Source organism: Ovis aries, chromosome 3 (assembly GCF_016772045.2).
Source record: "Ovis aries strain OAR_USU_Benz2616 breed Rambouillet chromosome 3, ARS-UI_Ramb_v3.0, whole genome shotgun sequence".
Lineage (NCBI taxonomy): Eukaryota > Metazoa > Chordata > Mammalia > Artiodactyla > Bovidae > Ovis > Ovis aries.
Window position 1 is genome coordinate 206,069,629 of NC_056056.1, and position 72,089 is coordinate 206,141,717.

Genomic DNA, 72,089 nt, shown 5'->3' on the forward strand with positions numbered 1-72,089 from the left:
AATTAACATCAACAAAACACCAAAACAAAACACCCCTTGAGAAACAAAATGAACGAAAATCTATTTGCCTCTTTCATTGCCCCTATAATACTAGGCCTCCCCCTTGTTACCCTCATTGTTTTATTTCCTAGCTTATTATTTCCAACATCAAATCGACTAGTTAATAACCGCCTCATCTCCCTCCAACAATGAATGCTTCAACTTGTGTCAAAACAAATGATAAGTATTCACAATGCCAAAGGACAAACATGGGCATTAATGTTAATATCCTTAATTCTATTTATTGGGTCAACAAACCTATTAGGCCTATTACCCCGCTCATTAACACCAACCACACAACTATCAATAAACTTAGGCATGGCTATCCCTCTATGAGCAGGGGCTGTGATTACAGGCTTTTGCAACAAAACTAAAGCATCACTTACCTAACAGGATAGCCCCCTGTTAACGTCAGGAGAGTTGGTGAAAGGCACAAAATAGTAAGACAGACAGATTATGGTTTGGGGGTAGATGCTCGAGCTGGTCTAGGGAGCCCCTTGAGTCCTTCAGTTCAGTCCTTCACTCCTCGGTCTCCCGAGGGAGTGAAGATGCAGAATGCCTTCCCGTACAGGTCTTAGAAACCCAGGTAGATAAGTGAACTCAGAGAGCCTCTATGCTCCAAGGGATCAGCCTGAAAAAGAGAGTAAGAGAGAGAAAGAAAAAAAAAAAAAAGACACAGGGTGACCAAGCTTCAGTGAGTGAGGCCTGTAACTTTATTTTCAAAAGGGACTTTTATACCTTGACTTGTACATAGAGGGAAATGAAAGATACAAGGTCATGCAGAATCAGCCCAAACACTCCAGCAGTTTTGCCCTTATTGAAGCCAGGATTTTTTCTGCATACCTTTCCCACAAATGATGTTGTGCACATTACCTTCTGGCCTTGGAGGCCTGTGGACATTTTATGACCCTCTTTTGATAAAGGCTGCTCAACCAGAAAACTTACTTTCCCTCAAAGTGTTTTTTCTTTATAGTTCTAATCTATGTCAGCCTCAGAAAATGCTAAACAGAGTTATATTTCTCACGGAGCAAAGGTACAGTGAGTTACAAGAAAGAACCAATTAGGTCATAGGTCTGATGTGGTTAATTTCAAGGCTACACTTGTTTTTCTTATATTCCATTTCTTACTTACATTCTGAGTTCACTCAGACTCACATCCATCAAGTCAGTGATGCCATCCAGCCATCTCATCTTTTGTTGTCCCCTTCTCCTCCTGCCCCCAATGCTTCCCAGCATCAAAGTCTTTCCCAGTGAGTCAACTCTTCACATGAGGTGGCCAAAGTACTGGAGTTTCAGCTTTAGTATCATTCCTTCCAAAGGAACCCCAGGGCTGATCTCCTTCAGAATGGACTGGTTGGACCTCCTTGCAGTCCAAGGGACTCTCAAGAGTCTTCTCCAACACCACAGTTCAAAAGCATCAATTCTTCAGCACTCAGCCTTCTTCACAGTCCAACTCTCACATCCATACATGACCACTGGAAAACCATAGCCTTGACTAGACGGAGTCTGCTTTTGAATATGCTATCTAGGTTGGTCATAACTTTTTCTTCCAAGGAGTAAGCATCTTTTAATTTCATGGCTTCAGTCACCATCTGCAGTGATTTTGGAGCCCCCAAAAATAAAGTCTGACACTGCTTCCACTGTTTCCCCATCTATTTCCCATAAAGTGATGGGACCGGATGCCATGATCTTTGTTTTCTGAATATTGAGCTTTAAGCCTCGCTTATCAGGTCTCTTCTGCATGACCTTGTCATGGGTGGGATGGCCCATGCTGGATCCTGGCATGAAACTAAGATCCTGGCAACTGATCTCATTACTTCATGGCAAATAGATGGGGAGAAGATGGAAACAGTGGCAAATTTTATTTCTTGGGCTCCAAAATCACTGCAGACAGTGACTGCAGCCATGAAATCAAAAGACATTTGTTCCTTGGAAGAAAAGCTGAGAAAGCTAGACAGCATATTAAAAAGCAGAGACATCACTTTGCCGACAAAGGTCTATATAGTGAAAGTTATGTTTTTTCCAGTAGTCATGTATAAATTATGTGAGTTGGATCATAATGAAGGGTGAACACCAAAGAATTGACGCTTTTGAATTGTGGTGCTGAAGAAGACTCTTGAGAGTCCCTTGGACAATGAAGAAATCAAACTAGTCAATCCTAAAGGAGATCAACCCTGAGTATTCATTGGAAAAACTGACGCTGAAGCTGATGCCCCAAACTTTGGCCACCTGAGGCAATGAAAAAGACTCTGATACTCTGAAAGATTGAGGGCAGCAGGAGAAGGGGGTGACTGAGGATGAGATGGCTGGATGGCATCACCAACTCAGTGGACATGAGTTTGAGCAAACTCAGAGAGACCGTGAAGAACAGGCAAGCCTGGCATGCTGCAGCCCATGGGATCACAAAGAGTTGGACACAACTTAGTGACTGAACAGCAACAACAAAGCCTTCAAATCCACAAATACAGTCTTCAGCTCCATTTATCTAGTTTTGTTTCATTTTTTCATTGGCAATTTAAAATTTTGGCATTCATATCCTGAAAATGTTTAAATTTTGTACACAAGTATTTCATTTCTTAGGAATGATTATAGATACTATTGTGTTTTTCACTTGTTTCCATGTTAACTATTAGTATATAAATTAATTTTTTGTGTCTTGGACTTGCATTCTGTAATCTTGCTGGGCTCACTCATTAATTCTAGGAGGCTTTTCTTTTTTATATTTGGGGGAGGCAGTGACATAATTATATTATATGACCGTGATTACTATTAGGAGTTTGCATAGTATAGTGAGAGTAAAGGAGAAGTCATTAAAATATTTTATTCAAAGGAGTGACCAGATCATACTTTGGATTGGAATAATCCCTCTGGTTATAAGATAAAGAATGAATCAAAATAAACTTAAAGAGGAAGAATGGGTAAGTCTCAAATGATATAGATGTGTTTCTGTGTAATTTTACAAGCTTGTTCCTACATGACATTTGAATGATTAATTCAATCAGCAGTGATTTCCACTGATGTGTTAGAAACTGATTCATTCTCTTCCTTGACTTTCTGCTAGTGCCAATAGGAAAGTGACAGTGGACTTGTCATCTCTTAGATGTTCCAGAATAATTGCTGTTCTTTTCAATTTTATTTCCATAGAGCAGTGATAGGAGAAAACTATTTATTGGTCTTCCCTCGTGGACCAGTGGTTAAGAATCTGCCTGCCAAGACAGGGGACACAGGTCTGATCCCTGGTCTGAGAGGATTCCATGCGCCTTGGGGAAACAAAGACTGTGTACCAAAATTATTGAGCCCTGGTGCCCTAGAGCCCACTTTCTGCAACAAGAGAAGCCACTGCAATGAGAAGCCCACACACCACAACTAGAGAGTAGCCCCCATACTGCAACTAGAGGGGAGCCTATCCTGTGAAACTAGTAATTGTATTTATTTTTCATGTGAAGAAACTCTGCTTTGAGTGGCTATATAATTTTAAAGTTCATAGCTAAAAAATGGAATGCATGCTTTAGACACATGGTTTGAAAACTAGTTTGTAAAAGAATACTAAGTCATTTAGGGTCACAATTTGACTGAAATATCTTTTGTAAGCTAATCACATCAAGTTTATCAATACAAAATCTATTCATTAATTTATTTTATCTTCCAGATTTCTGTGGAAATTTAGCTTTCTTTATAAAAAAAAAAAGTAGCAGAAACCAAGAAAATAGAATATAGAACTGAGCTAGATATAGTCTAGGCATCTAAGAAAACCTAAGGCAAAATGATTATAAGACAAGAAAAAAATAAAACAAAGACATAATCTCAAGTATGTATAAAAATATTGGTATACAATATATAAAAATAGATACAAAACTAAATATTGTCAAAAACTGCATAGAATTACAAAGCCTCGTGTTCTGCAGTCCCTGCCACACCAAACCAAGTCATTACAGTTGTGCCTGACTCTTTGCGACCCCATCAGGCTCCTCTGTCCATGGGATTCTCCAGGCGAGAATAATGGAGTGCGTTACCATTTTCTTCTCCAGTTCTGCAGTCCATGGGGTCACAAAAAGTCGGACATCACTGGGTGACTGCACAACAAGAAGAAACTGATAAGAAAAACATCATATGATATTGCCTATATATGGTATCTAAAGAACGGTACAAATGAACTGATCTACAAAATAGAAATAGAGTCACAGGTGTAGAAATCAAACTTATGGTTACCTGGTGGTAAAGGAGTGGAAAGGGATAAATTGGGAGATTGAGACTGACGTATACACACAACTCTCTACAAAAGAGATAATTGGTAAGGATGTACTATATTGCACAGGGAACATTACCCTATACTGTGTGAATTTCTATAGGGGAAATAGTCTATAAAAGAGTGCACACGTATACGTGCATAGCTAATTCACTCTGCTGTATACCTGAAATTAACAATTTTTATTAGAGTATAGTTGTAAATCAAAGATTTTACAAAAGAAGAAACCGAGAAATATACAAGTGAGATGGGAGAAATGGAAGTATTGGATTGACCAAAAAGTTCATTCTGGTTTTTCCATTCCATAAAATCTTATGGAAAAACTGGAACAAACTTTTTGGCCAACCCAATAACACAGAAAGAGAGAATGCATTATAAACTGCTATTTTGTCCTTTTTGGGACTCATCAGTACAGTGTACCTAATGCTGTAAAATTTAAAACATTTTGTTTCTTAAAACTCAATAATATGTAACAGTTCTGAGATTTGGGTATCACAGCCTTCATTAGTAGAAGTATTTAACTATTCGTGATTTAAGTGGGATAAAAGCAGGATGTTTTAAATCTAGTAAAAAATAAAAAAATTGATATTTATATACATTTATTTAGCACACTGTAAAACATGTAAAAACATGAACACTGAGAATAAGTGTAACAAGCTTTTTTTTTCAGTGTTTCTAATACTACTGTTTTAAAATACAAAATATAAAAGAAATGTTAGTCTTGGCAATTTTTTAATATAAATTTATTTATTTTAATTGGAGGTTACTTACTTTACAATATTGTATTGGTTTTACCATACATCAACATGAATCTGCCACAGGTATACATGGGTTCCAGTCTTGGTAATTTTTAAAAAATTTATTTGGCTGCATCACATGTTAGTCATGGCATGTGGGATCTCCAATTTTCCTTGCAACATGTGGAATCTTTTTTTTTTTTTTTTGCCAATTTCTGTGATTTTTTTTATTTTTATTTTTTGCTTTTTGTGGTAAAGTTCCCCCCCTCCCCCCACCGCCATTGGAGTATAATCCCACATGCCGCAACTAAAGATTCCATTTGCTGTACAGCTAATTCACTTTGTTGTACAGTATGTGGGAATCTTTAGTTGCAGCACATGGGATCTTCTAGTTGTGGCATGTGGAGCTAGTTCCCTGGCCAGGGGTCAAACCCAGACCCCTTGAATTGGGAACATGGAGTCTTAGCCACTGGACCACCAGGGAGTCCTTAGTCTCAGTGCTCTTGAAAATTTCCCTATATATTTGTAAATGATAGTAAGAGAATTTTGAATGAAATGGCAACCCACTCCAGTATTCTTGCCTGGAGAATCCAAGGGACAGAGGAGCCTAGTGGGCTGCTGTCTATGGGGTCACACAGAGTCGGACACGACTGAAGTGACTTAGCAGCAGAAGCAACTCATTTCAGTCGCTCAGTCGTGTCCGACTCTTTGAGACACCATGAATCGCAGTACGCCAGGCCTCCTTGTCCATCACCAACTTCCGGAGTTCACTCAGACTCACGTCCATCAAGTCAGTGATGCCACCCAGCCATCTCATCCTGTCGTCCCCTTCTCCTCCTGCCCCCAATCCCTCCCAGCATCAGAGCCATTTCCAATGAGTCAACCCTTCACATGAGGTGGCCAAAGTACTGGAGTTTCAGCTTTAGCATCATTCCTTCCAAAGAAATCCCAGGGCTGATCTCCTTCAGAATGGACTGGTTGGATCTCCTTGCAGTCCAAGGGACTCCCAAGAGTCTTCTCCAACCCCACAGTTCAAAAATATCAATTCTTCGGTGCTCAGCCTTCTTCACAGTCCAACTCTCACATCCATACATGACCACAAGAAAAACCATAGCCTTGACTAGACGGACCTTAGTTGGCAAAGTAATGTCTCTGCTTTTCAACATGCTATCTACGTTGGTCAGTTATAAATTTCTCATTATCATTTTGCATGGCTTCAGCTATCATAGTCATTTTTATAGTCCCATTTGTGCAAAGAAAAGTGCTGTCTGTCTAACAAAAGAGGAATTCATTCATATTTTGTTGTTCAGTCACTAAGTCATGTCCAAATTTTTGTGACCCCATGGACAGCAGCATGTCAGGCTTCTCTATCCATTCACAGTTATGAGGTTCAAATATTAGTATCAACTCATATTATTCAACCCCTGGAGGAGGACATGGAACCTACTCTAGAGTTCTTGCCTGGAGAATCCCATGGACAGAAGAGCCTGATGGGCTACTGCCCATAGGGTCACAAAGAGTCAGACACAACTGAAGTAACTTAGCATATACAATATTTAACACTTAGAATTCAGTTCAGTTCAGTTCACTTCAGTTGCTCTGTTGTGCCCAATTCTTTGCGACCCCATGAATCACAGTATGCTAGATCTCGCTGTCCATCACCAACTCCCAGAGTTCACTCAGACTCATGTCCATAGAGTCGGTGATGCCATCCAGCCATCTCATCCTCTGTCGTCCCCTTCTCTTCCTGTCCCCAGTTCCTCACAGCACCAGAGGCTTTTCCAATGAGTCAACTCTTCGCATGAGGTGGCCAAAGTATTGGAGTTTCAGCTTTAGCATCAGTCCTTCCAATAAACACCAGGGCTGATCTCCTTTAGAATGGATTGGTTGGATCTCCTTGCAGTCCAAGTGACTCTCAGGAGTCTTCTCCAACACCACAGTTCAAAAGCATCAATTCTTTGGCGTTCAGCTTTCTTCACAGTCCAACTCTCACATCCATACATGACCGCTGGAAAAACCATAGCCTTAACTAGATGGACCTTTGTTGGCAAACTCTGCTTTTTAACATGCTATCTAGGTTGATCATAACTTTCTTTCCAAGGAGTAAGCGTCTTTTAATTTCATGGCTGCAATCACCATCTGCAGTGATTTTGGAGCCCCCCAAAATAAAGTCTGACACTTAGAATTTTGCTCTTCCAAATCCCTATATCATTCAAGAATAGCTTACTTCTTTTTCTTTTTCTTTTTTTTTTTTAGAATAGCTTACTTCTTAACTGTTAGCAAATATTATAAATGAATTTTGATGATAAATTTTTGGCAGATGAGGCAATACAGTGGCAACTGTATATAGCAATCTATAATGCATCTCTTGGAAATGGTGTGTGAAATTCCCTAAAAAGGCCTTGAAGTATGTAAGGGTATGGAGACATTACTGTTTGTCTTGCTGCAAATCCATCTTCTCTGTATAGCTCTGTTGATACTAGCAGTAATTCCAAAGTTATTCAGGAAGGCATATTCCCCATTTCCTCTGACGACAAACCTAAAACCAAACACAAAAATATTAAAAAGCATAGGTTGGACATCTGCATTCTTTCTTCCTCATATTCTTCCACACCCCCACTCCAGGTATTTTTAATGTGAACCAGAGAAATGTGAAAATCTGTCTTCATATGGCTTCTTAGTACATATACACCATTTCTATACTTAATTCCCCTTATATTCTCAAACTCCCTACTTGAATATCAGAAGAAATTAAAGGATGCTTACTCCTTAGAAGAAAAGTTATGACCAACCTAGGCAGTATATTCAAGAGCAGAGACATTACTTTGCCAACTAAGGTCCGTCTAGTCAAGGCTATGGTTTTTCCTGTGGTCATGTATGAATGTGAGAGTTGGACTGTGAAGAAGGCTGAGCACCGAAGAATTGATGCTTTTGAACTGTGGTATTGGAGAGGACTCTTGAGAGTCCCTCGGACTGCAGGGAGATCCAACCAGTCCATTCTGAAGGATATCAACCCTGGGATTTCTTTGGAAGGAATGATGCTAAACCTGAAGCTCCAGTACTTTGGCCAACTCACACGAAGAGTTGACTCATTGGAAAAAACTCTGGTGCTGGGAGGGATTGGGGCCAGGAGGAGAAGTGGACGACCCAGGATGAGATGGCTGGATGACATCACAGACTCGATGGACGTGAGTCTGAGTGAACTCCAGGAGTTGGTGATGGACAGGGAGGCCTGACGTGCTGCAATTCATGGGGTCACAAAGAGTCAGACACGACTGAGCGACTGAACTGAACTGATCATCGCCCATCCCAAATCCAGTTATGCTATTGACTAGTAATTTAGTGCTCGCTGTTGTGGCCAAGTGAACTGCTGCCATGGTGGAGATTTAAAAAAAATTTCATATGTTGAAATATAGGGAAGTCATTCTGGCTTATACATGAGTTAACTTGAATTTTAGGCCATCTATAATACCCTGTTTGTGGCCTATCAAACATATATTGTAGTTTTGCTTTAATGACTAAAGAAAAGTGCACATTGACCAGAAGTAAAAAAGTGTCCATGTTAAAAATAAAGATTAAATGTCTCTCTTCTGGGGACACTAGTGCTGGTCCTCCTTCAGTGATAAGACTCCCTTCCCAGGTGCCAAGGCCATACTGACCCGCTTGTATATGCTGGTCAATTTTTTTCATTTGAAATCTTGAAGGAATGTGATCCTGACTTGTTTAATGTTCTCTCTTCTGACAAAATATAAAACTGGGCTAGAAACCCTGTTTCTCTGAAGCAGTTTCTCAGAGTGATCTGGGAGGTGGCCTTCCAGCCTAGTCCTCAGCTTGGCTCATATAAAACTCTTCCCTATTATTTTATTTTTGATCATTATTGATTATTTTCATTGGCCTTCAATGAAGATGACTTTCATTGTTCTTCTGACCTGTTCTATACCTGTGTGAAAATAAAATTATGTACTTACTAGTAAATTCTTACACAGGCTTTGCTTTGATTGAGGGAAGCAATTGCCCTTTTTCATTCTGTCTGTTCCAGTGTAATGGTTACAGTGAAGATCTCTTCACTGAAGTGTTCAGAACCAAAGGTGTGTTACTAAGTTTCTTCCAGGGATAAATTATCACAGGAGGGATTCCCTCTGGGTCCCTGACAACCTTCCTTTTAGTAATAAACATAGCAGCTGGCAGAGTGGACTGAGGGTCTGCAGATACCAATTCTTCCCTGGCTTTCCAAGACTGTAGGACCCTGGAGTGCCTCAGCTGTTCTCTCTACATTCTAAATATGGATTTCAGCACAGCTTAAGTCAGTGAGTGAATGCAGAACTATGTCTAATGTCATCCTCATGCTAAAGATTTCAATTGAAAACATGATATGCAAACTTTTCCCAAAGGCACTGCTAATAAACAGAAGAGCATACAAAGGATTTCTATTTCTTACACCTGAAACCTTCCATGATATTAAATTTACATTCCCATAAGTACAACTCACACCCATAACTACATATTCCTACAATAGAAGGCAGCCTAAAAACTTACGAGGCATCAAGTTTAGAGTTGTCTGTCCACTTCCAAGCATGATGTGATGGTTCTCCGATAAGGCCAATCCAATGGTCAAAAGGGCCTTTGTATCTTTGCAGGAAGTTCTATTATAAAACACAGAAAGCAAAAACACATGTCTCCTTCATTTTACCCTTGAGTCCTCTTCCCCCCAGCCTTCTCTCTTTGGATGACAGCCTGGTAAGGTTGAGAAGCTTAGACATTGAAGGGAGAAGACTAGTCCCCAGTTCTCAGCTTAAATCACTCAAATGTCTCTGACCCTAAATTACATTAAAGTGATCACACATCTCAATTTGACTGGTAAAGTCCCAGGTTATGCCTGTGGTTCCAACATAATATTGTCACTTTCACTCCCCAAAATGTCCCAACTTGGATGATAAATTACATGATCACCATACTTCTTTTTTACAATGGTAAGAATATATCTAATTTGAAGGTTAACTATGAGGATTACATGAGAGAGTGTGTCCAAATTGACTCACAGAGTTCCAGGCAGAGAACATACCCAAGAAATATCAGGCACTAATATGCACTCCAAGCCCGTAAGTCTGCCTGGAATGGGAGCCTTCCTCTTCTTTCAGCTGTCACCCTGTGCAGCCTATATCCTTCTCAGGGGCTAAGAATTTAACAAAGAACATGATCCAAAAATATTCCTTACCAACTCCTCCTCCGTTTCAAACTGAGCAAGAACAGCTCCCACTGAAGTACAGGATGTCTGACTGAATGTCCAATTTTCTGAGTCTTCAGAAAAATAAAAACACTTACTCCCAAATCCAATCCACCCTTCTGGGCAGGCGGCAAGCAGAACTTGTAAGTCTGTTGCTCTGCTTCTCACTAAAAGTTGGACAGACACAGTGAAGCATAACAAATAAATTTTCCCTTCCATTTTATCTATTTTTCCACTTACCATCCTGAGGTCAGTCTTTTTTTACATATGTATGTATTAATATATGCAAATATACATGTGTGTACATGTATATGTAGGTACAGTATAACTGAATTCCAAAATGAGGGGTTTGAAGAAGAGCATGCTAAAGAACAACTAGACTCTTGTACTTTCATGGCCTTGGCTAATAATCTTTTGCTCTTCTCAAAATCTGAACAGGGCCTATTTTCTATAGGTAGACAGACTCTTAGAAATGTTTTCCAAGCCCAAATTTGTCTGTTTTTTCCAAATGAACGGTTTTCCTTTTTATGTATTTTGGCACCATCAATTACATAATTTTCTCTCATTTTACTTCCAGGAACATATTCTCAAGTGCATTTCTAATGCCTCTTAGAATGTTATCAGCCTTAGTCATTTATAAAACACCAACTGTTAAACTCAATACTTGGAAATGTGTTTGCACTTCACTTCACTGCTTGCCAAAACAACAACTCTTTTCGGTTTCTGGGGAAATGGAATATTGAGATCTGTGATCACTTGCTGAGTACAAACTAGCGGCAGTTGCTTTTCCCAAGTGATTTTATTATATTGAGGATTTGCCTTAGAATAGAATGTTCCATGAAAACTATTATGTTAATAAATATACACAGTACATGATTCTCAATGTAGCAGTCAAAATATTATTCTACAATGGAATTCAGATCATGGCATTTCTCTCCTATAATTTCCCTCTTCCTGATACCCCCTACTGCACTCAGATTAAAAGCCACAGTTTTTACCTGACTCATTAGGCTGTGAGCTCCCTGACCCTCAGCCCATTACTCTTCCTCATTCTCACCTTGCTTCAGCTGTAGAAGCCTCCATGCTGTTCCTCAAACCTACCAGGAGATTCCTCCTTTCATTCTACTGCCATCTGGAATGCTTTCCCCACAAACCCAATGGCTTCTTCATCTCCTTCAAGTTTGCTGAAAAGTCGTTTTCTCAAGGAGGCTTGCCCTGGACACTTACATTCAACTCAATATGTTACCCTATATTATAACATCTGCATCTTCCTACTATTAATAGAATAGGAGTGTTTTGTTCACTGATACACCTCAAGCATTTCACACACCCTGGCACATAGTGGAGCTCAATAAATATTTATTGACAATGTGAATGTGCAAAGAACATGGTACGGTTTGGAGAACAGGTAACTCACCTGCCACAAGAGTGGAAAGTGTCACCACATTTAGAGCCACAAGGATAAAGATAATCAGGATGCAGCAGCAAAGCTTGGCAGGTGTAACAGGAGAGCCAATTGCTGGGCATTTCTTTCGGAGATCTTTACCTGTAAATACAAATGTCATAATCTCAATCTCACAGAGGTATTAGAAAGAAAAACTTAAATTTATCACAGAATCAACATGCAAAGTCCACTGTACCTCACCTCCCCTATTGCCAAACTCTCTCACGAAAGGTCCATGTCCAGGAGAGATGAGCACAGCCCAAAAGCGACTAGAGAGAAGAGAAACTGAAGCTTTTTCCCCTGGAGAGCTAATAAGAGAGTAAGAAATGAAAAGAGCAGAAATCAGAATGAAAATGAAACATATAAACAATCCAGATTTACCTCCTTAAAGAACAAATAGAAGTTCTGAGAAGAGCATTAGAAAATTAATCCCTATAATTCATCATATTAACAGAATAAGAGACGAGAAATGGATATGACCATGTCGGTAAGTATGACATAAAATATGGAAAAATGTAACAGTCATACAAAATAACAAAGCCCAACAAATTATGAACTGAACTTTCTCTTTCATAGAAATAGTGCAGCTAACATGATACTTCATGGTGAAAAAGTGAAGGCCTTCCTCCAAAGGTCAGGAACAAGGCAAGGATGCCTGTTCTCACCAATCCAATTTAACATTTTACTAGGGTTTCTATGAGTGCCAATAAGGCAAGAAAAGTAAATAAGGCAAAAGTTAAAAAGGCAAAGAGATTAGAAAGAAGTGAAAATGTTTCAAGAAGTCACATCCACTCTCCTCCCAGTAGAAATATTAATTTGAAAATTATCTGCACATTAAAATACCTTCCCCAGAGCCAGGTACACCCACCCCCTGCCTCATCCCAGCTCCTGTGTACTCTAGCAATTCCAGGCAGATAATGCAGCCTTCGACAGCTTCCACCCAGGGCTTCCTGTGGGCTCCTAGGAGCCCAGGCTCCTGTCTTCCCCCTGCACCTGCCAACTCCAGCAGCTCCAGGTGGGGCTCCTGTGACACTTGGCTCCTAGTGAACTCCTGGGGACCAAGCCCCCGAAACTCTTCCCTCAGGACTGGGCAGTCCAGCACAGAGAGAGACCCATTCCCCGTGGGAAAAGGGGAGGAAGACAGCACCTGCCTTCACTACACATCCCAGATCTGCCTTTCCCAGCCGTCTGACTCCTGCAGCCCTGTGTGACTCCCTGCAGACTCACCAACCAAGGCCCCCCTCTCCCAGGTGCCTACCAGCTCCAGTGACCCAAGTGAGTCCTGTGACACCAGGTTCCCAGCAGGCTTCTGGGAACTAGGCCTCCTTTCACCCCAGTGACTGCTGACTCTAGCAGCCCTAGGCAGCTCCTGTGACTTCCCTGCTGGCTGCCACCAATCAAGAAACCAATATAACTAGTCATTAGGGAAACAGAAAATACAGTGAGCTGCCGCAATATGTGCATCAGAGTGACAAGTTAAAATAACAAAACTAAGTGACAGGGAAGAAAAGATACAAATGGAATTCTCATGAACTGTTGGAAATATAACTATATAGCCACTTTGGAAAACAGCTTGGCAGTTAGGTGTGGTGAACATATCCTTACCATATGCCCTAGCAATGTAAGAATCCCTTGGTATCTATGCAAGAGGAATGAAAATTTCCATTTACACAAAAACCTAGACTTGAATATTTATATTAACTTTATTCATTATCAGGCTTCCCTCGTGGTTCAGCTGGTAAAGAATCCACCTGTAAATGTGGGAGACCTGAATTCAATCCCTGGCTTGGAAAGATCCCTTGGAGAAGGGAAAGGCTACCCACTCCAGTATTCTGGCCTGCAGAATTCAATGGACTGTGTAGCCCATGGGGTCACAAAGAGTCAGACACAACTGAGTGGCTATCGCTTTACCTTTTTATTCATCATCACCAAAACTGGCAACAATTCAAATATCCTTCAGCTGATAGAAAGACAAATAAATACCATTTGATACTAGGAGAAAAGAAAAACTTGACTTTATATTCACAGTTGCTCATTTCTTGTTTTTTTTTGGCTTGCTAAATTTTAGTGTGGCTCAGTCTCCCCTCAAAATTCCCAAACTCTGGCTTGCCTGAAAATGTAAACCAGCTCTAAAAAGAGAAGTGAGATGCATCATAGCTCATGTGTGACCATGAGTTCGTGTCCCCGGCACAAAGTGGGAAGTGCCAACTTCAGGATATCATCTACTCTTTACACTTCATGCTCTCTTCCCCCACAAGTGTCCAACCCACTTCTTGACCTATTTATAAAATGAGAACCTTTTTTAGAGCATTCTTCCTATTGCAGGAGTCCTTGTAAATAATCTCTCTCTTTCTTAACACTACGCTATTGATAACACAGTACAATATGGATGAATTTCAAATGCACGATGCTTAGTGAAAAAAGTCAGACCCCCTCGACATTCTTCTAAAGCAAGAGTATAAGAAAAGATAACAGATCAGTTTTTATTAAAAGGTGGACAGAGAGGAAAGCAATGTTTACAAAGGTGTGGGTGCGGGTGGAACTGTTCTTTATAATGATTGTGATGTGGCTACACAACTATATGTATTTGTCAAAACTAGAAGTGTATACCAAAAGAATGACTTTTTTAAAAAATTTATTTCTAATTGAAGGATAGTTGTTTTACAATGTTGTGCTGGTTTCTGCTATACAACAGCATGAATCAGCTATAATATACATATATCCCCTCCCTCTTGAGCCTCCTCCCACCCTCCCATCCCACCCCTCTAGATCATCACAGAGCCCTGACCAAAGTAAGACCCTGATGCTGGGAAAGATTGAAGGCAGAAGGAGAAGGGGATGACAGAGGTTGAGATGGTTGGATGGCATCACCGACTTGATGGACATGAGTTTGAGCTAGTTCTGGGAGTTGATGATGGACAAGGAACCCCCATGCTTCAATCCATGGGTTCACAGAGTCAGACAAGACTGAGTAACTGAGTTGAACTGGATATTCAAATATATAATTTAGTATCAGAAATTTTTTATAATTTTTCTCCATGGTATTTGCCATAAACTTATGAATTATTATTTGCTTTCAAGTTATATTGTTTCAAGTGTATTTTTTAGATGATTTTGATATTGTTGTCCATGGAGTAGAAAGAGCACAGGTGAGAAATTTAAGGAATCCTAGAAAGAGTTTTGTCTCTATCACCAACTGCTTGTGTGGACTTGAACACTTGAACAAGTTATTCAGTCTGTTAGTGTTTTCACTGGTCACTATTTTTCAAACCTTAGTAGCAGAATGAACAATGGTCTCAAAAGCTTCACAGTTATATTAAATTCTAAATACATAATTGTCCTCACAGCGATGAGCAAAGTCTTTCCTGAATTTATGATGACTAGTGCATGCGTTAGTGTTAGTAGGGTGGGGACAGGTTAGAAACATTACATTTATTTTTTCTTCCTCTTTCTTACTTTATTATCCCCCTTCTTTCTTACTTTAGAGAGATCAGTTCCGTTAATGTGCTCAATGCCTTGGCAACAAATCCGAGATAAATGCTTGTATTTCCATGAAACTTCCAAACCTTGGAATGACAGTCTAGCTGACTGTTCCACAAGAGAATCCAGTCTGCTGCTTATTCAAGATAAGGAAGAACTGGTAAATAATTAACTAAAATACCTTAATACAACTTAGCACTGACTTCTAGCCACATCAAGATCTTTGTGCTTTAGCCTTAAGGGTTCTATGCAGATGAAAATATCAACTTTGACTTCAAGAAGTTCACAATCTGAGAGACTAAATAGACATGAAAACAAAATAAATATAATGTAATGAATACAACAATATAAACATAAACATTTGTATATATTAATATATAAATGAACAAATAGAAATATCACAAATAAGGATTAATTAACTCCAACAGGGAGTCAGGAAAGGCCTCATAGAAGAGGTGATAGTTCAGAGGATGAGCATAAGAATGCAAACCAGCAACAGATAAACAGATTCAGTATTCAGTCATTTCTTCTGTTTCATTTACAGAGACTCATACAAAATCTGATAAACAAAGAAGAAATTCTGTTTTGGATTGGATTAAATTTTACATTATCAGAGAAGAACTGGAAGTGGATAAATGGATCCTTTTTAAACTCTAATATGTGAGTATTAGATAAGCTAATTTGAATATTCAATTTGCTTCCCACTAGCTATCCATTTTGCAGATGGTAGTGTATATATCTCCATGCTACTCTCTCAGTTTGTCCTACTCGCCTTCCCCTGGGTCTCCATTCCTGCCCTGTAAATGCATTCATCAGTACCATTTTTCTAGATTCCATACATATGCAATAATATATGAGATCCAACGAGTCCATCCTAAAGGAGACCACTCCTGGGTGTTCACTGGAAGGACTGATGCTGAGGCTGAAACTCCAATACATTGGCCACCTCATACAAAGAGTTGACTCATTGGAAAAAACCCTGATGCTGGGAGGGATTGGGGGCAGGAGGAGAAGGGGACGACAGATGATGAGATGGCTGGATGCCATCACTGACTCGATACACATGAGTTTGGGTCAACTCCAGGAGTTGGTGATGCACAAGGAGGCCTGACGTGCTGCAAGGAGGCCTGACGTGCTGCGATTCATGGGGTCACAAAGAAGTCGGACACGACTGAGTGACTGAACTGAACCGAATGATGCTTGCTTTTTAAATTTATTTATTTATATTAATTGGAGCATAATTACTGATCTACTGGTTTTAATTTTTAGTTTCATGTCCTAGAAAACTTATTTAACTTACAGGGACAGTTTAAATTTAAAAGAAAATAGATTTCACCTTCGCACTGCTCAAGTAGTTTCACCTACATGGCTTAGCTAGTAAAACATCAACATTTGGCAAGAACTTTTGCTTTCACTAAGCATTAAGCATGAGCCCTGTGTTTCAGGAACTACAATATCCTATTGTCCCAGATAAAAAGTTAAGCTCAGAGAGAGGGGAGAATGGAAGAAGAAAGAAGGAAATGCAAATTTTGAGCAGAAAATAGAAGTTCAGTAAAAGCTATAAAAAGTATCCTTTCTACTGGACTGAAGAGCAAACATGCATAAGCTATATTCTTTCTCTTCATCATCAAATTTAATATAAACTAAAAATGCTAAAGAATTTGCTGGTGGATAGATTTAGGTCCAATTCCTAGTTTCAAACTCTACATCTGCTTTTAAATTATCAAAGATTAAAATTTAAAAAAACAGAAATTAAATTACAGAGGATCTATACACCAATAGTCTCAGTTTTTGCAGGTAACTTTTTAAAAGTCAATAATTATTCATGATTTTATCAAACAAAGTCTCTTTAGAGAACAATAAGAAATTAATTCTCAGCTCCCAAGTTGCACTAGTAGTAAAGAACCCACCTGCCAATGCAGGAGACATTAGAGACCCGGGTTTGATTGCTGGGTCCAGAAGATCCCCTGGAGGAGGACATGGCAACCCACTCCAGGATTCTTGCCTTTAGATTCTCATAAACAGAAGAGACTGGTGTCCTCTTCTAGGGGATTTTCCAGACAAGAATACTGGAGTGGGTTGCCATTTCCTTCTCCATGGAATCTTCCTGACCCAGGGATCAAACTTAGGTTTCCCATATGCAGGCAGACTCTATACTATCTGAGCCACCAGGAAATCTCTTAATTTAACTAAAATGGTTATGTTTAAAAGATGCTCATTTCATTTTTATGATCACTTCTGAAAATTTCTGGTAAGACACATTATATAAACTACTTTGGTAATGTATTCTAAATAGGATGATATAAAGCTTAGCTGAAGATGTGCTATAATCAAAAGTCCAGAGAATGAAAAACAAGAGAGAGAACACAGAAGTACATCAGAGCCCATGAGACAGAGAGAGACATAAAGCAAGAGAGAGACACTGCATGCATGCTCAGTCACTTCAGTCATGTCTGACTCTTTGTGACCGCATGGTCTATAGACCGCCAGGCTCCACTGTCCATGAGATTCTCCAGGCAAGAATACTGGGGTGGGTTGCCATGCCCTACTCCAGAGGATCTTCCCCAACCAGTGATCAAACCTGCATCTCCTCAATTGTAGGAAGATTCTTTACCTACTGAACCACTTGGGAAAGCTGGAGAAAGCCAGAGGGAGAGACAAAGGGAAAGTCATTTGAACACATAAATGAGCCTCAATAGATTTCATCTGGAACACTTAATGATATCACTGAAAATCACATTTACCCTTAATTCCAAAAGGAAATTTTTCAGGACAGTTTTGTGCCCAAGGGTAAGAAAATATATATTTGTTTAGTTTTTTTTTTTTTAACAAAAAATTGTGACTTTTACTCATATTTCTTCCAGAAAATGTGACGACTCATTCAAAGCCCAGATCAAAAGTCACTTCACAAGTAAAGCCATCACCAATTCCCTAGGTTTTATTAAATATCTTGTAGTACAAATCACATCAAATTGTAGTAACTCATTTGTCTGTCCCTGAGGTAATGAAGCCCTGCAGGCAGAGTCTAAATACAATTTGTCTTTGCAGCTCTGTGTCTAACAAATAACAGATTCCAAATATATTATTACTAGTTTCAAACAGACTACAGCATAAGTGTCATGGTTAATTTTTTTTTAACATATACATGTGTTTATTCTTTTTCAAATTCTTTTCTCACTTAGGTTGTCACATAATATTGAGCAGAGTTCCCTGTGCTATATAGGAGGTATGGGTAACTTTTATTAGTTTATGCATTACAAAATTGTTGGTGTCTGTTTGCCATCACTCTGGGATATAATCATCTGTTATTTAACATCATAATGTGAGTTGCCAGAATGCAAGTAGCCAGCAACCTGGAGAAAATACGAAGACTAATTGAAAACAAAAGCCACAGACCATTTTTCTCTTAACCTCCTATAACATAATTCACTGTGCAGTAATATTTAAGTAACATATCCAGTACCAGAATAACTAACGTAACAATTACACACCTGCCCTCTCACCCACCTCTAGTCCCTCAAAACATCTCTTCTTCTATGGAGGTTAACTGTGAAGTACTGATACCTCTGAAGCACAATTGCTACTATGCTGTCAGTGATCAGTAGTATAAGAACTCCCCTCCCCAACTCCTGTTTTGTTTTGTCAAAGTTTATCAATTTTACCTTACCAGATCTCCTCTCCTCCATGTTCGCTCTATAGGTAGGGTCTGTCTCTAAGATTTTTAAAGACACCTCTGTCGTTGTCATGTTTCTGTTTGAAAAAAGGGATTTGGTGGTATCTTTCCTCAGCAGTTGCAAAGCAGGAAATGTGAATTGAAAGGAACTTCTGTTAACATTTGGCTGAAAAGGAAACTAGTAACCTCTCAGTTTAGACTCCACCTCTCATTGCAAAAGAGCCTCTTGATGAAAGTGAGTGAAAAAGCTGGCTTAAAATTCAACACTCAAAAATCTAAGATTATGGCATCCAGTCCCATTATTTCATGGCAAATAGATGGGGAAACAATGGAATCAGTGACAGTCTTTATTTTCTTGGCCTCCAAAATCATTGCAGATGGTGACTGCAGCCATGAAATTCAAAGATGCTTCCTCCTTGGAAGAAAAGCTATGACCAACCTAGACAGCATATTAAAACGCAGAGACATTACTTTGCCAACAAAGGTCCATCTAGTCAAAGCTATGTTTCTTCCAGTAGTCATGTATGGATGTGAGAGTTGGACTATAAAGAAAGCTGAGCACCAAAGAACTGATGCATTTGAACTGTGGTGTTGGATAAGACTCTTGAGAGTCCCTTGGATGGCAAGAAGATGATCACACCAGTCAATTCTAAAGCAAATCAGTCCTGAACATTCGTTGGAAGGACTGTTGCTGAAGCTACAATACTGTGGCCACCTGATGTGAAGAACTTACTCATTGGAAAAGACCCCAATGATGGGTCTTTTCAGAAAGCAAAAGGGGAAAGGGGTGCCAGAGGATCAGATGGTCAGATAGTATCACTGAGTCAATGAACATGAATCTGAGCAAACTCTGGAGGAAACTGGAGGACCGAGGAGCCTGGTGTGCTACAGTCCTCGAGGTTACAAAGAGTTGGACGTGACTTAGCAACTAGTCACTATGTCACTGGGTGTAGACCTTCCAAAAATGTACATGTTTTTGTTGTCCAGTCACTCAGTCATGTCCAACTCTTTGTGACCCCGTGGACTGCAACACACCAGGTTTCCCTGTCCTTCACCATCTCCTGGAGCTTGCTCAAACTCATGTCTGTTGAATCAGTGATGTCATCCAACCATCTCATCCTCTGTCATCCCCTTCTCCTCCTGCCTTCAATCTTTCCCAGAATCAGGGTCTTTTCCAATGACTGGACTCTTCACATCAGGTGGCCATATGTAGAGTCATCTCTTGTGCTTTCGGAAATGTACATGAGGCAGGAGCTAAATGGACCTGGGGCTGTACAGCTGGACTTTGTCCCCTGTGGATAGATACCCCAAGATAAAGAGGAGGAGGAGCTGAGCCCTGCCCAGATATGAGATAGTACTTTTCTCATTCTCAAGGTTCAGAGGACCTTTCCAAGAATACACCTGCAGCAAGGCTCTTTGTAGATCAAAAAGGGAGTAATGTCAACCTGTCCACAGGCCTCTTCACTAGAATCCATCTTGGCTAAGAAATGTGGGTACACACATGGAAGGACACTGATATATACCAAATATGGACTCAGAATCAGCCAAAGCAGGATGTTAGGCCACAGGAAACCCAGAAGAAAATTGCATAAAAGTGATTCAAACTACAAGGACCCGATGCTCTGGACTTGCCAGTGTGTGCCTATGCACGTGTACCCTTTTCCCTCCTAATAAATCTTTCACTTGTTTCACTAGTTTTTGTTTCTCTGTGGAAATTCATTTTCTGGAAACGAATCCTAATGGCCAGGATTCAACACTTGGCCAGACTCCAATCTCTGGCCAGAAACCAAAGTCCTATTTCAAGTCCCTGCAGGTTGAGGTCACCTAAGCTCAGATATGTCTTCACAAAAACCTTTGTCTTTCTCTGTTCGTGAAAAAAAAAAACAACAACAACAAGGAGACCTTAGAGGTAGCACAACCTCAAGATAAAAGAAACTTATGTCCCTGAATTTCCATGTGGAAGAAAGCTGCGTTCTAACTAGAAACACCTATATTTCACAGCTACATGAGTGTTAAGTAAATATACACTGTGCTATCAACAAAATTTAGGTTATCTATTATAGCAGCTGTGTAATATATCTAGTCAGAGTGGCAGCCTCATTTTTTCCATAGTTTTTTGCATTACTAATCACGTCTTATCCAGTCACCAAATATCTGCAGATTGTTACTACTATGGTAGGTGCTGAGAAACAAAAGCTCTGCAAATTCTGATGAAGAGGATGAAGCAGGCACCTGGGTCTTGTGTGGGAGAGGTCTGGATGGATTTTCCAGAATAGCTGAGGCAAGGTTAGTATCTTCTCTGGTGTCTAGTGAAGACAGGAACATTTTAAAAGATCACGGTTTATAGTACCACCGAAAATCTGACAGAGCTAAGAGCAATGACAAATTGAAATTATAATAGTGATCATTATAATTATAATGAAGTGGTCAGCATACAAAAATGGAGTTGGAAGGCATGGGTCCAATTTCAGAATTAAAGGACTAGAACTTCTTTGTATCTTTGTATTGTGCCATAAAAAAGGACAGAGCAACACCTGCCGATTTCTGTGGCCTCATGGTACCCCGAGAAATCTTGTTGTCTCCCTAAAGATCTCCCTCCCTCCCTTTCCTGTGTTCATGGAACAAGTCCTTGCTTAACACACTTCACTTCTCATCAACTGAAGTTTTAATGCTTGAGAAACAAGTTCTGTAATGAACCCATGGCTTCTCTCATTTAGAAAAATAAATAAACTTCCTCCTTTTTTTTAAGTGTGTCAGTCACAACTCAGAGCTTCCTGCATCTGTGTCTCCAAGCTGGGGCTCTAACAATCCAGCCAAAAAAATGCCTCTTATTCTCAATCAGGTCTTTGTTCCTGAAATTTCAGTTACTAAAAGCAATGCATTATGAAAATGGCGACATACTTAACCTGCATGACACCAGGAAGGGAACTTTTTTTTTTTTAACACACCCTTATTCTGTCCCGGGAAGCTTAAGGCTCTTCAGTCAAAGCGGAAAGACAAGTCTCCCCAAGAACACTGGGACCTTCGTGTTTCTGGAAAAGAGCATAATTCAGGCCAGCTCCAAAGGGATCTCAACTTTTCAATTAAGATACAATCATGGGAGCTAGGCAGACAGAGACATAAAAAGGGGAAAGACTGAACCAGGTCCCTAAGAACACCTGCTGCCCCCTCTCAGCCTTTCAAAGCCCTTAATCCCTAGACCACAGAGCTCACCCTAAGGAATCTCCCAGTCACCCACTAAAGTTGTGCAAACGCCTATGAAGAGGGAAGCTTAGGTGCACAGCCATCTGGAGAGAAATCAAGTCAAATATTTTTCAAATCACGCAACCAGGCCAGATGTTCACCCCGTATTGGGACAGCCCTGGAGAGTGCAACCTACTTGAGACCAAGAAGGCAGTTTCTTCTTTCTCTTCTCCTCTCGGTAGCGGTTTCTTTTTCACTATGGCTTTGCTCTGGACCAGAGGTGGCCAAACAGGGGGATGCGGCGTCTCAGGGCTGCGACCGCCACCCTCTCCCGGCACCTCTAGCTTCCCTGTGGGGTGACCACATCCCTCTCCATCCGCGGCTGTCTCCCACATTCAGGTTACAACCGTCTGCCAAGGTCTAAGAGAGACACCGGATGCAGGGCGTGGGAAATTACGCCCATAGAGCGGATGGTACTAGATAATGCTCCCTCCCCACCACCCTCCACCTTCCGTGCTCCGCCCTAGATGTTAGGCCCCACTTCCTGTGTTTCATTTCTCAGGATGCTGAGGCAGAAAAGAAAGTCAGAACACTTGTAAACAGTATGCCTGCCGTTGAAAGGTCTTTGGCTCCTTTCCAACCTACCAAACACCTGATGGGGACCTGGTGGACTAACGGGGGATCTAAGAGGACAGCCCTCTGCTCAGGCTGTCTGCCAGGCTGGGTCCCTTCCTAGCAGGAGAAAGTCTGCATGAAGCTCCACAGCCTGCGAGTCTCCCTGGCCTAGCAGAGATGGGGACAAGGCTCTGTCTGTCTCTCTGAGGTTCAACCTGTGGTAACCAAGACCCCTGAGAATAGAAACCCTGTTGTATGTAGTCACCCACACACAAACCTCCTCTAAAAGGTGTTGATTTGTGGCTTGTTAGCACCACTGTTCTCAGGGGATCATACACAGACCAAAACCCCAGGCTAATATGTTCTGAGGCTACAAAATGAGGAAAGGTTATAAAGGCCAAAAACTACAAGGTCATATAAATTGTTAGGAACTAGGACTAGAGTTGGGAAGAAATAGGAATGCTTGTTTAAACAGGAGTTGTTTGGCGTTCAAAACGGTGACACATTTGCAGGTGTAGGAGGGAGGCACTTTGAAACTGTGTTTGCACCTGGCACTGCCTGCAGATACTATTTTGAACATGTCTGGGGATGGTCTTGAGTTTGATAGAATTCAGAAAGTTTAAGTTCTCAGTGATGCATCTGCAAGTTCTCAGATGCAAGACTGCATCTGAAACTACCTCCACCTAAGGCCATCTGGCTCCATTTTGTATGTGTGAACTATAGTTACTCCATTTTTATTTTCGAAAGATCTTAAATACATAATCAGGCTTCCCTGGTGGCTCTGTGATGAAGAACCTTCCTGACAATGCAGGAGAAGCAGGTTCAATCCTCAGTCCAGGAAGATCCTTTGGTGAAGAAAATGGCAACCCAGTCCAATATTCTTGCTGGCGAAATCCCATGGACAGAGGAGCCTGGTGGGCTAAAGTCCATGGGGTCGCAAAAGAATTGGACAGAACTTAGCGACTAAACAACTCCAGTACTTTGGCCACCTCATGTGAAGAGTTGACATGAGTCTGAGTGAACTCAGGGAGATGGTGATGGACAGGGAGGCCTGGGGTGCTGCGATTCATGGGGTCACAAAGAGTCGGACACGACTGAGTGACTGAACTGAACTGAACTGGACTAGTGACTAAACAACAGCAGCAGCAAATATATATATTATATATATATATATATAATATATATATAATATAATATATATAATGTCTACATTACCCTTTTTTGGACTTTTGTGGGGTGATAAGATTTCAACCCTGAGGATCTGCTACAGTGAGATTTGGTCCAGTTGGAACAGAGTTTACAAACAGATTCTTAAAACAAGACAGTAATGGCAGAAATCAGTCTTTGATGAACAAAAAGTTTTTTTCCTGGTGAATTATTTTGATCCTTGAAGTGATTTAGAAGTTTCACCAAGTGGTGACAATAAAAAGCTGACTCTTCAGAAGACAGTTTGTCAGTTTCTTATGAAATTAATATACTTGCCAGGTGATCCAACAGTCTCACTTTGGGGCATTTACAGAAATGAGTTGAAAACTGATGTTTATGCACACTTACACAGGTGTGTTTATAGCAGCTGTAATTATGATTGCCAAAACTTGGAAGCAACCAAGATGCCTGTTAATATATAAATGGCTAAACACACTGTAGACTCTCCAAACAATGGCATAATGTTCCGGGACTTTAAGAAAAGTTCTCAAGTGAAGAAAAAAAAAAACATAAAAAGAAGCTTTTATGCAGGTTATTAAGTGAAAGAAGGCAATCTGATAAATCTACATACTGTAAGATTGCAACAATTTGACACTTACGTAAAGGCAAAACTATGGAGATGTTGAAAAGACATGTCTGAAGGGCCAAGGTGGAGAGATTGAGAGGGATGAATGGGGGAGGCCAGGGGGTTTTTATTCAATGAAACTACACTCTGTGATTCTGTAATGATGGATTTAAAACTACTAGGTGGTGTTTGGGGGGATTCTCAAGATCTCTAGTTCTTTATGTCTCAGCACAGAAAGAATCCAGTGAGAGGCAAAGTGATAGATGAGAAGTGATTTATTAGAATAGGAGGTTTGTGAGGTTAACAAGTGGATGGATGAGAGGGTGCTGTGCCTGAGAACTTAGTGGGCTATAGTTTTATTTTAAAAATCAAAGGAAAAATGGGGAGGGGAAAATACCACTTTTTCCCTCATTCTTGAGTAGATGTCAAGCTTCCATAGTCAGCTCTGCCTTCACGTCAGGCTGGGGAGTTTTCTTGTCCCTACGTGGTTAAGCCAGGACAGTCATGGCACTATGGGAAAATTGTTTCAAGTCTCAGTACCATGAGGATCTTTCACTTTGAATGTCACCTTTCTATTTTATTGTTGTTGTTGTTGTGTTGTGTTTTTTTTTTTTACTTTATTTTACTTTGCAATACTGTATTGATTTTGCCATACATCAACATGAATCCACCACGGGTGTATATGAGTTCCCAGTCCTGAACTCCCCTCCCACCTCCCTCCCCATACCTATGTGCAAAGAGCTTGTCCTGTGGGCCATTAACTTACTGAGCTCACTAGGTGGGATGTGGGTCTCATGCCGTCATTGTTCTATTGTTTTCAGAGATGTCTCATGCTTCTGTTTTGCAAGGTTTTGTTGCTAAACAACCCTGCTTGGTTTTGTAATTAAGCAAACCTGCTTTTTTAAGCAATCATTAACATACAGGGGTTTCCCATTCTCATACTTTTTTACTTACAATCCCCAGTGGGATTAACCATTTAATTACCCTCTTTGTCCCTTTACTCTATCCCTATCAAATTCATGTCATTATAAAAGTGAAAGTGTTAGTTGCTCAGTCGTGTCTGACTTTTTGCGACCCCGTGGACAGTAGCCCACCAGGCTTCTCTGTCCAAGGAATTCTGGCAAGAATATTGGAGTGGATAGCCATTCCTTTTTCCAGAGGCTCTTCCTGACCCAGGATTGAACCCCAGCCTCCTGCCTCGCAGGCCAATTCTTTACTGTCTGAGCCATCAGGAAAGCCCAAGCTTGCCATAGCATATAGAACATAAAGAGCAAACCCTAATGTAGTCTATGGACTTCAGTTCATAATATTGGAGCAAAATTTGTTCATCAGCTTTATCCAATAAAACAAGCTAATGCAATGTGTTTAAAACAGGGGAAGCTGTGTATGAGGAAGAAATGCCTGTGGAAACTCTGCATTTCTGCTTTTTACCCGAACCTAAAAGTGCTTTTTTTTTTTTTCATAAACCTAAAATGGAATCTCTTAACTTAAAAGAGCAGTTGACTCTTAGTCAGCATTATCATGTTTTTAGCTCAGTGACCTAGGAACCTGCTCTCATCCTTAAACTAGAACTGGGAGTTAAACATGCGACATATACGGAGCTCTAGTGTGTTCTGTGTGACATGAGTTAAGGGTCAGTGATTATTTGCTGTCAGAATCCTCTAAACTTAAAGTGTAAGTCTGAAAAAGGCACGTTAGAAACCACTGGAGACAATGCTCAGCAAATTAAAGCACGAAGCCATCAAGAGAAAAAGAGAGGCTGAAATCTCTACTTTTGCTTTGCTATGACCACAGTAACCTTTGAAACAGAATTGTTATCCATCCAACTACCCTTGCTGAAGGGTAAGTATAATTGGGACTTTCCTAGTGATTTAGTAGTTAAGAATTCACCTACCAATCCAGGGAAAGCAGATTCAGTCACTGCTCACGGAACTAACATCCCACATGCTGTGGAGTAATTAAACCCTCAGGCTGCAACTGGAGAATAGCCAGGCCACAAAAAAAGACCCTGCATGCTGCAACTAAGACTCACTTAACAACTAAACTACCACCACCATAGAGCTTCTCCATCTTCAGCTGCAAATAATATAATTAGTCTGATGGTGGTATCCATCTAAAAAGTTGGGCTTCCCAGATGGCCCTTTGGTGAAGAATCCACCTGCCACTGCAGAAATTGTGGGTTTGATACCTGGGTGGGGAAGATCTCCTGGAGAAGGTATCTTTTGACTTAGGCAAACACCTGTCCAGAGCTTAAACAAGGGGCTTCCCTGGTAGCTTAGCTGGTAAAGACTTTGCCTGCAATGCATGAGACCCCAGTTCGATTTCTGGGTCAGGAAGATGCCCTGGAGAAGGGATAGGCTAACCTCTCCATTATCCATGGGATTCCTTGGTGGCTCAGACAGTAAAGAATCCTCTTTCAATGCAGGAGATTTGGGTTAGATCCCTGGGTTGGGAAGATCCCTGAAGGAGGGCATGGCAACCCACTCCAGTGTTCTTCCCTGGAGAATCGTTATGGACAGAAGAGCCTGGCAGGCTGCAGTCCATAACATCACAAGAGAGTCAGACATGACTGAATAACTAAACACAAAGTGTAAACAAAGTTAGGGAAATATCAAGGCTGTCCAGGTCACCATATACATATACATATACATCAATCTTGTTCAGAGATACCCTGGCACAATAAGCAACACAGTAAATATTGTTTTTATCCACTCTAATTTAGACAAACTACCTATCCAGGAGCAGAGCTACTATTTGCAGTATAATTGCCAGCCTTGAGCAAAATTTATTTTAGCTTTTTTTCCCTCTCTATAACTTGGTTTTGTAGGTATTACAGGAGCAAAATGTGGTTCAGTAGGTTGCAAAAAGAGCCTGGGTTTTGAGGTAGGAAACAGATGATCATTCTTGCTCCTTACTCATCCATGCTGCTACTGCTGCTGCTGCTAAGTCGCGTCAGTCGTGTCCAACTCTGTGCGACCCCATAGACAGAAGCCCAACAGGCTCCTCTGTAAATTCAAAAAAATTCCAATGCTTGGATAAGGCAGATATTAATGTATCAAATGAAACAATGTGGATTGAAGCATTTACCAATAACTTGAGCTTTCTGATTTCAGTATACAGAAGGTTTAAAGATATAAAAAAGAAAGGCCAGCAGCGCCCCCTGGTAGGAACTGTTAGTAGATGAACTCAGGTTTTTAAAAACAATGAACTACAAAAAGCAACCCCAAAACAAAAACCAACCAGCCAACCAGACAACAACAACAACAAAAAAAAAAAACCTGCAAAGCAAAAAACACTTGAGTTTTTGGAGCAACTACGCAAGTTTTACTCTAGCAATCAATACTCCATTTATTTATGTGCGTGCATGCATGGGTGCTCAGTTGCGTCCTACCCTTGGGACCCCATGGACTATACCCCGCCCATCTCTGCTATCCATGGGGATTCTCCAGGGAAGAAGAATAGAGCGGGTTGCCATGACCTTCTCCAGGGATCTTCCCAAACTAAGGATCCAACCCACATCTGTTATGTCTTCTGAATTGGCAGGCAGATTCTTTACAATTGGCACCACCTGGGAAGCCCTAGACATAGGTTTATTCCATATCTTGGCAATTGTATAAGTAATGCTGCTACAAACATTGAGGGGTATGTATCTTTTCAAATTAGTGTTTTTGTTTTTTTGTGACATATACCCAGAACTGGAATTGCTTGGTCATATGGTAGTTCTAGTATACATATGTTAACAATATTAATCTTCCAAGTCACAAACATGGGATGTCTCTTCATCTAGTTATGTCTATTTAAATTTCTTTCAGCAATATTCTACAGTTTTCAGTACAAGTTTTAATTGGTTTTTTTCTGAAGTATTTTATTCTTTTTGATACTGTTGCCAATGAATTTCATTTTCTTTCCAAATCATTAATCAGTGTATAGCAACTGATTTCTGTGTATTGACTTTTTATTCTGAAACTTAGACAAATTCATTTATTAGGCTAATAGTTTGTGAGTGTGTATGTCTGAGTCTTGATGGTTTTCTACACATAAGGTCTTCTCTGAACAGATGTAATTTTGCTTCTGTTTTCTCAACTTTGATGACTTCATTTCTTTTCCATGTCTAATTGGTTTGGCTAGAACTTCCATACCTGTATTGAATAGGAGTGGTGAGAACAGATATCCTTGCTTGTTCCTGACCTCAGAAGAAATGCTTTTATTTCTTTTTTCACCACTGACTGTGCTGTGGGCTTTTCATAAATGGTCTTTATTATGTTGAGGTATGTTAGTCACTCAGTTGTGTCTGACATTTTGTGATCCAACGGACTGTAGCCTGCCAGGTTCCTCTGGTCCATGGGGTGGTCCAGACAAGAATAATGGAGTAAGTAGCCACTCCCTTCTCCAGGGGCTTTTCTTGTCCCAGGAATCGAACCCCTGTCTCCTGCATCTCCTGCTTTGGCTGGCGGCTTCTTTACCACTGAGCCACCTGGGAAGTCCATTTTATATGTATACAATAGTGATTGCATAGTAAGGGTCTTCTGTCCTATAAGATGGTTGTCAAGATGGTTGTAACAAATGAAAACATCCATCAATATGTTTTGCACTGCATATGCACAAGTGAAAAGTCTCCTTTGGTTTATATTTCTGGCTGGTTTGTACTTTTGAAGCTCACATAATTTTGCAAGCTTCTGGTTGAAGAGAATACTCTTTCCTCAGTCAGCTGTTTTTAACATGGCCATTGTGGACTCCTCGTGGTCATAGTCACGCTTCCTAACTTGAAGTTAAACCTCAGTGCACTGAAAGCATTCTTTTAAGCTAAGAATAGTCTGGATCTTTGGCTCTTTGCTGTCTCTGTTGTATTACTCAGTGACCTTTTCCACATTTACAGCTCCTTTTCCCACATTTTTCAGCTCTTGCCAGGGGCACAAATATTTCAGGAAGATTTGAGAGCTTTAGAAAAGTGTCCTTCAGTTTTTTTTGTATGTTAGTGTTTACTTTTTACAACCTGGCATTAAATATGGTTTATCTTGATTCGTGTGTGTGTGTGTGTGTGTATGTGTGTGTGTGTGTGTTTGAGCCAAATCAGAGTACTTTATCTCCTTCACTCTGGTCCTGGCCCAGAAAAAGTTGTTGAAAAAAGATACTTACAAAGACAACAAACAATCTTTCCAGAATATTGTCAAACAATAGGCCAATTAACTAAACAAAGCAGATATTGAAAATAGTGAAAAAGTTCCTTTGGAGTTTTCCATGTTATGGAAAACTTGAACAAACTTTTTGGCCAACCTAATATTACATGTCTAAGTACACTGGACACCCAGTAAGTGGACTTCCTCACTAATTTATAGGCAAAGCCCACAATAACCACTGTGGTTAGGTGCTGATTATAAGAGAGACAGCAAAACTTTTTAAATTGGTCACTTCCTTCAGCTGATCTTGATTTACAGAAGTTGGAGTTTTTCCTCTTATACGAGTATAGTACTACATTCTTCTGTTTGCAATGGAGAGTCAGGCGGTATATGCTGATTTAAACTTACCCAGGGATTCTGGCATTGGAAAGTCATCACCTCCATCTCGTCTTCAGAGTAAGTGGCTTTAATTTTCCTTTTGGCATTTGTGTATCTTCCAATAGTTAGATGTTCCTGTAAATTTGTGGCTTTAAATCATGACTTTGAAGATGAGCAGTAGTCATGTATTAAGTTGATATAGCATGGCCTGTCTGTAGGTAATCACAGGTGTGGAAAAAAGTACATACGTTTAGATTTCTTTTTATGAAGATACTTTTGTGAAAAGTGAACATCATTCCTGTTACTGAGCCTTGGCTAAAAGAACATGAATAAATATTTTATAAGTATGAACAAAGGAGTATTTTTATTTTATTTGGAAATAAAAGCAGTTTTTCTATTTTTGTTTTTGTTTTTTTTTAATATAAATTTACTTATTTATTTTTAATTTTACTTGACAATACTGTATTGGCTTTGCCATACATTAACATGAATCCACCACAGGCATATATGTGTTCTCCATCCTGAACCCTCCTCCCTCATCTCTCCCCATACCATCCCTCTGGGTCATCTCAGTGAACCAGCCCCAAGCATCCAGTATTTGTTTTATTTTTTGCCATCCCATGTGGCGTGCAGGATCTTTCCTCCCCAACGAAGGATGAAACCTGTGCTCCCTGCAGTGGAAGCACGGAGTCTTAATCACTGGACCAGCCAGGAAGTCCCTTTTTTATTTTTGTTTTTAACAAAGAAATGTTTTTAGAAATATTCTGCTACCTTGTTGTAATAGTAACCTACTTTATTTCAAATCTCTCTGTAAAATACTGGTTAAGTTCCAATGCGTTTGCACCCATAGCATTCCTTTCAGGATACAAAGTGTTAATGATTAACACTTTGCTAATTAATTAACACAAAGTGTTAAAGATGTTAATGATGAACATCTTCCACTTTTCAAAGGGAAGGAAAAAATGTTCCAAAAGAAAATTATATTCAAGATTGATGTGAATATACTCACAATCTGATTATTTTTTAAATTTAAAAATGTATCAGTTTAGAAGGAGATAAGCCACAAGACACAGGAGAATATCCCTGGTAAACCTACTTGATATTTGTTGAATTTGGCAACTTTCTGTATGTCAGAGGAGCTAGTATTCTGAGTGAAGGAGATGAGGATTCTAATGTGAGGTAACAGGTGATGGATTCCATGGCTGAAAAGAAACTAGACACTAAGTAGAAAAAATGTATAAAATGATCATAATATAGTACTGCCTTCTGATGTCAAACCAAATTTACTACTATTGCAATTTTTATACCACCTGATATTCATTCCATTGTGTGCTTAGCAGGTGTGCTGCATCCTTTCAGGATGACGTGGGATAATTTCAAACTATTCAGTTATCAACATTCTAAATTGGAGACTGAAAAGTCTTAGGGTTAGCAAATAGTTTCACGATACCCTTCAAATGGGGGTTATGGAAAATTGGAGAATTTTGATAACTACAGTGACAGTTTGGTCAAGCTATATTTTTTGGTGGGAAATAGCAAAGCTTTCTGTTCCCTATTCAAATCTAGCAAAAGTAGAGAGAAAGGAGGATGGAGTTGAAAGGAGATGTGGCAGGATGAATATAGAAAAAGCAAGATTTTCCTCAAAAGCTATGATCTAAGATCCCAAATCAAAGGGGTCAGAAAATGTGTCTCTTCTGCTCATAATCATTATTCCTCAAAATATCATTATAAAAGTAAATCTGAAAAACAAAGCAGAATAAAGTCAGAACAAAATATGTGGTTACAAAACACTTGACTGCAAAAATTGTAACCTATAAGTTGAGAATTTTGTATTTGGTGGTTTTACTGAGGACTGTAGCTGGGAAGGCAGCCTCTTAGATAACTCTGAGGAACTGTTCCCAAATGGTAAGGGAGAAGCCAGGACATATAGGAGTTTTTGCTGCAAATAAAAAATATATATAGTTGACTACCAAAAGATGACTGCTAATCACAAAAACAGACATATCGAGTTAATGATTTTAGTGTTTTCTTATGTGTGAGAAGAGGCAAGAGTCTGGACTTACTGAAATCATTCCCGTGATGTGCATTTTAACTATCTAGTGCTAGTATCCTGTTTTTCTTCACTCTGAATTCCACTCGGGTTTCAACATCGGGGCAGCTACCCTGGCTGATGGCTTTATGATCACAACATCCCTTGTCTATTGAAATGGCAGGTGACATTCTTTCTCCACAGATTGACCTGTTATTACAATTATTGTGAAACTACCCCTGAGCTCTTTGGCTGAACTGTTCAGGCTGTGGGAACTGTGTTGCTGCTGCTGCTAAGTCGCTTCAGTCGTGTCCGACTCTGTGTGACCTCATAGACAGAAGCCCACCAGGCTCCCCCGTCCCTGGGATTCTCCAGGCAAGAACGCTGGAGTGGGTTTCCATTTCCTCCTCCAATGCATGAAAGTGAAAAGTGAAAGTGAAGTCGCTCAGTCGTGTCTGACTCTTAGCGACCCCATGGACTGCAGCCCACCAAGCTCCTCTGTCCATGGGATTTTCCAGGCAAGAGTACTGGAGTGGGGTGCCATTGCCTTCTCCGTGGGAACTGTGCTGTTAAGTCGCCTCAGTTGCGTCCGACTCTGTGCGACCCCATAGATGGCAGCCCACCGGGCTCCCCCCCATTCCTGGGATTCTCCAGGCAAGAACGCTGGAGTGGGTTGCCATTTCCTTCTCCAATGCATGAAAGTGAAAAGTGAAAGTGAAGTCGCTCAGTCATCTCCGACTCTTAGCGACCCCATGGACTGCAGCTGACCAGGCTCCTCCCTCCATGGGATTTTCCAGACGAGAGTCCTGGAGTGGGGTGCCATTGTGGGAACTGTAGAACAGTGATCATATCAAAGGCATTCAGGTAAACCAGAGATGTGAGTTGCGACCTAGTTTATGGCCCAGCACTTGATTTCTTAAAAAAGTAGATAAGTGTTCACAAAATGCCTCTAGAGTCTATCTATTCATCCAAAAATAAGCACCTGTGCCAGGCATGCCCTGGTGTTGATGTTAGGACAAGTGAAAAAAATAGTGGAAAAATATTTTCTTTTTTGTGTGTGTATTTTATACTGCTAGGAAGACATACAAATAAACAAATAGCTAAGTATATACATATATGTGGGTTAGATAATATTAAACGCAAGAGAGAAAATTTTATCTATATTTTGTACTCTCATATTCACCCCTCTGCTTTTTTTATCCTTTATTTATTTATTTATGGCTGCACTGGGACTTTGCTGCTGCCTGTGGACTTTATCGAGTTGTGGGCTATTCAAGGGCTCCTCACTAGCTGTAGTACACAGGCTTCTCATTGTGGTGGCTTTTCTTGTTGCAGAGCTCAGACTTGGTACCAGATGTGCACTGCTTAGTCATTCCACAGCATGTGGAATCTTCCCAGATCAGGGATAGAATCTCTGTCCCTGCTTTGGCAGGTGGATTCTTAACCACTGGACCACTAGAAAAGTCCTGAGAAACTGTTTTTTATTTGTGATGGAATTGAGAGTTAACTTCAGAGAGGGTATGATATCAAGTAGAAGAAGGCCTGCCTCACAAGATGACATCTGAGCCAAGACCTGAAAGAATTAAAGGACAAAGATATGTTTCCTTGGAGAAGAGCTTTTTAGAAGATAGACCCAGGGCAAGGGCAAGTTCCCTGGGATGAGAACGTTCCTGTCCTTTTGTAGGAGGAGCACATAGGTTGGGTGTGAAATGATGGAGCATGTCTGTGTTGAAAGCAGCAGGAGATAGTCAGAGATGTAATGGGAAATGGATTGAACAGGAATTTGTAGGCTCTTTTACAGATATACAGTCTTAAATCTGCTTGAGAGAAGGCCAAGGAAAGGTTTAGAGCAATGGAGTGAGATGATTTGGCATACTGTTTATTATTTTTTTTTATTTTATGTATTTATGTATTTATTTATTTTTGGCTGCACTGGGTCTTCGTGGCAGTCCAAGGGCTTCTCATTGTTACGGATCATGGCTTCAGTAGTCGCAGAATGGGGTCTCAGCAGCTGGGGCTTGTGGGCTCTAGAGCATGGGCTCAGTAATTATGGCAGAATCTTCCCAGACCAGGGATTGAACGTGACTGCCCTACATTAGCAGGCAGAGCCTTATCCACCACACCACCAGGGAAGTCCTTGGCATATTGTTTATATTCAAACAAAAAATAGCCCTGCATGGATATTTCCAGATGACTAAAGGAGGAGAAGGGGATGACAGAATGAGATGGTTGGATGGCATCACAGACTCAATGGACATGAGTTTGGGTAAACTCCAGGAGTTGGTGATGGACAGGAAGGCCTGGTGTATTGAGGTTCATGGGGTCACAAAGAGTCAGACACGACTGAGCGACTGAACTGAAGTGAACTGAAAATTTACCTGGCATCTTCAATTTGTTGTAAGTTCGTTATTTCTAAAGTCATGAAGTGTTTCAGAAAAACAGCTCAGAAGAGTCATAAAACCCTCCTCTCAATTCCATAAATTTTCAATGAACAGTTATTGTGTACTAGACTCCATGTTGAGAAGAATTTTTTCATATAACCCTTTCCAAAACCTCATAAAGTAACTATTATGTTATGTTTCACAAGTGAGGAAGTTAGTATTTTATGAAGGTTACAGGCTTAAAGCATCATGCTCAAATACAAATGTTACATTTGAGAGCCTTTGCTCTTAACCACTGCTCTCCTTCAGTAATAAATAAGATAGTGACTATATTAAACTTTCTCCATGTTTCAAAATTTCAAGGCAGGAAAGAATAAGGAAGAAAAGAGACAGAAAGGTAAAATACCACACAGCTGTCAGGAAAGTTCACCTAGGACTAAGTCTCAGGCTCACTAAGTTTAGCTGCTCTGTGTCACACAGGATCACATTAGAAGTTCTAGGTCAATATTCTCCAGTGTGGTTTCTCTCATTTTCAGATTACACCTGGGACCTTGGAGCTCCTTTAGGTGTTATCTTTTCTCTCTCTCCTCCACATGATTATCCACGTGTCACTATCTAAAATTTAATACATTCTGTTTCCTACCTTAATCTTTTATCACATATAGCTATCTTAAAATTCCATCTCTACAAGGATGTTTTAGAAAGGGCTAAATCTTATACAAATGTCAACATCCTAACAATAGAGATCTGTAGTAGTTGGCTGAAAACTGGATCACACAACTCAGTCGCCTGGGGGACTGTGAAAAACTAAAGTAGAAATAAATGGACTTGCAGGTCACTCTGGAACATTTTTTTTAATCAATTAATTAATTTTATTTATTTTTGGCTGTGCTGGATCTTTGTTGCTGTGTGGGCTTTCTCTAGTTGTAGTGAGCAACTCTTTAGTTGCTTCTCATTGCAGTGGCTTCTCTTATTGTGGAGCACAGGCTCTAGGGTGCTTGAGTTTCAATACTTGTGGCCCACAGGCTTAGTTACCCTGCCACGGCAGGTGGGGTCTTCCTGGATCAGGGATTGAACCTGTGTCCCCTGCATTAGCAGGAAGATTCTTAACCACTGGACCACCAGGAAAGTCCTTAGGACCCTACTTTAAGATAACTGATAAATGTTCTTTCCTGCCCGTAACCCCCAACCTGAATCTAGCTCTTTCTTATGTGAGCCAAACAGCCTTTGCTTTTTGTACCAGATGAACTCAACTGAGTTAACCAAGCATGTTTTCTTAATGTCTCAGATCTTCGTCAGGGTCCACGTTGGCACAACTTTTCCCTGAAATTTGGTTGTGCTGTGATTATACTTCTTGCCTTGACTGTGACTGGGTTGAGTGTTTCAGGTAAGTGATGCAAGACCATTTATTTCTTGTTCTACTTATTCTCCTTCTGCCGTAAATAGTAAAGTATGTTAAACATCTTTGGCCACCCCAAACTTAGTGGAAGACTGATGAAATAAAAACAGTTACGAAACAGTGCTCTAATAGTGCCCAGCCCATATCCACTTTGCAAACCCTAGGCTTTCATATTTCTCTTTCTAATTGTTCTGAGAATCTTCATAGGGGATTTACATGTGCTCCAATAACTTTTTTAAAAATTGCAATTATGATAAAAGCTTGATAATAACAAAGAAAATAAGTTTATAATTGCTTAGAGGTTTTTTGTTTTGTTTTGTTTTGTTTTTAATGTGGACCATTTTTAAAGTCTATTGAATATGTTACAATACTGCTTCTGCTGTTTTTATGTTCTGAGTTTTTCTTGTTGTTGTTGTTTGTTTGTTTTTTGGCCCCAAGGCATGTGGGATCTTAGCTTCCCCACCAGGGATCAAACCAGCATCCTCTGCAGTGGAAGGCGAAATCTTAACCACTGGACTTCCTGGGACATCCCTACAGTTTCTTAGGTGCCTACTAAATTCTAGATTGTCCTAGGCAATGTCTCCCATAGGACAGACACTGTTATACTCATTCTGTAAACGGAACATGTAGACAGGAGTGTAAGCAATTTAAGAATTTAAATAACACCTGGGATTTTACTTATATAGTGGGTGTGTGCATGCTAAGTCACTTCAGTCATGTCTGACTCTTTGAGATCTTACGGACCACAGACCTCCAGGCTCCTCTGTTTATGGGATTCTCCAGGCAAGAATACTGGAATGGGTTGCCATCCCCTTCTCCAGATTACTTATATATTAGATGCAAGTAACTCAATGTTTCTCTGTGTTTACTTATGTGTTTGTTTATGTTGTCTTCTAAGCAGACCCACTGTTACTAAATTGCTATTGCTCTTATCTTCTGTTAATTTCAAGCTTGTTGAGATAGTACTAAGACAACAATTTCCTGAAGTGATAAATATAGCATATCCATTTCTTTGCACCTTTCAGCATTTTATCTTCTTAATGGTGTTTCTTTATTTACCAGTGATACTCATAAGACAAAATACATCAATAGAAAAAACCAGCATGGATGCTCAAGAGAACGGGAAGGAAGCAACAGGTATATTTTGTGGCTTGAATTTTCTAAGAATAATAGCTAAAATTTGATAGTTATCATTGTATTATTTTTGTTAAGGCTCATTACAACCCATATGTTAAGATTAGTTTTATCACTCTGATTTTATGTTTGACAAAGCTGAGGCATGGAAAGGTTAAGCAATTCATCTGGGGTCATACATTTGCTAAGGGGTGACACTGAGAATTGTACTTCAGTGGTCTATCGTCAGAGCCTATGACCTTAACTACCAGATAATACTGCTTATGAGTACTCAGGCTAGGAGAGTCAATAATTATTAGTCAAAATCCAAGCCATAAAGTAAAATATACATTAAGTGAGATATTAGGTGATTTTAATATGTCAAACAGCTAACCTTTGACTAAAGCTAATGAATAGAACACAAACATGTAATGAATTTGTTAATACTTATTGTATTAATCATTAAGATATTGATCTTGTCCTTATACTTACTAAGCAGTGTGTGTTAATACTCTATTGTTGAGAGACTATAGCAAAATGCGATCATTTATTATATACATTTGTACAGAAGAGAAATTTTAAGAAAATGAGAATATCCCTCTAAAAAATGCTATCCAATAGATCTCATTATTAGGCAAATATATAATTTAGCAGTTAGAAAATTTCAAATAATTTCTCTCCATGATACTTGCCATTAATTGTGGGTACGAATTATTATTTGCTTTACATTTTACATGTTGTTTCAAGTAGACTTTTTTTAAAGAGCGTTTGATATAGTTGTCCATGGAGTAGGAAGAGCAATGATAAGGAATTTAAGGAATCTCAAAAAGAGTTTTGGCTCTATCACTACCTGCTTGTGTGGAGTTGAACAAGTTATTCTGTCTGTCAGTGTTTTAGCTGGTCACCAATTTTCAAATTTTAATAGCAGAATGAACAGTGGTCTCAAAACCCTCAGTTATATTAAATTCATGAATTGTTCTCACAATGACGGTCAAAGACTTTCCTGAACTTATAATAACTTGTATGAGATCCAACCAGTCCATCCTAAAGGAAATCAATCCTGAATATTCATTGAAAGGACTGATATTGAAGCTGAAACTTCAATACTTTGTCCACCTGATGCAAAGAGCTGACTCATTTGAAAAGACCCTGATGCTGGGAAAGTTTGAAGGCCAGAGAAGAAGAGGATGACAAAGGATAAGACGGTTGAATGGCATCACGGACTCAATGGGCATGAGTTTGAGTAAACTCCGGGAGTTATTGATGGACAGGGAGGCCTGGCGTGCTGCAGTCCATGGGGTCACAAAGAGTTGAACACTACTGAGTGACTGAACTGAACTGTGTATGTGTGGTTAGTGTTAGTGGGATGGGGACGAGAAATATAACATTCATTTCTTTTCTTCCTCTTTCTTACTTTATTTTTATTTTCCCTCTTCTTTGTTACTTTAGAGAGACCAGTTCTGTTAAGGTGTCCAATGCACTGGCAACAAATCCGAGATAAATGCTTATATTTTACTGAAACTTCCAAACCTTGGAATGAGAGTCTAGCTGACTGTTACACAAGAGAATCCAGTCTACTGCTTATTCAAGATCATGAAGAATTGGTAAATAATTATTAATAAGTAAAATACTTCAATAAAACTGAGCATTGGCTTCTAACCATATCAAGATTTTTGTGCTCTAGTCTCGAGGGTTCTATGCAGATGGAAGTATTAACCTTGACTTCAAGGAGCTCACAATCTGAGAGACTAAACAGACATATAAGCAAAATAAATATTATTTAATGAATACAAAAATATAAACATAAATATTTGGATGTATAAATGAATGGAATAGAAATATCACAAGTAAGGAATAATTACCTCCAATGGGGTGTCAAGAAAGGTTTCATAGAGGAAGTGATACTTGAACTGGGTTTCAGAGGATGAATAGAAGGATGCAAACCAGCAATAGATAAACGGATTCAATACTCATTTCTTCTGTTTCATTTACAGAGACTTTTACAAAACCTGATAAAGAAAAGAGGAATTCTGCTTTGGATTGGATTAAACTTTACATTATCAGAGAAGAACTGGAAGTGGATAAATGGATCCATTTTAAATTCTAATATGTAAGTATTAGATAAGCTAATTTGAATATTCTATTGTATCAGGTTTGCAAGGCAAGATAGTAACATTGCTATTGAAGACTGAGATTTATAGTTTTAATTTAGTTTAGGAATTTTCGAAAGAAGCAGTATAGTCTGAGAAGAAGAATGATTTTTGAAGTTAGTAGAAAATCTCCATATACGAAAAGACATCACTCTTTGTCACAATGTATATTTTTAATTGCAATGGAGTTTTAGGAAATGGGATAGACCAACTCCTTTGGGAGGGACACCAAAAAAAATTCTAATAACAAAATTTAAAAATAAAGAAATTTCTAGCTGGACACTGTTGGAAAAAGAATTTTTGTACCAATATTATTAAATATAAAGAATTTAAGTTGAACTTTTCAAACTGTGGGAACAAATAAGTAGGCCACATAGAGCACTGAAATATGAATATGAGAAGAAAAAAGTATAGTAAATATCAGATTGTGGAATCCAGGCATTTGAGAGAAGTGGCCAACTTGTGACAAATATTGTAGCCTATTTTAATCGGTGATGTAGAGAGAGAGATGTTTGAGGAGATGCAATGAAACTGCATAAGCCGCAAAAGAGCTATTTGCTATTTCTTTAAACTTTTTATTTATTTCTGTATTTATTTTTGGCAGTTCTGGATCTCACTGCTGCTCAGACCTTTCTCTAGTTGCTCAGAGTAGGGGCCACTCTCTAGCTGTAGTGTGTGGGTTTCTCCTTGGAGTGGCTTCTCTTGCTGCAGAGCACAGGCTCTGTAAAGAAATTCTGATGAGCATTTCAGAACAGATGATATCCTGTTATGATTTTTGAGTCTGTGAATGATTTATTTACATTTGTATAAAGTACAGTTAAAATTGATATTTTTATCATTCAAAAAAATAAGACATTAAAATTGAAGACACGGGAGCAGATGAAAATTTATCTAAAACAGAGCAATAGTTTGTTATGTGAAAAATTATAAAAAACTTGAGAGACATATTGCTTTAATTAGCAAATTTTTATGTTGTTTTGCCCATGTTCTAAAATATAATATTTTTAAATATAGTACTTTAAAATGAATATCACTTTAAAAAAGGGTCCTGGACAAGAATAAATGTATGAAAAGGGCAAATATATTTCATTACATAAAATCTATTCTGATTTTTATTTGTTTTCCAGGGATTATATTCTATACTTTATTTACATATAAATGCAACTCTGATATTAACTTATTTCTATTTTTCTGAACATAGAAAAGGTTAACTTTGGTTTCTGCATGGGTGTCTTATCGGGCCATTATGTTTATTCTATTAAACTTTATGATAAAATTAGAAATCTCTGTAGTGTCTATGAACAGAAATATAGGAAAAGTTGATAAACTAAATTCAATTAGCATTCTATTCTATTCTGAATACTGAAAGGATGCTTTGGTTAAGACAGTGATCAGGTAACCCTGAAAGGTATCATATGATAGTAGAAAGAGTAGCAGTTAGATTCTGCTTTTATTTCGTTCTCTACCCTGGTTTTCAAGTAATGAAAAACATAAACAGTATTTTTTTTTCACTGTTTTGGGGATTAAGAAGATAATACTAAAGAACTAGGCAGAGATCTGGTCAAAGAAGGCCTGGGAAGTCACTGAGGGTCTTTTGAATAAAGTCAAATGAGCATTTAAAAAGTTATCTTGAAATTTGAAGAAGGGGACCAGAAGGGTGAAAGAGGTAAAACACAGGGGACTTTTGCTATTACTCGCTTGAAAGAATGCTTATGTGACTAGACTGTCAGGCACTAGGAGGGAATCAGGTGGACTTCTCAGGGCCAAGGGCCCTTATAAAGAAAAGAAACAAAGGAACAAAGAAAATCTGTGATGGAGTCCTGCCCACTGTATTACTTCACTTTCAATTTAGGACAAGCAGGTGAACGTCTTGCGCATACCCCATCCTGGCGTGCCAGTTCTGTGTTGCCATCCCATTCTTTGACTGCTACTCACACCAAATCTGCAATGAGCCACAACACTCCTGCATCTTTGGAACTAAGAGAACATTGATCAGAGCAGACACTCGTAAACTGTCTGGAACGGGAAAAAAGGAACCTTCCACTACATACAACATGAACTGAGACTCATTTTCTGGCCACATTCAAAGTCTGCAGATCCTGCGTATCAATACGTACTTAATACATTTCCTGAGCACATACTCTGTTTAAGCCTGATCACACTTCTATAGGTATCATCCCCAAATACTAGGTTATTATATCCTAAATATTTAAGAAAATCAAAGTTCAGTGAAAGCAATAAGTTTTTCATGTGATATGTTAATAGGAGATTCAGTTTCCAGTTTTCAAAGCTTCATTTTGTATATATCATGATGATATTTCTATTTAGAATGCTTTGCTTCCAGTGAAGATGAACTTGCAAGTTCCAGATGTTTATATTAGCCTTCTCTTAAAAGTTTATATTTATGCCTGACTGTGTAGTTATCACTGTTCAGTTGCTAAGTCGTGTCCAACCCTTTGTGACCCCCATGGACTGCAGCTCCCCAGGTTCCTCTGTCCTCCAGTGTCTCCAAGTTTGCTCAAATTCATGTCCATTTGAGTCAGTGATACTATCTAACCATCTCTTCCTCTGCCTCCCCCTTCTCCTTTGGCCTCAGTCTTTACCAGCATCAAGGTCTTTTCCAATGAGTTGGCTTTTCCCATCAGGTGGTCAAAGTATCGGAGCATCAGTCCTTCCAAAGCTTTGGCATCAGTCCTTCCAAGGAATATTCAGGGTTGATTTCTTTTAGGGTTGACTGACTTGATTTGTGTGCAGTCCAAGGGACTCTCAAGAATCTTCTCCAGCACCATGATTTGAAAGCATCAATTCTTTGGCACTTACTCTCTTTATGGTATAAATTTCACATCAGTACATGAGTAATGGAAAAGCCGTAGCTTTGACTATACTGACATTTGCTGGCAAAGTGATGTCTTTCCTTTTGAATATGCTGTCTAGGTTTGACATAGCTTTCCTTCCAAGGAGCAAGTGAAAAAAAAATGAAAGTGAAAGTGTTAGTCCCTCAGTCCGGTCTGACTCTTTCCCACACTATGGATGTATCCTTCCAGGTTCCTCTGTCCACGGAAATGAAATTCTCCAGACGAGAACACTGGAGTGGGTAGCCATTCCCACGAGCAAGTGTCTTTTAATTTCAGGGCTTTAGTCATTGTCTACAAAGATTTTGGAGCCCAAGCAAACAAAGTCTGTCACTGCTTGCATTTTTTCCCCTGCTATTTGCCATGAAGTGATAGAACTGGATGCTAAAATCTTAGCTTTTGAATGTTGAGTTGTAAGCCACCTTTTTCACTCTCCTCTTTCACCCTCTTTCAGAGGCTTTTTAGTTCCTCTTCACTTTCTGCCCTTAGACTGTTTACTTACCCAGTGCTAAATAACTGAGCATCTCATTGTTTCCTGAAAGTTACAGAAAATACTGGCTGGATAAGGAGAATTATGTGAGAAAATCATGAACACTAAAGAGAGTCTTTTATTTTGCTCTACAGATTACACATTTCTGGTGATGTTAAAGAAGCCCACTGTGTTTGCATATCAAGAACACAACTTATTTCTGAACGCTGTGCTGCAGAAAATAGATGGATCTGCCAAAAAGAACTAAACCTGTCAGAAGTAAAGTCATATGTTCCTCCAATTGACTGGATATCTGCTGGGAGCCAGCGTGAGGAATCCCACCCGTGACAAGGTCATGCGACAGAGGCCTGATGGGAAAGACGAATCAGGCCTCAGGTCTTCCCCCTGGTATTTCCTGAGCACGTACCCCCCAAAAATAAGAATATGCCTGCCTTATTGCATTGTGCTTTTCTACTTTTCTGACACTCTCTGGAAAAAGTTAATTCAGGGCTTCAGTCTCCTGCAAAAGAATGTCTCAGCTTAAAACCCCCTCTGATAACTCTCTAGCTTGCCTAACAGGTTCCCCAAAACTTTTTACAGCTTGTGAATTGTTTGCAGTCTCCCAACCGCCAGAGGCACAGGGAGCTTAAAACATCCTAGAAATGCAGGGGCTTCCGAGGTGTCAAGATCATTAGAATAAAACTGATTAAGCACTTCATTGTTGAGCCAATACTTGCTGCCAAATTTTCGTATCTTTTATTTGTTAATATAGTTGGTATATAGAAAAAACAAGTAGCAACATTAGATCTTTGAGTTAAGTACCTTCTTTGTTATAACCCACTGTGCCTTTGTTCTATAGAGATGTAACTTTAGTGCTTTAAGGAGATGCAGATTAAAGAAAAATACTTCAGGGAAAATGAGATCACCATTCATTAAGGAAGAGAGCCAAAAAGTGTTAACAAGCCTCTTGGCCAGAAGATAATGTAAATCACCTGAGACCTTTTGTATACAAAAAGATATACAGAAAGGGTCAGGACTGCTGCCCCTGCATGACTCTGTATCTTCCATTATGTAAAATTTAGGGTATATAAACACGTTTTGAATAATAAAGTTGGAGGGGGGTTTTGCACAAACCTGGCCTCCCCAGTGTCGATTCTTTCTCTTGCTCCCTCACCCTCCTTCTCCTTTTCAGGTTGATCCCTTGGAACGCGGAGGCTCTCCGAGTCTACTTACTTGCCTGGGCTTCTGAGACCCAAGAGGGAGCCCAAGGTGGGGCACCCTCCACTATTCAAGTGGGCGCCTGTGGTCCAGCGTAGACGGTGCAAGTTCCTTGTCTGGAACTTTATTGGTTTTCCACATAAACCAAGTTAATCAGCCTCTTTCCTCCATTCATTTTCCTACTACACCATTTTTTCTTAATCTAATCTTAATATTTCTAATTAAATTAAGTTTTCCTCGCCTATCCATCTCCCCTTCGAATCACCCTGGATCCACCGGGGCTGGACCCCAGCAGATATCCCCCTCCATCTCTTTAATTTCCATTTCAGATCTCTGTCATTTTAACTGTATATATTGTCATAGTGGCTCCATGTACATTTTGTGGTACAAAGTGAACACACACTGAGGATTCTAATTTTTGTGAATTTTACAAAAGTTCATGTCTAACCTCCTCATTAAATAACTGAGAAAACATACCTAAAGAAAAGATGTCTCAGGGCATGTGCTCAGGAGACGGATAGGTGGATCATATGGTAGTTCTATTTATCAGTATTTTAAGGAACTGCCATACCATTCTCCATAGTGGCTGTATCAACTTATATCCCCACCAGTAGTGCAGGAGGGCTCCCTTTCCTCCACATGCTCCCCAGCATTTCCTGTTTGTAGATTTTCTTCATGATGGTCATTCTGACGGGTGGCTTTGACATAAATACACAACCATATGTAAAATGGATAGCTACTGGGAAGCTACTATACAGCACAGAGAACTGAGCTCAGTGCTCTGTGATGACCTAGAAGAGTCTGATGAAGAGGGGGGCAGGCAGGAGGCCCAGGAAGGAGGGGATACATATATATACTTTAGCTGATTCACTTCATTGTACAGCAGAAGCTAAGACTACTTTGTAAAATAATTATACTCTCATGAAAAGTCTCATTTTAAGAGACAGTGATGCACTATGGATAAAACCCCAAACCAGCTAAGGGGAATGATTTCTAATCCAGCAGCTTTCATCCATCCCCTTCTGTGCCTTATCTCACCTCCAAAAAGTTTTAGTCAATATTTCTAAAGTCTTTTGCTTCTTCCACAGCCTCTATGTTTTGCTTTTATATTTTGTGGTAGAGCACTGACTAAAATCAATTCTCTGGATTTTTATATCAGAGATCCATTACTAAAGGAATTTGGGGAAGGGGACTTAACTCTTCCCCATCATTGCAAAGTTCTTTTCATTTTAATTTTATCCCTGCTTTTTTTTTTAAATTAAATTTTATTGTAGTGTAATCACTTTAAAATGTTGTGTTAGTTTCTCAGTTCAGTTCAGTTGCTCAGCCATGTCTGACTCTTTGTGAACCCATGGACTTCAGCATACCAGGCTTCCCTGTCCATCACCAACTCCCGGATTTTACTCAAACTCATGTCCATTGAGTCAGTGATGCCATCCAACCATTTCATCCTCTGTCATTCTCTTCTCCTCCTGCTTCCAATCTTTCCCAGCATCACGGTTTTTTCCTGTGAGTCAGTTCTTCATATCAGATGGCTAAAGTATTATGACTTCAGCTTCAGCAACAGTCCTTCCAGTGAATTTTCAGGACTGATTATCCTTAGGATTGACTGGTTTGACCTTGCAGTCAAAGGGACTCTCAAGAATCTTCAACAACACCACAGTTTGTGCACTGAGACAACCCAGAGGGATGGTACGAGGAGGGAGGAGGGAGGGGTGTTCAGGATGGGGAACACGTGTATACCTGTGGCGGATACATGTTGATGTATGGCAAAACCAATACATTATTGTAATGTAATTAACCTCCAATTAAAATAAATAAATTTATATTTTAAAAAACCCACACCAATTCTTCCGTGCTCAGCTTTCTTTATAGCCAGCTGTCACATCTATACATGACTAATGGAAAAACCATAGCTTTGACTAGACAGACTTTCATTGGAAAAGTAACATCTCCACTTTTTCATATTCTTTCAAGGTTCATCATAGCTTTTCCTCCAAGGAGCATGAATCTTTTAATTTCATGGCTGCAGCCATCATCTGCAGTAATTTGGGAGCCCAAGAAAATAAAGTTTCTTACTGCTTCCATTGTTTCCCCATCTATTTGCCATGAAGTGATGGGACTGGATGCCATGATCTTTGTTTTCTGAATGTTGAGCTAACTTTTTCACTCTCCTCTTTCACTTTCATCAAGAGGCTTGTTAGTTCTTCACCTTTTGCCATAAGGGTGATGTCATGTGCACATCTGAGGTTATTGATATTTCTTCTTGCAATCTTGATGCCAGCTTTTGCTTCATCCAGCTCAGCACTTTGCATGATGTATTCTGTACTTAAGTTAAATAAGCTGGGTGAAAATATACAGCCTTGATGTACTCCTTTCCCAATATGGAATCAGTCCATTGTTCCATGTCCAGTTCTAACTGTTGCTCCTTGACCTGTATGCAGATTTCACAGGAGGCAGGTCAGGTGGCCTGGTATTCCCATCTCTTTCAGAATTTTCCACATTTTCTTGTCATCCACACAGTCAAAGGCTTTGGCGTAGTCAATAAAGCAGAAGTAGATGTTTTTCTCTAATTCTCTTGCTTTCTGATTATGCAAGAGATGTTAGCAATTTGATCTCTGGTTTCTTTGCCTTTTCTAAATACAGCTTGAACATCTGGAAGTTCTTGGTTCATGTGCTATTGAAGTCTGGCTTGGAGAATTTTGAGCATTACAATGCTAGCTTTGGGAGATGAGTGCAATTGTGTGGTAGTTTGAGGAATTTTTGGCATGCCTTTTTGGGGATTGAAATAAAAACGGACCTTTGCCAGTCCTGTGGCCTCTGCTGAGTTTTCCAAATTTGCTGGCGTATTGAGTGCAGCACTTTCACAGCATCATTTTTAGGATTTGAAATAGCTCAGCTGGAAATCCACCACCTCCAATAGCTTTGTTCATAGCAATGCTTCCTAAGGCCCACTTGACTTTGCATTCCAGAATGTCTAGCTCTAGGTGAGTGATCACACCATCATGGTTATCTGTGTCATGATGATCTTTTCTGTACAGTATTACTTTTTACTGAACAGGAAAATGAACCAACCATACATATACATATATCCCCTCCCTTTAGGACTTCCTTCCAACAGTGCATTAAGTACTGTTCCATGTGCTATGCACTGTGCTATACCTTTTTGGCATCAGGGACCAATTTTGAGAAGACATTTTTTCCACCAACCAGGGAAGGGGGTATGTTTCAGGATGATTCAGTGCATGATTATTATTGTTCATGTGTTTATTTACTTCTATATTATTATATCAGCTCCACCTGGTTTTACATCAGATCATCAGGCATTAGATCCAGGATGTTGAGGACCTGCCATACGGTATATCCACATTCGTTATCTGTTTTCTACATAGTATCAATAGTGGGTATATGTCAATCAAATCCCTCATTTCCTCCCACCATCCCCTTTCTCCTTTGGTGTCCAAACGTTTGTTCTCTATGTCTGTATCTCTACTTCTGTTTTGCAAATATGATCACCTGTACCATTTTTCTAGATTCCACATGTATGCAATAATACAAAATTTATCTTTCTCTTTCTGACTTACTTCACTTTGTATGACAGTCTCTACGTCCATCCATGTCTCTACAAGCAACCCAACTTCATTCCTTTATATGACAGAGTAATAGTCCATTGTAGACATGCACCACATCTTCTTATTCACACTTCTGCTGATGAACATTTGGGTTGTTTCTATGTCCTTGCTACTGTAAACAGTGCTGCTATACACATTGTACTGCATGTGTCTTTTTCAATTATGATTTTCTCTTCAGTGCTTGCTTATTTTTCTTCTTGTTAACTTCTTTTTTTTGTTTACTTCTTTCTATGGTTCATGATATAGGAAATACGTAATCAAAATTTTCATTGCTGTCGTGGAAAATGTGACTTTTTTTTTTCCAACTCCACAGTTGGGGAAGCTAAAGTTACAGAAAACACATATTTATTCTGATAGATCTCTCGAGTATTCTGTTTTAAAAAAACACATGGCAAATTTTCTGTGGAAACCAAATAAATGGTAATATTGAATTTATCCTTTAAGGAGATTCATAATAAAATTCCTGAAAAATAGATATCTATTACTCTGGTAAGTCAGTGCCAACCTGAATCATATAAATTCAAATAATAGTATACCGACCAAAATAAACTTTGAGTTTCTACTTTCCATGCATGTTGATTTATAATAATTATTAATATAAAATTTTGAACACATCAAAAACCAAAGTATAATTAATTTTGTGCCAATTACTTAGGGAATATCAATGTTTTTTTTTTTAATTTTTAATTTTTTATTTATTTTTTTTTTAAATTTTAAAATCTTTAATTCTTACATGCGTTCCCAAACATGAACCCCCCTCCCACCTCCCTCCCTATAACATCTTTCTGGGTCATCCCCATGCACCAGCCCCAAGCATGCTGTATCCTGCGTCAGACATAGACTGGCAATTCGATTCTTACATGATAGTATACATGTTAGAATGCCATTCTCCCAAATCATCCCACCCTCTCCCTCTCCCTCTGAGTCCAAAAGTCCGTTATACACATCCGTGTCTTTTTTGCTGTCTTGCATACAGGGTCGTCATTGCCATCTTTCTAAATTCCATATATATGTGTTAGTATACTGTATTGGTGTTTTTCTTTCTGGCTTACTTCACTCTGTATAATTGGCTCCAGTTTCATCCATCTCATCAGAACTGATTCAAATGAATTCTTTTAATGGCTGAGTAATACTCCATTGTGTAAATGTACCACAGCTTTCTTATCCATTCATCTGCTGATGGACATCTAGGTTGATTCCATGTCCTGGCTATTATAAACAGTGCTGCGATGAACATTGGGGTACATGTGTCTTTCAATTCTGGTTTCCTCGGTGTGTATGCACAGCAGTGGGATTGCTGGGTCATAAGGTAGTTCTATTTGCAATTTTTTAAGGAATCTCCACACTGTTCTCCATAGTGGCTTGTACTAGTTTGCATTCCCACCAACAGTGTAGGAGGGTTCCCTTTTCTCCACACCCTCTCCAGCATTTATTGCTTGCAGGTTTTTGGATCACAGACACTCTCACTGGTGTGAAGTGGTACCTCATTGTGGTTTTGATTTGCATTTCTCGAATAATGAGTGATGTTGAGCATCTTTTCATGTATTTGTTAGCCATCCGTATGTCTTCTTTGGAGAAATGTCTATTTAGTTCTTTGGCCCCTTTTTTGATTGGGTTGTTTATTTTTCTGGAATTGAGCTGCATAAGTTGCTTGTATATTTTTGAGATTAGTTGTTTGTCAGTTGCTTCATTTGCTATTATTTTCTCCCATTCAGAAGGCTGTCTTTTCACCTTGCTTATATTTTCCTTTGTTGTGCAGAAGCTTTTAATTTTAATTAGATCCCATTTGTTTATTTTTGCTTTTATTTCCAGAATTCTGGGAGGTGGATCATAGAGGATCCTGCTGTGATTTATGTCGGAGAGTGTTTTGCCTATGTTCTCCTCTAGGAGTTTTATAATTTCTGGTCTTACATTTAGATCTTTAATCCATTTTGAGTTTATTTTTGCATGCGGTGTTAGAAAGTGATCTAGTTTCATTCTTTTACAAGTGGTTGACCAGTTTTCCCAGCACCACTTGTTAAAGAGATTGTCTTTACTCCATTGTATATTCTTGCCTCCTTTGTCAAAGATAAGGTGTCCATATGTGTGTGGATTTATCTCTGGGCTTTCTATTTTGTTCCATTGATCTATATGTCTGTCTTTGTGCCAGTACCATACTGTTTTGATGACTGTGGCTTTGTAGTAGAGCCTGAAGTCAGGCAAGTTGATTCCTCCAGTTCCATTCTTTCTCAAGATTGCTTTGGCTATTCGAGGTTTTTTTATTTCCATACAAATCTTGAAATTATTTGTTCTAGTTCTGTGAAAAATATGGCTGGTAGCTTGATAGGGATTGCATTGAATTTGTAAATTGCTTTGGGTAGTATACTCATGTTCACTATATTGATTCTTCCAATCCATGAACATGGTATATTTCTCCATCTATTAGTGTCCTCTTTGATTTCTTTCATCAATGTTTTATAGTTTTCTATATATAGGTCTTTAGTTTCTTTAGGTAGATATATTCCTAAATATTTTATTCTTTTCGTTGCAATGGTGAATGGAATTGTTTCCTTAATTTCTTTTTCTGCTTTCTCATTATTCGTGTATAGGAATGCAAGGGATTTCTGTGTGTTGATTTTATATCCTGCAACTTTACTATATTCATTGATGAGCTCTAGTAATTTTCTGGTGGAGTCTTTAGGGTTTTCCATGTAGAGGATCATGTCATCTGCAAACAGTGAGAGTTTTACTTCTTCTTTTCCAATTTGGATTCCTTTTATTTCTTTTTCTGCTCTGATTGCTGTGGCCAAAACTTCCAGAACTATGTTGAATAGTAGCGGTGACAGTGGGCACCCTTGTCTTGTTCCTGACTTTAGGGGAAATGCTTTCAATTTTTCACCATTGAGGATAATGTTTGCTGTGGGTTTGTCATATATAGCTTTTATTATGTTGAGGTATGTTCCTTCTATTCCTGCTTTCTGGAGAGTTTTTATCATAAATGGATGTTGAATTTTGTCAAAGGCCTTCTCTGCATCTATTGAGATAATCATATGGTTTTTATTTTTCAATTTGTTAATGTGGTGAATTACACTGATTGATTTGCAGATATTGAAGGATCCTTGCATCCCTGGGATAAAGCCCACTTGGTCATGGTGTATGATCTTTTTAATGTGTTGTTGGATTCTGATTGCTAGAATTTTGTTGAGGATTTTTGCATCTATGTTCATCAGTGATATTGGCCTGTAGTTTTCTTTTTTTTTTTGTGACATCTTTGTCAGGTTTTGGTATTAGGGTGATGGTGGCCTCATAGAATGAGTTTAGAACTCATTCTTCCTCTGCAACTTTCTGGAAGAGTTTGAGTAGGATAGGTGTTAGCTCTTCTCGAAATTTTTGGTAGAATTCAGCCGTGAAGCTGTCTGGACCTGGGCTTTTGTTTGCTGGAAGATTTCTGATTACAGTTTCAATTTCCGTGCTTGTGATGGGTCTGTTAAGATTTTCTATTTCTTCCTGGTTCAGTTTTGGAAAATTGTACTTTTCTAAGAATTTGTCCATTAAAAACAGATTATAGACAAGAGTATCATTGCAAAGTAATTTATGATAAAAGTGAGATTTTTGAAGTGTCTGATACTTTGGGGGAAAAGATCTATAAAGAACAGATACTTTAGAAAATATGTTCCCACAATTGACAATATACATTCCTACCTCCTTGGAATGACGTTCAAAGCAACCTTCTAAAGCAGATCAGGGTAAAGCTAAGTTCATTCTCCTATACTTCTGAGATTTGAAATCAAGCACCCCTAAAGCACACATCTGTACGAACCTTTTACAATGAAACGAAGCCCAAGAAGTTAGGTTCTTCCTCTGTCATTTGCTATTGCACTATTAGATAATCACGTGAATTCATTCTTGGATATATTAAGGCTGAGGTCATCTCTGTAAGGCTGAGGTCATCTCTGAAACAGGCAAGTCTAAACCAAATTATAGACAGATTAAAAAATATCAGATAAGAGACCATGTTTTGGTTTGCAGTATTGATTCAACGTTTCCTGACAATAAACTCACTGCAAAGCCAAGTCACGTCAACCTATTACGTCATTCAGGATCGGCCATCTACACTTCCTCTGTGGAGCCCATGCTTCAGATGCAGGCTCCTGACCACTCTCCAAATGGATCCTGATGTTTTAGGATTTCACTTTTGCCCCATAAGTGTGACAGACTCCTTTCATATAATCCTTTGATTCTTTGCCTAGAAAAAGCCTAGGAACTGTAGAAAGCGTGAATCGAAGGTTCATTTCTTTCTGAACTTTTCCTCAAATCTCCCTGGTTCTCACCATTTTTAATCTTTATCTCCCCACTTTTCTAAAACAGGATTTAGCTTCTTCTTTGCCATGTTATATGGACTTCCCTGGTGGCTCAGACAGGAAAGCGTCTGTCTACAATGTGGGAGACCTGGGTTCCATCCCTGGGTCGGGAAGATCTGCTGAAGAAGGAAACGGCAATCCACTCCAGTACTATTGCCTGGAAAATCCCATGGACAAAGGAGCCTGGTAGGCTACAGTCTATGGGGTCGCAGAGTCGGACACGACTGAGCGACTTCACTTTCACTTTCCTTTCACATTTGCCATGTTATAATCCGTTCATTTTATGATTGTAAGACTGGCTCTGCTTCTCTCCTGGCTAAAGTTGGACAAATATCATGATAGAACAATGAAAGGAGGTCTCTGATTCAATTGCAAGAGTAAGGGCATAACAATGGTCTGTTTATGCTGCATTGAATCACCCTTGAGACTGGACCAGTGACATATCTTCCGTTTATTTTCTATGCCATGTATTTGAATTTGAAATACATTTCCCACTATTTTACCTTCTTGTTCTACCCACTGACAGAGTTCCTCAATATACACAGTCTGTGTTAAAGCAACTATCATGGTTGACAGATATACACTATTACATGTAAAATAAACAGCAAGGACATACTGTATATCCCTTTGCTGTACACTGGAAACTAACACAGCAAAGAAAAGTAACTGTAATTCAATTTTTTAAAAAAATCAATTATCATGGGAAAAATTAAAAATAAAGCATAGCGCATTAGCCTAGCCTTTTTTAAGCCATTTTTTTTTCCCGATCTGTTATGTGTAAGTAGCCACCAATCAAATTCTGTTTAACGTATGGATAAACAAGAGTAAGTTTTTACTTTCATACCAAGCAGTGTGGGAAAGGAAAATCTAAGAATTACAAGGCAATTATAAAATAGTTTTAAATTCTAAACATCTAGAAACTCTTGAAGCAACTAAGGTAATCAGGTGTGATGGGCATAGTTTTTAATTCACCCCTTGACACCAGCTGGTTTGCATCTGCAGGTGTTTGGTAAACTCCATTCTGTCCTCTTGTAGGCTTATTGGGTTCCGTGTGTGTGTGCTTAAGTATGCTTGGTCCATTCCAACAAAGCACAACCAAACAAAGTAAAAAAAAAAAAAAAAAGAAAGAAAAGAAAGTTGTATATCAATAAGAAGTGCTTAATCTGTTTTGTCCTTTTGCACAGCTTATTTATTTCCTTCATCACATATGAGATTTGATCATTTATTTATCTCTCATTTTACTATTGTTATTATTGCATACCACTATTGCCATTTGAGCTCCATGAGATCAAGTACCTTTGCAGTATTGTAAGTCAATGCATGGTTTTGGCACATAGTAGTTGTTCAGTAAGTATTTCCTGAACAACAAACACATAATTATCAGATGGAATTTGTTTACTGAATGAGCTCTCCTAGATGATTCTTGCTTGAGGTCTCTCGTGCAACGGGAGTAAGATGGTTACTGGACTGAGGTTAGTTCAAAGTCTGTGTTGCTCGTATATGTGGTGACTGATTACAACCTCAGGAGGATGACTGACTTACAAGAGCAGTTTTCTGAAAGGATCATTTTTCAAATAATAAGCAGCATAGAATGATGCGTCAGCCTTGAGTCTCTCCCGGTGGTGGTGCTAAAGAATCCACCTGCCAACGCAGAAGATGCAAGAGATGAGGGTTCGATCCCTGAGTCAGGAAGACACCCTGGAGGAGGAAATGGCCACCCACCCCAATATTCTTGCCTGCAAAATTTCCATGGACAGAGGTGCCTGGAGACTACATTCCATGAAGCTGCAAACAGTCTGACACAACTGAGGATGTGAGCACAGGAGGTGAGCCACTAACAGGGTTAGAACCCAAATACAACCACCCAGGTGTATGGATCCAACTGCACTCTCTATCAAACAATCTGTAAGGGTCCTTTCAAAATAAACTTAGAAGGCTGCATAATCACAGTGTGCTTTGGATTTACTCTCTGTGCTTCATGAGAAATTGTCAGTGTTATACTTTAAGAATTAGGTAAGTGCTACGTGGCTAAAAATTTCTAAGCAAAGTCCTCTAATAAGCATCATTTTTAAAGGCAATTCCAATTCTAACTGAAGTCACTCTCCAAGTTTTTCTTCAGATATGTTCCTCATGTTTCACGTGACAGCTACTCATTTCCGACTTGAGTAAGGCCACAGAATGAGACGTTAATGAAGCCACGACTAGAGACTAGGTTTTCTCGGAAGCAAGTATCCCTTCTTCCTACTTCAGGATTTCTTCCACTTTCCCGCACTTATTTCAATGTTAACTACTCAAATAAGGCGTGAACTTCCTCAATGATTTTGGCCTTCTGGGATTTTCTCATTTCTCCTCGTAGACCCAGCATTTAAGGATGTTATGTTGAGAAATATTTCTTTCTGGACTCTCCTTTCACAGGAGTGTTTCTGTACGAATTCATACGTGAGCCTATCGCCACCTTGTGACTATAGTGTGTAGTTGCAATCGTAGAAGCAGTTTTAAGTGCACAAAGAGCTTCAAAAATAGTTTGTTCAATACCAACGTTTTCCTTACCTAGAACTAACAATTATTACAGTTTTCCCCTACAGCCTTTACCTCTTCTCACTTGCTTCCTATTACCTTTTTGTCTGAATGTGGTGATTAGTAAGTTGCGTATATACATACAATTCCCTGTGGCTCAGAGGTTAAAGCATCTGCCTACAATGCAGGAGACCTGGGAAAATCCCTGGGTTGGGAAGATCCCCTGGGGAAGGAAATGGCAACCTACTCCAGTATTCTTGCCTGGAGAATCCCATGCACAGAGGAGCCTGGTGGGCTACAGTCTACAGGGTCACAAAGAGTCGGACACGACTGAGCAACTTCACTTTACAAGGAAATCAAAATAATTTAATATATATTCTAATATATATTTTACATCCTAGTCCTTCCAAAAATTTTTTTAGAACCCCTTACCTCCTCAATGCAGGAGCTAATCAAAGTCTACACTTTGCATTTGGTTCCTGTCACTGTTTAAATGAAACCAAGGAATAAGCTGTAATTAAAACTTGGTTTAGTGCCATGGTGCTTAACACAAGTGAATCCATTGGGATTTTTGTTTACTTGTCTCCAACATCATTTTGGTGTGTTTTATTAAAGAATTGTCCCTCTACTCTTGCTCGTTTTACCTTGGAATTCATTTATTAAGGAGTCTAGGTCAATATTACTGTCAATAATATTGCATTAAAATAAAAATGCATTATTGCATTATAGATAGTGATTCAATTGTTTCTTTAAATGTTAACATCAATTTTAAAATGAAACCTCCAGTTTCTTTGACATTTGCCATTGAGAATAGAGGTCTGTGCCCACTGCCCTTTACTGTGTTTTCAACCAACATAACATCTCTTGCTAGATCATGAAAATCAGTGTTGCTTCAACCTCCACTGAGAAGTTCCTGGGAGGCTTGCTGTTGGAAGTCAGCCTCTAAGCTTATAAGCGAGACTGAAATGGAGCAGGGCCCTATCGTCCTCCTCTTCCAGGACCCTTAGCTCCTCTTCCAAGGCTATAGATGCTATTCTGAGCCATATACTGTGAGCTGTGTTACATATCCTGAAACCCCAAGTGGAGAAGTGAACTACATGAGGAGCAGACTGTAGTCACGACATAAGCTGGCACAGTTCTGAAAAATGGCCTCAAGGAAATGGAAACAATCCAACCCTGGAACTGAAGATGAATGGTCTTTGAAACAATCAAGGTGACACTGGTCAGACTGCAATGACGGATTTCATGATGACCATCAGAACTGACTGCACTGTTCCTACATGTAGTACCTTCCCTCCATCTATAAAAGCCCTTGTCAACTGATTGTCAGGAACAAGGAGTCAGCCTTTGAACAGGAGTCTCCCCACCCCAACCCCCACCTCGCTGCCTAGTAGCTGGCCTTTGAAATAAAGCAAACTTCCCTTTCAACAAACCTTGTCTCTTTACTGACTTTGCTCAACAAAATGAGAAAATAAGTAGGTTCAAGTCCTAATCCAAACAACTGAACTGTGTGATCCTGAATAAGTGTGTAGATCTCTTGGAAATTAACTTGCTCAGCAATAATAAAAGCATTTGAGACAGTTTGTTCTGGGTAAGACGTAGGTCACAAGGCACACATTTAGATTGTGCGGACACTATCATTTTATATATAAGTACTCTGTTCCATTCAGTTCAGTCGCTCAGTTGTGTCCGACTCCTTGCAACCACATGAACAGCAAAACGCCAGGCCTCCCTGTCGATCACCAACTCCCGGAGTTCCCTGACTCATGTCCTTCGAGTCAGTGATGCCATCCAGCCATATCATCCTCTGTTGTTCCCTTCTCTTCCTGCCTCCAATCCCGCCAAGCATCAGAGTCTTTTCCGATGAGTCAACTCTTCTCATGAGGTGACCAAAGTATTGGAGTTTCAGCTTTAGCATCATTCCTTCCAAAGAAATCCTAGGGCTCATCTCTTTCAGAATGGACTGGTTGGATCTCCTTGCAGTCCAAGGGACTCTCAAGAGTCTTCTCCAACACCACATTTCAACGCATCAATTCTTCGGTGCTCAACCTTCTTCACAGTCCAACTCTCACATCCATACATGACTACTGGAAAAGCCATAGCCTAGACGGACCTTAGTCAGCAAAGCAATGTCTCTGCTTTTCAATATGCTATCTAGGTTGGTCATAATTTTTCTTCCAAGCAATAAGCGTCTTTTAAGTTCATGGCTGCAGTCACCATCTGCAGTGATTTTGGAGCACAAAAAAAATAAAGTCTGACACTGTTTCCATTGTTTCCCCATCTATTTCCCATGTAGTGATGAGACCGGATGCCATGATCTTCGTTTTCTGAATGTTGAGCTTTAAGCCAACATTTTCACTCTCCTCTTTCATTTTCATCAAGAGGCTTTTTAGTTCCTCTTCACTTTTGCAATAAGGGTGGTGTCATCTGCATATCTGAGGTTATTGATATTTCTCCTGGCAATCTTGATTCCAGCTTGTGTTTCTTCCAGTCCAGCGTTTCTCATGATGTACTCTGCATATAAGTTAAATAAGCAGGGTGACAATATACAGCCTTGACGTACTCCGTACTTACCATTTGAAATTCTTCTCAGTTCAAGAAATATTTAGAGGAGTGATTTTTCTTTCTTCCAACTACTGAGGTTTTTATTTAAACTGTTTTAGTAATTTCTAAAATACTTACAAAATATTTAACTCTATTTTTTGAAAGAAATTATGTGCTCTATGAGGTGCACAATTCACAAAGCTCATAAATTTGCCCAAATATTTGTTTAGTCTGTTATATCCTAGGTCCATCGAGTCAAGGCTATGGTTTTTCCAGTGGTCATGTTTAGATGAGAGAGTTGGACTCTGAAGAAAGCTGAGCGCCGAAGAATTGATGCTTTTGAACTGTGGTGTTGGCGAAGACTCTTGAGAGTCCCTTGGACTGCAAAGAGATCCAACCAGTACATTCTGAAGGAGATCAGCCCTGGGTGTTCTTTAGAAGGAATGATGCTAAAGCTGAAACTCCAGGACTTTGGCCACCCATGCAAAGAGTTGACTCATTGGAAAAGACTCTGATGCTGGAAGGACTAGGGGCAGGAGGAGAAGGGGACGACAGAGCATGAGATGGCTGGATGGCATCACCGACTTGATGAATATGAGTTTGAGTGAACTCCAGAAATGGTGATGAACAGGGAGGCCTGGCATGCTGTGATTCATTGGGTGGCAAAGAGTCGGACACGACTGAGTGACTGATCTGAACTGAACTGAACTGATCCTAGTAAATCTTATTCAAGTGAACCTCACAAGTATAACGTGTGCTAGAGCAAAGCTTTCCACCATAAATTTGTCCCCATATGTTCCACATATATTTTAGAACACATTTCTGTAGATATTCTTACTCTATACTTGTGTTGCTTTGAAGTTCAGAAGCAAGTATTCATTGAATAACTATTGACATACAATTTACACCAATATTTTTGTCTCTTGGGCTACATCAGTGAAGAGAATACATGAAAATCCCAGGTTTCATCGAGTTTACATTCTCAAACAGAGTAACAATAAGCAATAACAATAAGTAAAGGAGTAAAAAGTAATAAATATGAAAGTGAAAGTGAAGTTGCTCAGTTGTGTCTGACTCTTTGTGACACCAGGGACTGTAGCATACAAAGATCCTCCATCCGAGGAATTTTCCTGGCAGAAGTACTGGAGTGGGTTGCCATTTCCTTCTCCACATAAGTATGAAGGAGAGAAAAAAAAAGTAAGAAACGGTGAAAGATGTAAAGGATGGAGATGTGGACTGCTGTACTAATTAAAATGGTGAAGATCAGACATAGTAAGCAAGGACTAAGTGTTGGTGAGAGATTTAGCCAACAGAATATCAAAAAGATAAGAGAGTTAGACAATATCCCCCTATGAAAGAGAGTTTTAGGGAGAAGGATGAGCCAGTGATAATGAAAATATGGCTGGTATGTTCCAGAAACAGGGGGAAGGTGAAAAACCACTGGAGCTGAGTAAATGACACAGCAAGGTAAGAAAGTGAGACCATATAATTCCTGTCAGTCATTGTAAGGACTTTGGCTTTTCCTCTGAAGAGAATGGAAACCCGTGTGGGGCTGAAGAACACAGTAAGAACTTGATCAGGCTTGTATTTTAGTTTTAGAGGATGTTTGGTTTCTGTGTTGAAAAAAAGACTGTGGAGGGCAAAGCTGGGTTTAAGGGGGGAAAGTTTACTTGTAGGGTTTCCCTTCTCTAGGAACTTCCCTGGGGGTCCAGTGTCAATACTCTGTCGTCCCACCGCAAAGACAGGGGTTCCAACCCTGCCGGGGAACTAAGATCCCACATGCTACGTGGCCTGGACCAAACCAAAAAAAAAAAAAAAAATCAAGATGAAGTTTAGGGTGCAATAATAATCAAATAAGGAGGAGATGATTGAGGTTCCAAGCAGTGTGATAGCCTTGGGGATCATCAGAGGTACTTTGGTTAAGGATGTATTTTGAAGACAAAATTAACAGCATTTGCTGACAGACTGGTGTGGGATATCAGAGATAATGGACAGCTGAGAGTGACTCCAGATATTATGGAGCAGGACAAAGAGAGATGTATCAAGTGAAATGTGGAAAGGCTTTGGATAAAGCAGTTTTGGAGATACATTAGCACCTCCATTTTGGATGAATGAAATCAAGATATCCATTAGATACTTTAGAAACTCCAGATTCCTAGGATGGAACTCAATGCATGAGTTTGCAGTTAGGGAGAAAGCTCTGGGCTACAGGTGAGTTTATGGGGGTTAACATAGCTCAATTGGTAAAGAATCCTCCTGCAATACAGGAAATTGCCATTCAATTCTTGGGTCAAGAAAATCCACTGGAGAAGGGATAAACTACCCACTTCAGTATTCTGGGCTTCCCTGGTGGCTCAGATGGTCAAGAATCTGCCTGCAATGCAGGAGACCTGGGTTCAATCCTGGCTTGAGAAGATTCCCTGGAGAAGGGAACGACTACCCACTCCAGTATTCTAGCCTGGAGAATTCCATGGACAGAGGACCCTGCCTGGCTACAGTCCCTGGGGTTGCAAAGAGTCAGAAACGACTGAGTGACTTTCACTTCACTTCACTTCAATAGCATATAAAACTAAGGAACTAAATGAGATCACAAAGAGAGAGAATGTTGATGGACAAGGGGCATTGTACTTAGCCCTGGTGGTACCCCCAATACTGCAAAATTGGGGAGAATTGAAGGGATCAACAAAAAAGACTGCGGATAAGACACCACTGAGGAGAAGGAAAACCATAGAGGCCGGTGTCCTGCTGGGCAAGTGAAGAAGTGTTACCAAGAAGAAGGAAGTGTATCAGATGATTATTTTTTTTCCCAGGAAAGATGTTATATAGCATACTTTATTAAGTCTATTGACAGCTTGATAACTTGGGTGAGTCTAGCATTCAAGGTCAAAATTTTCAAAAACAAATGGAAACTCTTTATATTTTCCCTTGCTGTTGTGTGTCCGACTCATGGCAACCACGCCCAGATTCCTTGTCTTTCAACATCTCCCAGAGTTTACTCAGACTGAGCAATGCTATCTAACCATCACACCCTCTGTTGCCCACTTCTCTTCCCACTCTCAATCTTTCCCAGCATCAAGGTCTTTTCCAAAGACACAGCTCTTTGCATATGGTGGCCAAAGTATTGAGGCTTCAGCTTCAGCATCAGTCCTTCCAGTGAATATTCAGGGTTGCCCTCCTTTAGGATTGCCTGGTTTGATCTCTCTGCAGTCCCAGGGACTCTCAAGATTCTTCTCCAGCACCACAGCTCAAAAGCATCAGTGCTCTGTGCTCAACCTTCTCTATGATCCATCTTTCACATCTTCCATGACTACCTGAAAAACCATAGCTTTGATGACCTGGACCTTTGCCGGCAAAGTGATGTCTCAGATTTTTAATATGCTGTCTCAGTTTGTTATAGCTTTCCTTCCAAGGAGTAGCTGTCTTTTAATTTCATGGCTGAAGTCACTGTCTTCAGTGATTTTGGAGTCCAAGAAAAGAATATCTGTCACTGTTCCCACTTTTTCCTCTTCTCCTTGCCATGAAGGGATGTCACTGGATGCCATGATGTTCATTTTCTGAATGTTGCGTTTTAAGCCCACTTTTTCCACTCTCCTCTTTCACCCTCATTAAGAGGCTCGTTCCTCTTAACTTTCTGCCATTAGAGTGTTATCATCAAAATAAATGCAATGTTAGATTATAAAAGTTATATTTAGGAATATTAATACACATTTTAGTGATTGAACTTTAGACAAATGTTAAATTAGGACTCTGTTTCCTGACACACTTATTGACCATAACTATGGAAAAGACTAGAGATCTCCTCAAGAAAATTAGAGATACCAAGGGAACATTTCATGCAAAGATGGGCTCCATAAAGGGCAGAAATGGTATGGACCTAACAGAAGCAGAAGATATTAAGAAGAGGTGGCAAGAATACACAGAAGAACTGTACAAAAAAGATCTCATGACCCAGATAATCACGATGGTGTGATCACTAATCTAGAGCCAGACATCCTGGAATGTGAAGTCAAGTGGGCCTTAGAAAGCATCACTACGAACAAAGCTAGTGGAGGTGATGGAATTCCAGTGGAGCTATTTCAAATCCTGAAAGTTGATGCTGTGAAAGTGCTGAACTCGATATGTCAGCACCTTTGGAAAACTCAGCAGTGGCCACAGGACTGGAAAAGGTCAGTTTTCATTCCAATCCCAAAGAAAGACAATGCCAAAGAATTCTCAAATTACCGCACAATTGCACTCATCTCACATGCTAGGAAAGTAATGCTCAAAATTCTCCAAGCCAGGCTTCAGCAATGCATGAACCATGAAATTCCTGATGTTCAAGCTGGTTTTAGAAAAGTCAGAGGACCCAGAGATCAAATTGCCAACATCCGCTGGATCATGGAATAAGCAAGAGAGTTCCAGAAAAAAACATCGATTTCTGCTTCATTGACTGTGCCAAAGCCTTTGACTGTGAATCAGCCCTGGGATTTCTTTGGAAGGAATGATGCTAATGCTGAAACTCCAGTACTTTGGCCACCTCGTGCGAAGAGTTGATTCATCAGAAAAGACTCTGATGCTGGGAGGGATTTGGAGCAGGAGGAGAAAGGGACAACAGAAGATGAGATGGCTGGATGGCATCACTGACTCGATGGACATAATTCTGAGTGAATTCTGGAAGTTTGTGATGGACAGGGAGGCCTGGCGTGCTGCGGCATGGGGTCGCAAAGAGTCGGACATGACTGAGCAACTGAACTGAATTGAACTGATAAATATTTTAAAGATCTAGGAAGATATTTATATCAAGTATTTCCTGTGCATAAAGGTAACTGGCCTAATTCTCTTGCAGTGGAAATTTTTGAACCTTACACACACAGATCTCCACTATTTTTTTTCTCATTGTCATGTTGAAAATGTTTTGAATATTGATATAATGCATTCTGAAACAAGCTAGAGTGCGTTGACAACATAGAAGAGTTTGTATTGGTCTTGTGTCAATCAGGACGTTCAGTTGGTGTTTAGAAGACTTTAATTTTTGTAATGTGATCTCCTCCCGAGTGCAAATTAGAAGCATGCGTATGTGATGAGTTGCTTCAGTTGTGTCCCACTCTTTGTAATCCTATGGACTATAGCTTGCCAGGCTCCTCTGTCAACGGAATTCTCCAGACAAGAATACTGGAGTGGCTTGCTATGACTTCCTTCTGGGGTTCTTGCTGACCCATGGTTCGAACCCACATCTCTTATGTCTAACCTGCACTGACAGGCTGGTTCTTACCATTAGTGCCCCCTGGAGAGCCTAGAATATGAAGACAAGACCTCATCCAATATTCATTTATTCCTTTAGTATATATCCATGTAAAATCATGCTACTGAGTCTAAGCTCTTCCCTATACAACAGGCCAGTAAATCAAGAGATGAAGTGTTGGAGCAAGGAATAGTGACTTTGGAAAATGAGCTGTTTGAGAAGATGGAGGACTAATGTCTGAGAGAAGGATCTTGCCCTAGTTGGATATGAGGCTTCTTTTATGCAAAAACTGGAGTGGTGTGGCTGTTTACTACAGACTTCTTGGTGCTGGTCAGAACCCAGAGACCGTGTGACAATTCTTCATTGTTGCATTCGCTGTCCACATGGGTCTGATCATAATGTTCCTCTAAACCTCAAACAAGACTAGTGTTACTTTCTGTTTTGTAGCTTATAATCTCTATACCTATGAAAAGTGCTGTGGCTTTAAAGACCAAAACTGGGAGGCAGTCCTCGAGAAGGGCTGTTCTTCAGGCAACATTATTTTACAAAGGTACAGAGCTCACATTAAGAGGCACACACAACTGGACATAGGTTAGAGTGTAAAGAATAGACCCAATGCGAATTCAAGCTTGTCCTCTTGTTCAGCTTATTCTCCGGCATTAGAAAACAGTCATGATTCCAGAGAAAATTTCCTTTCAGTAGAAAAACAGACATAGTTTGATAATACCATAGGTTTTCAGAGGAAGAAGGGATAAAATTGATTTTACAATGAAGTCCTGAGACTTAAACTAAAAGTTGATACTTAATCAGTATAGTTATATGCTCATGAATGAAAGAGATGGGAATACCAGAACACCTGACCTGCCTCTTGACAAACCTGTATGCAGGTCAGGAAGCAACAGTGAGAACTGGACATGGAACAACAGACTGGTTCCAAATAGGAAAGCAAGTATGTCAAGGCTGTATATTGTCACCTTGCTTATTTAACTTATATGCAGAGTACATCACAAGAAACACTGGGCTGGAGGAAGCACAAGCTGGAATCAAGACTTCCAGGAGAAATATCAATAACCTCAGATATGCAGATGACACCACCTTTATGACAGAAAGTGAAGACGAACTAAAGAGCCTCTTGATGAAAGTGAAAGAGGAGAGTGAAAAAGTTGACTTAAAGCTGAACATTCAGTAAACGAAGATCATGGCATCCAGTCCCATCACTTCATGGCAAATAGATGGGGAAACAGTGGAAACAGTAGCTGACTTTATTTTGGGGGACTCCAAAATCACTGCAGATGGTCATTGCAGCCATGAAATTAAAAGACACTTACTCCTTGGAAGGAACGTTATGACCAACCTAGACAGCATAATAAAAAGCAGAGATTACTTTGTCAACAAAGGTCCATCTAGTCAAGGGTATGGGTTTTCCAGTGGTTATGTATGGATGTGAGAGTTGTACTATAAAGAAAGCTGAGCACCGAAGAATTGATGCTTTTGAACTGTGGTGTTGGAGATGACTCTTGAGAGTCCCTTGGACTACAAGGAGATCCAACCAGTCCATCCTAAAGGAGATCAGTCCTGGGTGCTCATTGTTGGGACTGATGTTGAAGCTGAAACTCCAATACTTTGACCACCTGATGCGAAGAGCTGACTCATTTGAAAAGACCCTGATGCTGGGAAAGATTGAGAGCAGGAGAAGAAGGGGATGACAGAGAATGAGATGGTCAGATGGCATCACCGACTCGATGGATGTGAGTCTGAGTGAACTCTGGGAGTTGGTGATGGACAGGGAGGCCTGGCATGCTGCAATTCATGGGGCCACAAAAAGTCGGACATGACTGAGAGACTGAACTGAACTGAAATGAATTGCTTAAATTTACCAGGAATCATTTTGTTTATGATCCCATACCTATGTAAGCGAGTGAAATGTGCACCATTTCATGTGTCAATCTAGAACATAATGAGGTGACTCTGCTATACTCTCTAATCTTAGAGATGTTTACTACATCTTCCATATCCATTGTCCCACTGTATTCCTCCAACAATTGACCATTTCCTATTCTCTGGTGTGGGAGAGGAAAGAGATTCCATTGAAAACAATCCTCTTATATTTTTACTGTTTTCAAATAACATATCCTTCCTTCTTTTATTTATCATTACTGAACACTAGCTTTCCATCAGCTATGTAACTTTGCTTGTATTTTTTTCTGTTGTAAAAACACATCATATAAAATTTACCTTCCTAATACTTTATAAGCATATATTTAAGTAATGTTAGCTATATTCATATTGTGAGACTAAGGTCCAGAATTTTTTCATCTGGCAAATCTGAAACTCCATAGCTATTAAGCAACTCCCTCCCCACTTCCCAGCCAGTAGTCTATTTTCTGCTTCTGTGAATTTTATGCTTTGGATACCTCTTATAAGTGGAATAATATACTGTCTTTTGATAACTGGCCTATTTCTCATAACATAATATCCTCTAGATTCATTCCTATTGCTGAGTGTGACAGAATCTCCTTCCCTTTAAGAATGAATAATATTCTGTTATATGTATATACCACATTTTTAATAACCATTTATCTTTGACAGACATTTAGATTGCTTCAGCTCTTGGCTATTGTACAAAGTGTTGTTATAAACATGGGTATGCAAATATTTCTTTGATACTCTGCTTTCAATTCTTTTGAATATATTTCTAAACATTGGATTATTGGAAAATATAACAGTTCTGTTTTTAAATTTTGAGAAAGTATGTTCTTTACCATAGTGAATGCATCATTTTGCAATTGAGCCAACAGGCCCAAGGGTTCCAGTTTCTCTACATCTTGCCAACACTTGTTATTGTCTTTAATTTTTTACATTAATTATCCTACCATGTGAGGTGATATCACATTGTGGTTTTGACCTGCATTTTTCAGATGGTTAGTGATGATGATCATCTTTCCATATGCTTGTTGGTCATTTCGATATCATCTTTGGAGAAATATTTATTCAAATCCTTTGCTCATTTTTTAGTCAGGCTCTTTGACTTTTTCTGTTGATGACTCATAGAAGTTCATAACATATGGGGTTACATATCAACCCCTTATCATATATTTTCCAAATACTTTCTCCTGTTGAGTAGACTGTCTTTTCACTCTGTTGATTGTGTTCTTTAATGCACAAAAGTTTTTAAGTTTAATGCTGCACCATTTGTCTATTTTTGCTTTTGTTGTCTGTGCTTCTGATATCATAGAAAAGAAATTATTGTCAAGTCATGAAGCTTTTCCTATATCTTTTCTTGAAGGAGTTTTATAGCTTTAGGTATTATGTCCTTATAGACCTTTGATCCATTTTGAGTTAATTTTTGTGTATAGTGTAAGATGAAGGTTACCTTTATCATTTGGCATGAAGACATGTAGTTTTCCCAATATCTTTTTTGGAAAAGATGGTTTTTGGCCCGTTGAATTTCCCTGGCACTGCTGTTAAAGATCTCATGGCCATTACATGCAGGTGTATTTCTGGATTCTTTATTCTACTTCATTGATCTACTTGTCTATTTCTAGGCTAGTACTATGCTGTTTTGTTTACTGTTAATTTCTAAGATGTTTTCAAATCAGGAAGTTCAGTCCTCCAACTTTCTTCTTCATTTACAGAATTGCTTTGTTTATTTGAGGTTCCCTAAAGATTCTGTGTCACTTTTACTGTTTTTTAAGAATGATTCTTTTATATATCTTAAAAATGCCACTGGGATATTGATAGGGATTGTACTGAATTTATAGATCAGTTTGGATAGTATGTACATCTATTTTTAATTGAGGTTTAGCTGATATAAAATATGTTTCACGTATACAACATAATGATTCACATTTTTAAAGGTTATTCTGTATTTCTACCTTTAAAATTTTGGCTATATTCTCTGCATTGTAAAACATATCTTTGTTGCTTATTTTTATTTTATTCATAGCAGTGTGTACCTCTTGATCCACTACCCTAATCTTGCCACTCTTGCCTTCCCTCTTCTTATTGGTAACCACTAGTTTGTCCTCTATGAGCCTGTTTCTTCTTTGTTATTTCCACTAGTTTACTCTACCTTTTAGATTACACTTGTAAGTGATCTCATACAGTATTTATCTTTCTTTCTCTGACTTATTTCACTTAGCACAATACCTTCCAATGCCATCCATGTTGTTGCAAATGGCAAGAGCTTGTCTTTTTATGTCTGAGTAAAAAGACATTGTGGGCTTCCCTGGGAGGGGAAAAGGTGGAAGGAGTGACACATTTCCTCTTCTTGGGCTCCCAAATCACTGCAGATGGTGACTGCTGCCATGAAATCAGAAGACAATTGCTTCTTGGCAGGAAAGCAATGACAAACTTAAACAGTGTGTTGAAAAGCAGAGACATTACTCTGATAACAAATTCTCGATAGTCGAGGCTATGATCTTCCCAGTGGTCACATACAGTTGTGAAAGCTAGACTGTAAAGAAAGCAGAGCCCCAAAGAATCGATGCCTTCAAACTGTGGTGCTGGAGAAGACTCTTGAATGTCCCCTGGACAGCAAGGAGATCAAACCAATCAATCTTAAGGGAGATCAACCCTAATTATTCACTGGAAGGACTGATGCTGAAGCTGAAGCTCCAGTATTTTGGCCATCTGATGCAAACAGATGACTCATTGGAAAAGTCCCTGATGCTGGGAAAGATTGAGGGCAGAAGGAGAAGAGGGCGTCAGAGGATGAGATATCTGAACAGCATCATGGATGCAATGAACATGAACTTGGGCAAACCTCGGGAGATGGTGAGGGACAGGGAGGACAGGTGTGCTGCAGTCCATGGGGTCGCAAAGAGTTGGACACGCCTGGGTGACTGAACAACAACAAGTATTCCATTGTATATATACACCGCATCTTCTTAATCCATTCATCTGTTGATGGACACAGGTTGCTTCCACATCCTGGCAATTGTCATTAATGCTGCTATAAAAAATTGGGGGTATGTATCTTTTCATAGTAGTGTTTTCATTTTTATGAATACATAGTGAGGTGTAGGATTTCTGGGTCATATGGCAGATCCATTATGCACAAACTAAGACTATTAATCTTAAGTCTTTCAATCCATGAAAATGGGATGCCTCTTCATTTATTTATTTCTTCCTTAATGTTTCTCAGCAATATTTTGTAGTTTTCAGTATAGAAGTCTGTAACCTCCTTAATTAAGTTTTTCCTAAGTATTTTATTCTTCTTGATGCTATTGCTAATAAACAAATTTAACTTCCTTTCCAGATCATTAATTAGTGTATAAAAATGCAACTGTTTTCTGTGTATTGACTTTTTATTCTGAAACCTAGCCAAATACATTTATTAGTTCAATAATTGTTTTTGTGTGTGGAATCCTGATGTTTCTCCATATGAAATTATGTTCTCTCCAAACAGAGATAGAATAACTTCTTTATTCTTTTTTTTAGCTTAAATACCTTGATTTGCTTTTCTTGTCTAGTATTTCCAATACTAGGTTGAAGAGAAGCGGTGAGAGCAAGCATCCTTGTCTTGTTCTAGACCCCAAAGGAAAAGCTCTCAGTTTTATACCATTGATTGTGCTGGTGTTGGTTGCTCAGTCGCTTAGTCGTGTCTGACGTTTTGCCAACCAATGGACTACAGCACTCAGAACTTCCCTGTCCTTCACAAACTACCAGAGCTTGCTCAATGGTTTGGTGGCATCATTGAGTTGATGATGCCACCAAACCATCTCATCCTCTGTTGGCCCCTTCTCCTCTGTTCAATCTTTCCCAGCCTCAGGGTCTTTTCCAGTGAGTCAGCTCCTTGCATCAGGTGGCCAAAGTATTGGAGCTTCAGCATCAGTCCTTGCAATGAGTATTCAGGGTTGGTTTCTTTTAGGTTTGACTGGCTTAACCTCCTTGCAAATCAAGGGACTTTCAAAAATCTTCTCCAGCACCACTGTTCAAAAGAATCAATTCAGTGCTCAGCCTTCTTTATGGTCCAACTCTCACATCTGTACATGACTACAGGACAAACCATAGCTTTGACTACATGGACCTCTGTTGGCAAGGTGATGTCTCTGTTTCTTAATACGCTGTCTAGGCTGGTCATAGCTTTTCTCTGAAGAGCAAGCGTCTTTTAATTTCATGGCTGCAGTCACTATCTGCAGTGATTTGGGAGCCCAAGAAAATAAAATCCGTCACTGTTTCCATTGTTTCCCCATCCATTTGTCATTTAGTGATGGGACCAGATGCCATAAACTGAGTCCTTTGAATGCCAAGTTTTAAGCCAGCTTTTTCACTCTCCTCTTTCACCTTCATCAAGAGGCTCTTTAGTTCATCTTCACTTTCTGTCACTGGGGTGATATCATCTGCATATCTGAGGTTATTGACATTTCTCCTGGCAATCTTGATTCCAGCTTAAGATTCATCCAACTTGGCATTTCACATGATACACTTTGCATATATGTTAAATAAGCAGAGTGACAATATATAGCCTTGACATACTTCTTTCCCAATTTACAACCAGTCCGTTGTTCCATGTCCGGTTTTAACTGCTGCTTCTTGACCTGCATACAGATTTCATGGGAGGCAGGTAAAGTGGTCTGGTATTCCCATCTCTTGAAGAATTTTCCACAGTTTCTTGTGATCCACACAATCAAAGGCATTAGCTTAGTCAATGAAGCAGAAGTAGATGTTTTCCTGGAATTCTCTTGCCTTTTCTATGATTTAATGGATGTTGGCAATTTGATCTCTGGTTCCTCTGCCTTTTCTAAATCCAGCTTGTATACCTGAAAATTCTCAGTTCGCATATTGTCAAAGCCTAACTTGGAGGATTTTGAGAGTAACCTTGCTAGCATGTGAAATGAGTGCAATTGTGTGGTTTGGACATTCTTTGACATTTCCTTTCTTTGGGATTGGAATGAAAACAGATATTTTCCAGTCCTGTGGCCATGGCTGAGTTTTCCAAATTTGCTGGCATATTGAGTGTAGCACTTTCACAGCATCATCTTTTAGGCTTTGAAATAGCTCAGCTGGAATCCCATCACCTCTACTAGCTTGGTTCAAAGTAATACTTCCTAAGGCCCTCTTTACTTCACACTCCAGGATGTCTGGCTGTAGGTGAGAGATCACACCATCATGGTTATCTGGGTTAGGGGATCCTTTCTTGGACATTTCTTCTGTATATTCTTGTGCTGTCAGCTGTGGCCTTTTCATAAGTGATCTTTATTCTGTAGAGGTAATTTCCTTCTTTTCCTAGTTTGTTGAGTGTTTCTGTTATGAACACGTATGGAATTTTTCAAATGGTTTTTTCTCCATCAGTTAAAAAAATCATTGCCGGGAGCCAGCGTGAGGAATCCCTCCCATGGCAAAGGTCATTGGGAAGGAAACCCGACAAAACGCAAAGGCGTGATGAGGCTTCAGGGGTTCCCACTGAGTTTTCCTGAATATCTACCCCCAAAAAACCAGAGTTGGCCTGATTTCATTGTACTGTGCTTTTCCACTCTTCTGACAGTCTCTGGAAAAGTTAACTTAGAGCTTCAGTCTTCTGCATTTGAAAGGAGTGTTTCAGCTCAAACCCCTCTGATGGCTAACTTGCCTTACCTGGACTTTTACAACTAAGCATGTGATTGTTTACAGCCCCCTCAACTGTGAGAGGCATGGGAGGCCTCAAACATAAAGTCTTTCAAAGAGTTAAAATTATTAGAGTAGTGCTGGTGTAAGATTTCATTGTTGAGCCAATGCTTGTTGCTAAGTTCCCATATCTCTTATCCACTGTGCACCTGAGAGCACATTAGTTAACATTAACATAGTTAGAATGTAAGAAAAAGCAAGTGTACCCTTGAAACTGACCACATCAGACTTTTGAACTAATTGGTTCTTTCTTTGTTGTAACGTACTGCATCTTTGCTTCGTGAAAATGTAACTTTGTTTGATACTTTCTGAGGCTGACATAGATTAGAAATATAAAGAAAAAACACTTCAAGGGTAAATAAGTTTTCTGGTTGAGCAGCCTTTATCAAAAGAGGGTCTTCAAATGTTTCACGGGCCTCCAAGACCAGAAGATAATGTACACAACATCATTTGTGGGAAAAGTATAAAAGTCCTTTTAAAAAGGAAAATTACTGAAGCCTCGCTCACCAAAGCAGCTTGGTCACCCCATGTCTTCTTTATTTTCTGGCTGAATTCCCATCTGGGGCATGGAGGCTCACCATGTATACTTACTTTCCCTGGCTTCTAAGACCCACGCGAAAGGGAGCCCAAGGCGGGGCACCCTCCACTATTCAAATGAGTGGCGGTGGCCTAACGTAGATGGTGCAAACCTCTTGTCTCGAGGTTTTATTAGTTCTCCATGTAAACCAAGTTCTTCAGCCTCTTTTCTCCACTAATTTTCCTACTACACTATTCTTTCCTAACCTAATCTTATAGTTCTAATTAAATAAATCTCTCCTCGCTGACTCTGTCCACCCTTCGAATTCCCTGGATCCACCGGGCTGGACCCTGGCAAATCATGTGGCTTTTGTCCCTCATTTTATTAATATGGTGTATTACATTGGTTGATTTTCCTACGTTAAACCATTCAACTATCCCAGACATAAATCCACTTAGTCATGATATATAATCTTTTTATTGTGCTGTTGAACTCAGTGCATTTGTAGGTTGCTGCAATTTTTATCAGTGTTCATCAGGAATATTAGTATAGTCTTCCTTTATTGTCTTTAAATATGGCTTTTGTATCAGGGCAGTGCTGTTCTCCTAGAGCTGGATGTATTCCATCTTCTTCAGATTTCAGGAGAATTAGTGTTATTTTTTATTTAAATGTTAGGTAGACGTTTCCAACCAATTGATCTTTTCTTTGCTATGAGATTTAAAAATACTATTTACTTCTTAAATAGTGCTTAAATCTTACCCATTGTTGACTTGTTCACATTTTCTGTTTCTTCCTGTTTCAGTCTTAGTACATTTCTAGAGCAATAGCCATTTCTTCTAGATTATCCAACTTGTTGGTATTCAATTATTCACAATATTCTCTTCTTTAATATATCCCTATATCCTCATCAGTTATTTTAAGTTATTTGCCAGGTAGCTCATTGCTCTGACTCTTTTGGATTCAGCTCCTGGAGTTTCTCTTTTCTTGCTTTATGTGCTATGTTTGTCATGTTTGTCATGGTTCTCTGCTGTGTGTGTGTGTATCATCTGTATTTATCTTTCTACCTCTACTAGTGGCAGTAAGTTTCTAATTTCTAAGAAGCTGTAGAAAGGGTTACAGAGGAGATTAGCTGATCTATGAATTCAATATCACAACTAAAAAAGTCTCCAAATGTAAGTTTTCTTGAGAATTTTATTTAATATGTATATAAAGGTAATTGAATAATAAGGGTCTTTTCAATTACATAATTGTGAAAATGGTTAAACAAAAAGATCCATCAATATGCTTCACACTACATATGGACAAATGAAGACTTTCCTGTGGTTTATATTTCTGGCCAGTTTATACTTTTGAAGCTCATATAATTTTGCAAGATTCTGGTTCAAAAGAATACTTTTTCATCATCAACTCTTTTTAATGTGGCCATTGTGGATTCCATGTGGTCATAGTCATGCTGCATAACTTGAAATTAAACTTCAGTGCACAGCATTCTTTTTTTTTCCTATTTTTTTTAAATTTATATATATTTTTTTACTTTACAATACTGTATTGGTTTTGCCATACATCAACATGAATCCACCATGGGTGTGCATAAGTTCCATGTACAGAACAGACTTTTTGACTCTGTGGGAGAGGGAGAGGGCAGGATGATTTGGGAGAATGGCATTGAAACATAGCATTCTTTTAAGCTAAGAATAGTCTGGATGTTTGGCTCTTTGTTTCCTCTCTTCTATTACTCAGTGCTCTTTTCCACATTTATAACTTCATTTTCCACATTTCACATCCTTGAGGGGAGAGGACAAATATTTAAAGAAGATTTTAGAGGTTTTGAAGGGTGTCCTGCAGGATTTTGGTTTGGTTTGGTTTTTGCATTAGTGTTTATGTTTTACAACCTTGTATTAAATATTATTTATCTTAATTCTAACTTTTTTTGAGCCAAATTAGAGTGCTTCATTTCCTCTACTCTGGTCCCAGCACAGAGAAAGGTATTCAAAATGGATGGCTATGAAGACAACAGCAAGCCTTCTTAGAATTTGTCAAACAGGACAGTTAATTAAAGAAAGTAGATATTGGGTTGGCTAAAAAATTCGTTTGCATTTTAACTCAAATGAACTTTTCGCTATCCCAATATCGCGTGTCTAAGTATGCTTGACACCAAGTAAGTGGGTTTTCTCACTAATTCATAGAAAACCC

At 39.4% G+C, this 72,089-nt stretch overlaps 2 protein-coding genes across 8 annotated transcripts; one reads left to right on the forward strand and one right to left on the reverse strand.

The window, feature by feature from the left end:
- Nucleotides 1-729: 729 nt before the first annotated feature.
- CLEC2D (C-type lectin domain family 2 member D) lies at nt 730-22,422 on the reverse strand. 7 transcript variants are annotated; one of them, XM_004006887.6, is made up of 6 exons: nt 22,222-22,422; nt 11,663-11,791; nt 10,237-10,412; nt 9,558-9,664; nt 7,454-7,560; nt 730-4,111 (listed from the first exon to the last, which is right to left on the reverse strand). In XM_004006887.6, exons 1-6 carry the CDS (start codon nt 22,418-22,420, stop codon nt 4,101-4,103), a joined length of 729 nt encoding a protein of 242 aa, XP_004006936.2. In that variant the 5' UTR covers nt 22,421-22,422; the 3' UTR covers nt 730-4,100. The 7 variants fall into 7 exon arrangements, with proteins under 7 accessions (XP_004006936.2, XP_042103497.1, XP_004006937.1 ...); XM_042247563.2 differs by having other exon boundaries at nt 730-4,129; XM_004006888.6 differs by lacking the exon at nt 22,222-22,422 and adding an exon at nt 18,837-18,978.
- Nucleotides 22,423-29,814: 7,392 nt separating this feature from the next.
- On the forward strand, nt 29,815-43,432 carry LOC101122428 (killer cell lectin-like receptor subfamily B member 1). The gene is given in 7 exon segments (XM_042247564.2): nt 29,815-29,984; nt 35,605-35,703; nt 36,778-36,852; nt 38,278-38,432; nt 38,823-38,938; nt 42,455-42,561; nt 42,564-43,432. Coding segments are annotated over 7 exon segments (678 nt in total). The 5' UTR covers nt 29,815-29,899; the 3' UTR covers nt 42,605-43,432.
- Nucleotides 43,433-72,089: the final 28,657 nt, after the last annotated feature.

What these genes read in the sequence shown, in the direction of transcription:
- CLEC2D (XM_012175432.5), bottom strand. Translation starts at nt 22,420, where the DNA reads ATGTGGGAGACAGCCGCGGATGGAGAGGGATGTGGTCACCCCACAGGG. An exon ending in TTGAAACGGAGGAGGAGTTG is followed by an intron (nt 9,665 to 10,236) that starts GTAAGGAATATT and finishes GTTTTATAATAG; the next exon opens with AACTTCCTGCAAAGATACAA. An exon ending in AACTCTAAACTTGATGCCTC is followed by an intron (nt 7,561 to 9,557) that starts GTAAGTTTTTAG and finishes GTTTGGTTTTAG; the next exon opens with GTTTGTCGTCAGAGGAAATG.